Source organism: Hakea prostrata, unplaced genomic scaffold, assembly GCF_041222555.1.
Source record: "Hakea prostrata isolate BN-2017 unplaced genomic scaffold, UWA_Hpros_2 contig_217, whole genome shotgun sequence".
NCBI lineage: Eukaryota > Viridiplantae > Streptophyta > Magnoliopsida > Proteales > Proteaceae > Hakea > Hakea prostrata.
Genome location: NW_028291336.1, coordinates 1 through 66,436, shown reverse-complemented (window position 1 = coordinate 66,436; position 66,436 = coordinate 1). Strand labels below are relative to the sequence as shown.

The window sequence follows — 66,436 nt, the reverse complement described above, 5'->3', positions numbered from 1 at the left end:
AATCGAGCGATCAACCTCCCACATAAACAATCATAACAAATCGAAGTGATCAACCTCCCACATAAACAATAACATAATCATGAACAATCATAACAAAGAGTGCGGAAGATAAATCATAGATCCAATAAAGAAAGAATGAATCATAAATGAATCGAGAATAATAGATATAATCGAGTATCAAACGGATAAGTAAAGTGAGGCAAAAATCCCACTTTACAACCAGCGGAAAAGTAGCTCTAAAAGAATAAACTAGACAAAACCTAATCCCGGTAGCAAGTACATTGGGTAACTAAATTGTTCTCCACTTTATAGACAACATCCTTGTAAGTGTAAATCTCATAAATGGCACAAGGGCGCTTCCACTCAATGGTCGGACTAAGCATCGTACGGAGCATAACCACTCGCGGGATCTTGAGGTAATTGTGGTAACCGCAATCACCTTCCTGGAGATATGCCTCTTCGCCTTGCGCTTCTTCATAGGGACCGTCATAGTACTCGGTACTGCGGGATAGTCTAACAACATTGTACAATAAAGGAATGAGTTTCAAAGAAACTCGGTAAAGCGATTAAAAATCCATAATAACATAAATGGCGGGATTCCCGAACAAACATAAATGCAATATGATATGAGACAAACAATGAATGAATGAATCTAACTCTATGTATCTTGGTCTCTATTGGCGGACATGCTTTAAGTCATAGCACCGTACTTCTTTAGGAAAGTCCACTCACATCCTCAACCATTTAAGATATCTTGGATTCTCTCACGGATCATTTCACCGGTCTTGAGCAGCCGATTGGTAATGGGTCCTTCATCCCTCGGGACAAACCTTGGCGGGGGTTAAGTCAACACACTCTCTCACAACCATTTGGTATAAATACTGGCGCATGTCGGGGTAAAACCTAGCCAAATGCAAGTCTTCTACTTAGTTACATCAAGTCGAGATCCGAGATACTTCCATTCCTCGTCCCGACGATCCTTTCCCGGTATCCTTCACACTAGAGTCCTCATAGTCCACTCGGACTACGGACTCATCAACCCTATTGATCATCCACATATGGTAAACGGGAAGCTCTCACGTCCTCTCACGGGTTGGTTACCGGTCTTAAGCGCCCGTGAGCCCAAGTCTAACCATATGCAACCCTACCAATAAATGGCCCCCACAATGTGATTCCTGTCCTCTCACGGGTTGGTTACCGGTCTTGAGCGCCCATGAATCCCCATTGCTACCACGGGTCGTTCGGTCTCAATACCCCTCCGATTAGGGTCGACATAACAGGACATCCTAGCCAAACACTACTAGACAATCCTAGATATGTCATCCAACGGTTTAGGAAGGTGTCCGAGAGGGCATCTCCGGAAACATCCCATAATATTCCCGTAGTAGTCCAAGAACAGAAGTGTCAAAAGGACACCTCTCCTTTCCAAACCATACTTAAGCATACACATGCATCAATTCATATCATCACATATATGGTAACTTCATATATGGAAAGAAATCAATAATTACAATCACTTTTATAACATTGGTAAGTAAATCATACATGAATCAATTTAATATGAATAAGTAATGCTCCTTGTAATCAAAGTTATGCAACAGTAGTATATCATTGTAAGAATCTAATTTAGGAATCATATCTATGATATTCAAATATAGAAACTAGATTCATGCTATCTATGTAATTAAGGAAATAACCATCCTTACCTTTTATAACTATAAAAGGAATCCTAAGAAATCAAGTAAGATCTCGGCAAACTTGAGAAGAAGGTCCTAAACAAGTATATACAACATATTAGGAAAGATCCCTAACAGAAAAGATACCAAAACATCCAACATAGACCAATTCAGGGTTGCTTTGTACTCATTGGTCGAGTGGATTGGTCGAGTGGTCCGATCGACCAATCGGTCGACCAATGCGAGACGATAGCCTAAAAAAAAACACGAGTTTTAAGATATGAAATCCGAATTTGGTGGTTCAAAGGGTACTAATCAAGGGGTAGACTACATCAGTAGTATTCTAACATATAGGGGACCTCAAAACACAAATCCAATCAAGATATCAAGATCCAAATTAGGAAACAAAAAGTTACCATAATTAAATCAACCATGGATCTTGATGAATTTGAAATAGAAAACAAAGACAAGAACAATAGGAGGATGGATCATTGCTTCGGGTAATGGTATCATGAAAACATACATAGATCTTCATGGAATAAGGCTTAGAAGCATAAATCTAAATAAGGAAATAAAACCTACCATATATGTAACTACCATGCATCATGAAGAACACATAGTATGGTAGAAGAGAACAACTAGAAATCTATAGATTATGGATCATGGAAAGAAAACACGGTAATTAACTACTAACATGATCAACATAGAAGATCCAAAGAGATCAGAATTCAGATTAGAAGTTTAACAAAGATTAGATCATGGTTTGATCATGATTCCTTCAAAAGCTTGCAATGATCATGGTTAAGATCATTGTTCTAGCCTCAAATCCTTAGGATGATCATGAGAACATGTTCGAGAGATGTTTGCAACGAGAGAATGCAGCATCTCTTCTCTGTCTCAACTCAAAAAGGAAAGAAAAACAAAGATGGAGGAGAAGAAGAGAGGTAGACATACCTTTTGATGCAAAAGAAGAGTTTCGACGAAGATCCGTCAAGAAAACACCAAGGATGCAAGAGAGATGACTTGCGAGAGGTCTTTGGTTCGTTCCGAGAGGTTTGGAGGCAGCAAATACGAAGTGGACTCGAGATTGGACTTAAATAGAGCAAGAACAACCTAATTGCCAAAGACGGCACTCATTGGTCGAGTGGATTGGTCGGCTGGCCCGATCGACCAATCGGTCGACCAATGCGGCGACAAGACCAAAACGAGGGAATTGAAGGTCGAGATCAAATCCAATCCTAAAGGGGTTTTGCACACAAGTCAAGTGACTTACCTAATAGGTAGAAATGCCTTCAAACCAAGATAGAGAGCACTCCAAGTCCATCAACTAATCAGATCTTCATCGGGATTCGGTTTCCATAAATAGAACCTCATCATCAACTTTCATGGATTCAAAGCCGGACACCAAGTCCTCTCTTTGGGATGGCCCAAAGCTGACTTCTTACTTTACTTCGGGTCATCGGACCTACAAATAACAAGGTTTCCGGGTCAAGGTTAGGGCTGGGTTTTACATTCTCCCCCCCTTAAAGAAATTTCGTCCCCGAAATTGAAAGCGTACTGTGCTTCCAAAGAGGTAAGGAAACTTCTCCTTCATATCTTCTTCCTTCTCCCAAGAAGCTTCTTCGGGGGTATGGTTCTTCCACCGAATCTTCACCAAAGGAATGGTGCGATTCCTGCTGCTTGTCCTTCCTATCCAAGATTTCGGCCGGTTCTTCATCATAGGTCAAATCAGCACTAAGTCCTTCGGGTGCTTGCTGCAAAATGTGTTCCGGATTCTCTATGTATTTTCGGAGCATCGAAATATGAAACACATTGTGCACACCAGCAAGAGGCGGAGGTAATGCTAATCGATACGCAACGGGTCCAACCTTTTCCAAAATCTCGAAAGGTCCAATGTAACGAGGGCTAAGCTTTCCCTTAACATTGAATCTCATCACACCCTTCATTGGTGAGACCTTGAGAAAGACTTTCTCTCCAACTTGAAATTCCAAATCGGTCCTTCTCTTATCGGCATAAGATTTACTGTCTCGGCCCAGGCGAGACTTAATCCTTTCTCTTATCATATCTACCATAGCACTTGTAGCTTCAATCATCTCGGGACCTAAGACTTTTCTTTCACTGTCTCGATCCGGTACAAAGGTGTCCTACAAATCTTGCCATACAAAGCCTTGAATGGAGCCATGCCTATTGTTGCTTGATAAGCTGTTGTTATAGGCAAACTCAACCAAAGCTAGGTGTTCATCCCAATTACCACCCATATCCACCACACAAGATCTGAGCATGTCTTCCAATGTCTGAATTGTCCGCTCGGATTGTCCATCGGCTGTGGATGATGAGCTGTACTCAAGTTCAATTGGGTTCCCAAGGCCTTCTGCAAACTATTCCAAAACCTTGAGGTGAACCTAGGATCACGATCCGAAACAATACTCAATGGCACACCATGCGAGGCGAACCACATTATCCACATAAAGCCTTGCTAGCTTATCCAGTATGAGTGATCTTCATAGGAATGAAATGGGCTGATTTGGTCAACCTATCAACAATCACCCACACGGTGTCATTGCCTTTACTTGTCCGAGGCAAGCTAGTCACAAAGTCCATGGAGATATCCTCCCACTTCCAACTAGGAATAGGAAGAGGCTGAAGTAATCCAGATGGAGGTTGTCGAGCGGCTTTCACACGTTGGCAAGTCTCACACTTGGCAACAAAATCATCAACATCCGCCTTTAGACCAATCCACCAAAAATGTTCCTTCAAGTCCTTGTACATCTTGGTGCTTCCCGGGTGTACGGTAAAGAGCGGCTGGTGTGCTTCCTTCAATATTTCTTTCTTAACTTCTTCGTTTGCGAGGCACACACAGTCTTCCTCTAAACAACAAAGCACCATCCATGGATATACCAAAGTCGGGGTCCGACTCGGGATTCGAAGAAATCTTCTCAACTTTGATCAAAAACTCTTGATCGGGAACTCTGTGAGCAACAATCTTATCTCTAAGACCAGATCTTGCCGTCATGGCGAAAGAATAAAATCAGAATTCTCGGGAACGATTTCCAAATCAAAACTCTCAATAGAAGACCACAATGGTAAACTCAAAGCATTCAAATCCAAAGTCTTCTTCGGTTCTTCCTACTAAGAGCATCGGCAACAACATTTGCTTTCCCGGGATGATCTTGAATATCACAATCATAATCGGAGACTAGTTCCAACCATCTCCTTTGTCTCATGTTCAACTCCTTTTGGGTAAAGAAGTATTTCAAACTCTTATGATCCGTGAAAATGGCAATCTTCTCACCGTAAAGATAATGTCTCCAAATCTTCAAAGCAAAGACAACGGCGGCAAGTTCTAGATCGTGAGTGGGGTAATTCCGCTCATAATCCTTCAATTGCCGAGAAGCATAGGCTACGACCTTGCCATGTTGCATCGAGTACACAACCCAAACCAATCTTTGGCGCATCGGTATAAGCTGTCATACCACCGGAACTATCGGGTATAGTCAAAACCGGGGCACTTGTCAATCTATCTTTCAACTCTTGGAAATTCTTCTCACGAGCGTCGGACCAAACAAACTTCTCTTCTTTCCTGGTCAACTTAGTCATAGGAGCAGCCAACCGAGAAAAGTTCTCAATAAACCTTCGGTAGTAACCCGCCAATCCAAGAAAACTTCTTATTTCCGTTCTGACTTCGGTCTCTCCCAATCAGCCACGAGCTTGGACCTTTTCGGGATCGACACGAATACCTTCGGCTGAAACTACATGACCAAGGAATACCACTCTCTTAAGCCAGAAATCACACTTGCTAAACTTAGCGAACAACTTCTTTTCTCGCAACCTTTGCAAAGTGAAACTTAGATGACTCGCATGCTCTTCTTCGCTCTTCGAATAGATCAAGATGTCATCAATGAAAACAATCACAAACTTATCAAGCACATCATGAAATACTCGGTTCATGAGGTCCATGAACACCGCGGGAGCATTGGTCAATCCGAAGGGCATGACTCTAAACTCGTAGTGACCATACCGCGTTCGGAAAGCTGTCTTGAAGATATCACTAGACTTCACTTTCAATTGGTGATATCCGGACCTTAAGTCAATCTTTGAGAACACAACTGCACCCTTCAAGCGATCGAAGAGATCATCGATTACGGGCAGCGGATATCTATTCTTGATAGTCAACTTATTCAACTCACGGTAGTCGATGCACAAGCGCATACTACCGTCTTTCTTCTTGACGAACAAGACCGGAGCTCCCCAAGGTGACACACTAGGCTGCACGAAACCTCTATCTATGAGCTCATTCAACTGATTTTGCAACTCTTTCAACTCGGTAGGAGCCATCCTGTACGGAGCTTTAGATACCGGAGCGGCACCGGGGGCGAGATCAATAGAGAATTCGACATCTCTGTCCGGAGGCACTCTCGATAGATCATCGGGGAAGACATCAACAAAGTCGCAGACAACTACGACTTCATCGACTCTTTTCTCCACTATACCCTTGCCTTGAGATGAAGCATCATCCACTAGGGCATAGACTTGCATCGGTCGAGACGGCACCTTCTTACAAACCCTTCTCTTTTCACCACTGAAATTCAAAGACCGGACTTCCACAAATATGGGCCTGAATCTTCTTTGAGGAACAAAGGAACACGGCTTTGTGGGCTGTCAACCAATCAATTCCCAAAATAACATCGAAGTCCTTCATGTCAAGAATCACAAAATTGGCTTCCAAGTTCTTCTCACCAATCAACACGGGACATTTAGATAACCCCTTATCTAGTTTCACAACGGGACCAGTGGGTGTACTAATCAATAAACAACTAGACAACTTCTCGGGGATTAGGTTAGTCTTCTTGATGAATGCGAGATGACATGAACGAATGAGATGCACCCGTATCAAATAAGACAAATGCGAAATAGAAGCGACTAACAATGTACACATAATCACATCATGGCTTGGATCTGCTCGGCCTTTGGAAATCCTGAAAACTCTACCGGAGGGAGGAGGCGGGGAGCACTCTTCACCATTGGGCGGGCTGCTTTGGGCGGGCCGCCGGACGAGCACGAGCAAAATGACCAGCTTGCTTGCGGTAGAAGCAAACGGGATTCTTTGGATCCAACGGGGGTGGCTGCAACGGAGGGCTTCGAACAAAAGGCCTTGCACTTGCACTTGCACTTGCACTTGCCTGGTGGTCGGTTTCCGCCATCTTTGTCCTAAGCTGGCCGGGCTGCTTTGAAAACCCGTGTTACGACCTACACTCTTAGCACGAAAGGTAGGAGTGGGGTAGGGTGTGGGTCTCACAAAGCGACGGTCATTACGATCCACCAAACCAGAATTCCTTGATGCCAAGGCTTTTGCACACGAGCACTTTCCTTCTCTGTTTCTTCCAACTTCTTCGAGTTCTGCACCACTTGAGCATAGCTCACTATAGGCTGGGCTGTGAGGTAAGCTTTAATGGCGGGGCGCGGTCCTTTGAAGAACTTCTTTGCTTTGGCGAGGTCTTCCTTCAAAGAATGCGGAGCAAAGAAATGAAGCTCCTCGAACTTGTTGGTACTCCAACACGAGACGAGTTCCTTGAGTCGGAATCATAAACTCGGCTTCCTTCGCATCCTTCACCGCCTCGGGAAAGTAGTTCATACAAAAAGCCTCTTTGAATAACTCCCAAGTTACAACTCCTGCATGCAAACCTTCCAAAACGGGACGAGTGGAGATCCACCATGCATCGGCTTCTTGTTGCAACACATTCGGCAAACAAAATCTTCGAGCTTCCGAGCATTGCGGATGTCGGAAAGCCTTCTCCAACTCACGAAGCCACTTGTTAGGAAACAAGGGGTCCTTGGTAACTCCGGTAAAAGTGGGTACTTGCATCTTCGAGAAAACTCTCCATCGGGCGAGTATGAGGAGTTCCGAGCTAAACCTCCCGCATTCGGGACTGCGGCATGAGGATTCACATTAGCACCAGCCCGGGTCTCATTATGCGAGTCATGAAACCCACCAACATCTGGTTGAGCCCGAGGCTTTCTTCTGCTGCATCATATTGCCCATAATATTGGCAATATCTACGAAACTTCCAACATTCGGGGCACCGGGGATCTCATGAGTACCACGATCAACATTTGGTATCTCACCACCTCCATGAGGTACTTCACCACCTCCCTGAGGTACTTCACCACCTCCATGACCACTTTGGATTCACCACGCCCACTTCTCGGAGTAACCATTACGCAAAACCGAGAACATCAAAATACCGAATTTCGAAGATTCAACATAAACCACAAGTCCAAATGATTTGAAAACTTAAATCATGCTCAAATATATCCATATAGTCATCAAACAATATTCCATAAGGCAAAAATCACATTTTCCAAAAATTCAACAGCAAATGAGGTCCTCGTGACCATTGGTCGAGTGATTGGTCGAGTGACCCGGTCGACCAATGAGTCGACCAATGCGAGCAGAATCGAAAATTCGCATTATAAGCCTCATTTTCACATTCCAACCTCATTCTAACTTCTTCCAAAGGTGAGAGAGCTCTAGGGAAAATCTCCAAGAGTTCCCACAAGTGTTCTTGAGGTGATTTAGTGCTTCAACAACAACACCACAACACACCATCTTCACAAACAAGGTAAACCTCTTAATCTTCCTTCCATTTTCATCTTCTCATGCTTGCATTTCAATAAAACCATGCTTTACTTGTATCCAATGCTAGAAATCATGCTTAGGAATGCTTAGAAACATATTCCTTAGGTTTTAAACACAATGCCATGCATAGACAACAAGTTTTAACACATTGGTGCTCATCTCGCAAAGTTTTATACCGAAATCGATATCTTTAGAAAAATTTCGTTTTCTCTCAAACCGCTTGGAATTTTCACCGAGATCAAATGCTACATGCTCAAGATGACATTGTAGATAGGTCCATACAATTTGATTTAACCAATTTCAACTTTTCAAAAATCCAATTTTGACCTAAATTGCAAAATCCCCAAATTTCCTTCTTGCTGAATTTTTCGCTTTAATCCAAGTTTTCGATCGATTTTCATCAAACAAACTTCATAGACATGAAATTCCAAGTATTGCGCACATGCTAGTATGTTCAAATCAAATTTCCCCCAAATTTGAAATTTTCCGAAAAATTACGAAAATACCCTTTTGGCTCAAATCTTAAAATAGCACTAATTGGAATTGTCTCTTGTCTCTTTCACGGATACACTATGCAAAGGGGAGGGCGGGGACGAGGTAGAGGTCGTGGTCGCATCGTAGGTGCTCTTAGGGGCGGAGAGGTCGGGTTCCTTTCGAGCCTAGACGGGGAGGTTAGGAGACCGGACATGTTTGACACACCTCGGGCCGAGTTCTGTACTGAGGCCTACTTCGATTCTTGCAACATCGAGATGGGACGTCTACTTCACTTACGCCAGCTCGAGCCTTTAGGATTCGGCGGAGGTTCGACACATTGCGGTGGACTCATCTCTTCACCGAGGATCTACCGGTATACCGGAACTAGTGAGGTTGTTCTTCGGCAACCTTACTTACACGAGAGGAGGCTCGAGGCCAAGGACATCCACTTAGACTTGTCCTCGGGAGCGGGGGTCTTCCCGGACTCAGATTCGCTTCTCTACCCGGACAACGGGCTGAGATCTTGCGGGTTCCTTACTATCCACGGCGGTGTGTGTGGATACTGCGGGAGCGGATCTGGACGGCCATCGATGCCGTACGAGCTTCGCGAGATATGCTCTACGCTATGGGATAGCCGTCGATGCTTCACACCGTGGACTAGCGGACGGATGACGGGTTCTGCACGGATTATCGGTCGCATAGTCGGCCGAAACATCATGCCGAAGCCGGACATCACCATCGGGTCACGGTGATGGAGGCCTTAGTCATCTACCGCATCTACATGGGCTTCGAGATCGATCTCTCCTACATCATTCAGCGGGTCATGCTTGGACTTGGTTCTGCGGCCTAGCATGCGGAACCTTTGCTATGGGAGGCTACCGACTTTGATCTTCGGGCATTTCGGGGTGAGTTTCGAGGATACACCGGTGGACACTAGATCACGGGGATACCCTATTGGGACTCGGACCATTCGTCGGATGAGACTACGGCGGTCGAGAGAGATCTCCTGGTCCGGAGGGTGAGGATGATGATGAATCGGAGGATGAGGATCGGGGATCGGAGGATGGAGGAGAGGATATCGGTCTGATAGTGATGATCGGGCCGGAGATGATGCGGATATGCGCGAGGCTGAGCACATGCATCACGAGTTTCCTTCATCACACTTCGAGGTAGGTGGCCCTTCACATGCGGTTCCGGAGACTTCGGATCTTGGAGCACGAGATGAGATCGATGACTTCCATGCTAGAGAGAATGGAGGTCGGACGGGAGAGCAGATGTACGAGAGGATGGAGTCACGACGGGATAGGATAGAGCATCGGGTGACTCGGCTAGCGAGAGGAGTTCGGAGCATACGAGAGATCGGAGCGGATCACCTAGATAGGCGTACCTTAGGATTTCCATTTATGCATTTCGGATGTAATCGTTGTAAAAACCTTTGAAATTAATGAAGTTCATTTTGTTCCTCTTTAATTATTGTATGTTATGCAACTTTCTTTTCCTTGCATTAGTGACATTTGTTCAAGTATAATTATGGTATGTTATTCGGAAATGTTCTGTTATACCTCAAAGGTCAAGTTTCTAATTCGGTGTTCTATTATTCACTTCTAAGAGTAGAAGAGTCATTTCGGATCAATGACTCGGGAATGTTCGGTTGTTGTCTTTTGTGGTTAGGATCTCCTCGAACCTTGGGCTCACGATACCAATCATCACGCCCTCCCGGCCCGGTACCCTATCGGCATACCCGAGAGTGTGATCCACGGCCCGAAGATCGGGTATCGAGTGATCAACCTCCCACATAAACAATAACATAATCATGAACAATCATAACAAGAGTGCGGAAGATAAATCATAGATCCAATAAAGAAAGAATGAATCATAAATGAATCGAATAATAGATATAATCGAGTATCAAACGAGATAAGTAAAGTGAGGCAAAAATCCCACTTTACATCCAGCGGAAAAGTAGCTCTAAGAGAATAAACTAAATAAAATCTAATCCCAGTAGCTAGTACATTGGGTAACTAAATTGTTCTCCACTTTATAGACAACATCCTTGTAAGTGTAAATCTCATAAATGGCACAAGGACGCTTCCACTCAATGGTCGGACTAAGCATCGTACGGAGCATAACCACTCGTGGGATCTTGAGTAATTGTGGTAACCGCAATCACCTTCCTGGAGATATGCCTCTTCGCCTTGCGCTTCTTCATAGGGACCGTCATAGTACTCGGTACTGCGGGATAGTCTAACAACATTGTACAATAAAGGAATGAGTTTCAAAGAAACTCGGTAAAGCGATTAAAAATCCATAATAACATAAATGGCGGGATTCCGAGAACAAACATAAATGCAATATGATATGAGACAAACAATGAATGAATGAATCTAACTCTATGTATGCTGGTCTCTATTGGCGGACATGCTTTAAGTCATAGCACCGTACTTCTTTAGGAAAGTCCACTCACATCCTCAACCATTTAAGATATCTTGGATTCTCTCACGGATCATTTCACCGGTCTTGAGCAGCCGATTGGTAATGGGTCCTTCATCCCTCGGGACAAACCTTGGCGGGGGTTAAGTCAACACACTCTCTCACAACCATTTGGTATAAGTCTTGGTGCATGTCGGGGTAAAACCTAGCCAAATGCAAGTCTTCTACTTAGTTACATCAAGTCGAGATCCGAGATACTTCCATTCCTCGTCCCTGATGATCCTTACCGGTATCCTTCACACTAGAGTCCTCATAGTCCTTGACTACGGACTCATCAACCCTATTGATCATCCACATATGGTAAACGGGAAGCTCTCACGTCCTCTCACGGGTTGGTTACCGGTCTTAAGCGCCCGTGAGCCCAAGTCTAACCATATGCAACCCTACCAATAAATGGCCCCCACAATGTGATTCCTGTCCTCTCACGGGTTGGTTACCGGTCTTGAGCGCCCATGAATCCCCATTGCTACCACGGGTCGTTCGGTCTCAATACCCCTCCGATTAGGGTCGACATAACAGGACATCCTAGCCAAACACTACTAGACAATCCTAGATATGTCATCCAACGGTTTAGGAAGGTGTCCAGGAGGGCATCTCCGGAAACATCCCATAATATTCCCGTAGTAGTCCAAGGACAGAAGTGTCGAAAGGACGCCTCTCCTTTCCAAACCATACTTAAGCATACACATGCATCAAATCATATCATCACATATATGGTAACTTCATATATGGAAAGAAATCAATAATTACAATCACTTGTATAACATTGGTAAGTAAATCATACATGAATCAATTTAATATGAATAAGTAATGCTACTGTAATCAAAGTTATGCAACAGTAGTATATCATTGTAAGAATCTAATTTAGGAATCATATCTATGATATTCAAATATAGAAACTAGATTCATGCTATCTATGTAATTAAGGAAATAACCATCCTTACCTTTTATAACTCGCAAAGGAATCCTAAGAAATCAAGTAAGATCTCGGCAAACTTGAGAAGAAGGTCCTAAACAAGTATATACAACATATTAGGAAAGATCCCTAACAGAAAAGATACCAAAACATCCAACATAGACCAATTCTGGAGTTGCTTTGTACTCATTGGTCGAGTGGATTGGTCGAGTGGTCCGTCGACCAATCGATCGACCAATGCGAGACGATAACCTAAAAAAACAGAGTTTTAAGATATGAAATCCGAATTTGGTGGTTCAAAAGGGTACTAATCAAGGGGTAGACTACATCAGTAGTATTCTAACATATAGGGGACCTCAAAACACTAATCCAATCAAGATATCAAGATCCAAATTAGGAAACAAAAAGTTACCATAATTAAATCAATCATGGATCTTGATGAATTTGAAATAGAAAACAAAGACAAGAACAATAGGAGGATGGATCATTGCTTCAGGTAAAGGTTTCATGAAAACATACATAGATCTTCATGGAATAAGGCTTAGAAGCATAAATCTAAATAAGGAAATAAAACCTACCATATATGTAACTACCATGCTTCATGAAGAACACATAGTATGGTAGAAGAGAACAACTAGAAATCTATAGATTATGGATCATGGAAAGAAAACACAGTAATTAACTACTAACATGATCAACAAAGAAGATCCAAAGAGATCAGAATTCAGATTAGAAGTTTAATCAAAGATTAGATCATGGTTTGATCATGATTCCTTCAAAAGCTTGCAATGATCATGGTTAAGATCATTGTTCTAGCCTCAAATCCTTAGGATGATCATGAGAACATGTTCGAGAGATGTTTGCAACGAGAGAATGCAGCATCTCTTCTACTGTCTCAACTCAAAAAGGAAAGAAAAACAAAGATGGAGGAGAAGAAGAGAGAGTAGACATACCTTTTGATGCAAAAAGAAGAGTTTCGACGAAGATCCGTCAAGAAAACACCAAGGATGCAAGAGAGATGACTTGCAGAGGTCTTTGGTTCGTTCCGGAGGGTTTGGAGGCAGCAAATACGAAGTGGACTCGAGATTGGACTTAAATAGAGCAAGAACAACCTAATTGCCAAAGACAGCACTCATTGGTCGAGTGGATTGGTCGATTGGCCCCCGGTCGACCAATCGATCGACCAATGCTTGACAACAAGACCAAAACGAGGAATTGAAGGTCCAGATCAAATCCAATCCTAAAGGGGTTTTGCACACAAGTCAAGTGACTTACCTAATAGGTAGAAATGCCTTCAAACCAAGATAGAGAGCACTCCAAGTCCATCAACTAATTAGATCTTCATCAGGATTCAGTTTCCATAAATAGAACCTCATCATCAACTTTCATGGATTCAAAGCCAGACACCAAGTCCTCTACTGGGATGGCCCAAAGCTCCCGCCCAAAAAAGGGGGGGGGGGGGGGGGGGTTATTTTCGCAACCGTCTTTTGACTTTTTTTTTTTTTGGGCCGGGCCCCCCAACAAAAAAGAATTTGGTGGGGGGTGGTGGGGGGGGGTTTTTTTTTTTTTGCCATAGCCCCCGGCATCTTTTTGAATATTCGGCCAATAAAGGCCTTGGCGTATTATTTTATGGGCCAAAGCCCGACCTCCCATATGTGCTCCACATATTCCTTCGTGTACCTCGGCTAAGGCATATTGGGCTTGAGAAGGGCCAACACACTTTAGAAGAGGCTGTGTGACTGATCTTTTATAAAGCTGTTCTTCAATAATGGTGAACTTCGCTGCTTGATTTTTAACTGCCTTAGCTTCCTTGACGTCTTCTGGGAGGATATCATTCTTCAAATATGCTATAATTGGGCTCATCCAACTAAGCTCTTCTTCAATATCCATCGCCTCGGCCTCCCGAATGCTAGGAATTTCTAACTGCTCAATATAAACGGCTGAGCCTAAGGTCGAATATTTGGATAAAGCCAACTTGGATAACTCATTTGCTACTTCATTTTCCTTTCTTGGAATTTGCTTTATTTCAAGATGATCGAAATAATGGCGACAATCATCAATTTTGGCTAAGTAATTTGCCATTCTTGTTTCCTTTGCCTCGTACACGCCACGAACTTGATTCACGATCAACTGAGAGTCACTTCGGACTTCCAATTCTCGGACTCTTAGGGCTCGGGCAAGTCTTAGTCTTGCTAGTAGGGCTTCATACTCGGCCTCATTATTAGAGGCTTTGAAGTTGAATCTTAAAGCATAATGAATAGTGAATCCCTCCGGGCTGATAAGCATTAGCCCTGCTCCACTCCCCGAAGAGTTGCTCGAGCCGTCAACATGTAAAGTCCATAACTCTGGACCGGGTGAATTTTCTACTCCCGAACTAGGCATGCTATTCTCAAGAATAAAGTCGGCCAGAACTTGTCCCTTTATGGCTGGACGAGTTCTGTACTCAATTTGATATTTGCTTAACTCAATAGCCCATGTGACCATTCTTCCGGCTAAGTCTGGTTTCTGTAGTATCTTCTTCAACGGGAAGTTGGTCAAGACTACAACTGGATGAGCTTGGAAGTATGGTCTGAGTTTCCGAGATGCTATTACAAGTGCTAAGGCTTGTTTATCCACATCCGAATATCGTGTCTCGGCATCTATTAAAACATGACTTATGAAATAGATAGGGTTTTGTGAAGTACCTTCTTCTTTTACTAAGACCGCACTTACTGCCGCTGGAGAAATGGCTAAGTATGTGAATAATTGTTCTCCCGTTGAAGGTCGGGCTAAGAGAGGTGGAGTCCCGAGCTTCTCCTTCAACTTCTCGAACGCTTTCTGACATTCATCGGTCCATAAGGTATCCTTTGCCTTCCCGAGCTCTTTAAGAGCCTTGAAGAAAGACAAACATTTCTCACCCGATCGTGAGATAAATCTGTTTAAGGCTGCTACTCTTCCAGTTAGGCATTGGATGTCTCTAACCGTCCTTGGTGACTCCATCTCGAGCAAGGCTTTGATTTTCTCCGGGTTTGCCTCAATTCCTCGTTGGGATACCATAAACCCAAGGAATTTTCCGGAAGAAACTCCAAAAGCACATTTCTCCGGATTTAGCCTCATCTGGTATGTTCTCAAAGTATCAAAGACTTCTTCAAGATCTTCCAAATGACTTCTTCGAACGATACTCTTTATAAGCATATCATCCACATATACTTCCATATTTCTTCCTATTTGGTCTTTGAAGACTTTGTTTACCATTCTCTGATAAGTGGCCCCAGCGTTCTTCAATCCGAAGGGCATTACTTTATAAAAGTAACTTTCTCGATCCATCATGAAGGCCGTATCCTTCTTGTCCTTGGGATTCATCATAATCTGATTGTATCCCGAGTAAGCGTCCATGAAGCTCAATACTTCATGTCCTGCTTGTGGCGTCGATCAAAAGGTCGATCCGGGGAAGTGGATAGCAATCCTTTGGGCATGCTTTATTCAAGTCTGTATAATCTGTACACATTCTCCATTTGCCGTTGGCTTTCTTCACCATGACTACATTCGCCAACCAAGTTGGGCATTCTATGGGATTTATAAAACCCAATTGCTCTAGCTTCTCCACTTCGGTTCTGATGGCAGCATGTTTCTCGAGCGAAAAATTCCTTCTTTTTTGGATCATTGGAATTGCATCGTCCCTGATCCATAAGCTATGTTCTGCAACTCTTCGATCTATTCCGGGCATGTCTTCGGCCGACCACGCGAATACATCTAGGTTGTTTTGGAGAAACTCGGTGAGTTCTTCCTTGAATTCTGTAGGTTGTTCTGAACTGATCATTGTCCCTCTCTCGGGAAGATCCGGATGAAGTTGAATTCGCTCAAGTTTCTCAACAGGTTCGGCTCTTTGCATAGCTTCTTCATCCCGGTCATCCCGAATTTCAATACTCATTGTATTGCCCGATCTCTCGGCTTTTTTGACTTTCTTAAGATAATTCACATAACATTGTCTGGAGAGTCGTTGATCAGAAGAGCACTCCCCGACTCCCGCTGGTTGGAAACTTCAACTTCATATGTGTTGGAGAAACCACCGCCCCTAAGGCGTTAAGAGTTGGCCTCCCGAGTAAGACGTTGTAAGCTGAAAGGTCCCGAACCACCATGAATGTTGCTTGGACGACTGCATCCCGAGGGGAGGTCCCGATCCTTAGATCCAATTGGATGGTCCCTTCGGATATGGCGGACGACCCGGCGAACCCATATAAGTGAGTCCCGCATGGAGTCATCATCTCGTCCTCAAACTTCAATTTCTTAAATGCTTCATAAGATAGTAAGTCGGCGGAAGATCCCGTGTCCACAAGAACTCGGTGAACTTCTCGATTTGCCAATTTCACTTTGATAACAATAGCATCATCGTGAGGAGAAGTGACGCCCTTGAGATCTTCGTCGGTGAAGGTTATTGGATCTAGGCATAAGTCATTTCTTCGTTTTCTTGGCAACTGCATTGATCCAACGAACCGTGCCTTTTGCTTCGCCTTCTTAATGGATTCTTCCGTCGGATTTCCCAAAACAATGTAAATGGGGGAAAACTCCTGAGTGTCGGGTTTCTTCTCGGGATTCTTGTCTGCCCTCTCGGGACTTTTGGATCTGAGTCTTTTCGTTGATCTAGGTGGGGACTTCTCTCGGTCTTGTCGGCTCTTCTGAAGATATTTTTCAAGATGCCCTGCTTGGATGAGCTTCTCGATCTCGACCTTGAGATTTCTGCACTCATCCGTATGGTGGCCGTAGTCCTTGTGGAAACGGCAATACTTCGTCATGTTCCTATCTTCGGGTCGGGCTCTTATCTTTCCCGGCCACTTCAAGTTTTCTTTATCTCTGATCTGTAATAGAATTTCTGACCTCTTAGTATTAAGAGGTGTAAAGTCTCCATTGGCGAGTCTTTCTTTCCAAACTCCCTTTTTGTCATCTCTTGCCCGAGCATTTGAATTTTGACCTCTTTCTCCATAATTCTTCTTTTCCTTTACACCTCTCGTAGACTCTTCTCGGGCTTCGATAACTTCTGCAACCGTTGCTTGTTTTTGGCATTTCTTAAGAAGTGCTCCATAAGTCCTCGGCTTATCTTGGAGCAATACCTCGAGCAAACGTCTTTGGGTTATTCCACTCCATAGCGCATTGTACGCCACTGTATCATCCAATTCTTCAACCTCGATAGCTACTTTATCGAATCTAAGAAGATAGTCCCGAACGGACTCATTTGGTTTCTGCCTAATGGCAAAAAGGCTATCTGCTGTCTTCTTACTCCCGATGCAACTTCAGAATCGGGCAATAAATTTTCTCCCAAGTTCTCGAAAGTTTTGGATGGATCTTGGCGGTAGGCTAGAAAACCATTTTATCGCCGGGCCTTTGAGAGATGCCGGGAAGGTTCGGCATAAAAGCTCATCTTCTCGGCCAATAACAGCCATGACAGATTTAAAATAACTAATATGTTCTCGAGGATTGGACTTACCTTCATAGGGAATAAATGTCGGCACGATAAAGTTCGGTGGAAGAGGTGCTCTCATAACTTCTTCTGAGAAGGGTTCTCTGTCAACCACGTCATAGTCGTCATCCAGGTCCCGATCATCAAGCCGTCTCTCCATGGCATCTAACCTTCGCCCGAGACCATGCGCCCCTTAACGCTCTTGCGGAGACCAAACACTTCCGAGATCAGAATATTGGGAAGTTGGTCCATGAGAAGATCCATAGTGACTGACCGATCCTCTCGGGTCATTAGATCTGGAATGGCCTCTTCCGGTGCTTTCGCCTTCTTGTTCCCGAACTCTTTCATTTCTACGCTCCCTTCTGGGTAAGTCCCAAGTCTGTCTAAGCCCAGCCAAACGATTGAAAACACTTCCCCTCGTCCGATCTCCTCGGGGAAGTGGTTCTTCAATACGAACTCCTTGAGATCTTTCTCCAACTCGTTCGGCTGGTCGTTTTGGTATTCTGGGATTTCTCCTTTCTTCATTCACCGAACGTTGCCTATCCCGAGTCTGACGGACGGCTTCACGCCTTCGTCCCTCTTGGGAATTTCTGGGGGGTCCGGATGGTACCCCGATTTGATGGACTAAGCCTCGAACAACTCCTTGGAGTTCCAACATTTGTTGTTGGACTTCTCTTTGCATACTCTGCAAATCGGCCACTGTCGCTGGAATTGGAGGTTGACTCGAACCGCCTTCTCCAAATGGAGTTGGAATAGTTAACGGGGGATTCTCCAAAACTCCTTCTTGACCTTCCTCTGGAATAGGAGTTTGTCAATCTAGAGAAGGGAGAGTTTGTTCTTCAACACGTCCGTTTTCTGTCTCCCTTTCTCTCGCTCGAGTGAGAATTTGAGAACTTGTCACCTGAGGTGTGGTACGTCTTGTCATGACTTTCTGTGACGTTTCCCACAGACGGCGCCAAATTGTTGTGTCTAGAACTTCTTCGAGAGCCGGATATTGAGATGACCACCTTAAGAGCTCTCCAACCAAGTTGGAATAACTGGGATGCCTGCACACACAAAGAAAGCAAGAACGGTCCGGCCTAGTTTTGGCCGGGGAACCGCCTCCGACGCTCAAGTCAGCCTAGGCAACAATAATGGTTCTTGAGAGAGTTCTCAAGAACGTAATGAGTAAGTACTCAGATGAAAGTTCTCGTACCTTTCTCCATGTAGGAGGTGGGTTTATATAGAGGTTACCTGGAGGCGGCGATTCCTTAAGTTCCGGATCGATAGTTGAGGAGTGAGTGGAGGAATAACGGCTCCTTCTTTGTCGCACCTGATAATGCCGTTATGCTGACTCACCTCCCCAATTCTCGGAATAGCTATGCTGAGTGTTTATGCGTAACTAACTCTTCTTGACTTAGTCAAGAGAGTCTTCTGAGAAATGCTAGAGTTGTATATAGATATATATTTTTCCCAAGTGTGGCACTTCTCCAATGAAGAAATGAACCTGCCCAAGAGGGAAGTATCTCTCCCGAATGAGGCCCTCGGGACCTTCTTCAAGGATGAGGTGAGCCATCCCACATGGGAGGTGTCTCTCCTGAATGAGGCCCTCGGGACCTTCTTCAAGGAAGAAATCAGACAACCCAAAGGGGTGCATCTATCCCGAGTGAGGCACTCGGGACCCTTTATGAGGGAAGAGATGCACCAGCCCGAGGGAGGTGTATCTCTCCCGAGGGGGGGGGACTCGGGACCTTAGTTCCCCACAACTAATATATATTCAAAAATCAAAAAACACCACCCCCCAAACCAACCAACAAACACTCTATTTCTTTTTTTTTTTTTTTTTTTTTTTTTTTTCTTTTTTTTTTTTTTTTTTTTTTTGTTTTGTTTTTTTTTTTTTTAATAATTAGAAAGATGTTTTTTTTTTTTTATTTTTTTTTTTTTTTTTTTTTTTTTTTTTTTTTTTTTTTTTTTTTTATATTTAAAAAAAAAATGATCGTTCGACCAAGGGGGGAGGGGGGAAGGGGGTGAACAATCTATCTCCTCCCCCCGCAAACCTATGTTTTTGTTTTGTTGAAGAGGGGGGGGGGGGCCCCGCGGCGAGGGGGGGGGAGGGGGGGGGATGGGAGGGCGGATGAACCACCGAGGGGGGGGGGGGGGGGTCTTGAGGTCGGCCTTTTCAATAGAGTACTTTCTGCTATGAAATCCCACAGAGCTAAAATTCATACCTTGGCATCCGCTTTGATGACATACACCGAAATATATCATACCGGCAATTTTACATCTTCTGATCCAAACGATTATGAACTCAGGAATCAGCAACGTTATCTTTTGGAATCCATCGTCGCTTAGTTTCCACAAGAGAAAGTGGTCGTTTCAGTGAACTTCTTCTGCTGCTTGCTAGATCGGCGATCTTCATGAGCATTTTGATCAGTTGCAAGAATGATGTGGAGAAACGGATCTCTGCTGTAATGAAGCATGTCACTGTAGACTGGTTTCTCAATTCTTGAGTTCGAGTACACAGGGAGACCCCAAATTGCAAATAAAGTAAACCATCCGTATTATCTCTCCAAAAAAGTGAGGGGGATTTCGTTCCACGCGAGTGAAAGAAACCCAGGTGGTGACCCAGCTAACAAGTTGAGTGAACTTTGTTTGGTTTGCTAAGCATTTCTCCGGTTTTGTTGAGGAAGAGAAGAGCGTAGCGACCTTCGATGCAGGCGATCTCAGTGAAATTTGTTCTCAGGCCATTCAAAGGGTTGCGAAGACAGTTGATGCCTATCTTGGTAAGATTGCAACTCATGGAGAACTCAATACTTCCTTGAGGTTGTTTTTGTTTCAGTCGAGTCTGGTACGGTCAGAATAAAGTTCAATCAGAGAAAGACGAAGGAAGTAACGGACGACCTCCTATTTACTAAGCTCCCAACTAGGAAGGTCCTTACGTTGTAATACAACAAGCAGCCCCCGAGGCTTACAAGTTATGCAATCCAGTTAGCGAAGAAACAATTCCTCGAACAAGGCATGCGAGCAACCTCAGGAGATATTATTGGTAGCAAAATAGATAAAAAGAGGGATCTTCTTCCAAATTTTGTTTCTTTCAGAATTTTTGTTATAAGTGTGCTACGTTCAGTTTTTTCAAGTTTTGTTACATTCAACCTTTTCAAATAGAAATGCAAATATTTTCCAGAAGTCCGAAAAAAGCATCGAGGAAACTCCAATTGAACCCCCTTGCTCGGAATCATGAGCATCGGCTATTCCCAAAATTGAACTCCCTTGCTCATCAGCTCGGCCAGTTCCCAAAATTGAACTCCCTTGCTGTTAAGCTCGGCCAGTTCCCAGATTGAACTCCCTTGCTGTTAAGCTCGGCCAGTTCCCAGATTGAACTCCCTTCTTTGTTAAGCTCGGCCAGTTCCCAGATTGAACTCCCTTGCTGTTAAGCTCGTCCGAGTTCCCGATTGAACTCCCTTGCTGTTCAGCTCGGCCAGTTCCCAGATTGAACTCCCTTGCTGTTCAGCTCGGCCAGTTCCCAAATTGAACTCCCTTGCTCATCAGCTCGGCCAGTTCCCAAACTTGAACTCCCTTGCTGTTAAGCTCAGCCAGTTCCCAAAATTGAACTCCCTTGCTCATCAGCTCGGCCAGTTCCCAAAATTGAACTCCCTTGCTGTTAAGCTCGGCCAGTTCCCAAATTGAACTCCCTTGCTGTTAAGCTCGGCCAGTTCCCAAAATTGAAATCCCTTGCTTATCAGCTCGGCAGGTTCTCAGATTGAACTCCCTTGCTTATCAGCTCGGCAAGTTCCCAGATTGAACTCCCTTGCTTATCAGCTGGGCAAGTTCCCAGATTGAACTCCCTTGCTTATCAGCTCGGCTAGTTCCCAGATTGAACTCCCTTGCTTATAAGCTCGGCCAGTTCCTAGACTGAACTCCCTTGCTCATAAGCTCGTCTGTTCCCAAAATTGAACCCCCGTTGCTCAAACTATGAGCATGGGCTGTTCCCAAAATTGAATATGTTAGTCGGAAGTTTAAGCATGTTCGGCCATCAAATCTCTAAAATCCGAACAGCATGGAGCTCGGACTTCAGAGACTGGGGGGCTTATGATAAGGGAGAAATAAACTAGCTCGAACCAGTTTGGATAAACTAGGTCGGACCAGGTCGGTTAAACCCAGGTCGGACCAGGTCGGTTAAACCCAGGTCGAACCAGGTCGGATACACCCAGTTCGAACAGACCAAGTCAAGGTCGGTTATACAAGCGTAAAGGCAGGATAACAAAGTGAATCCTAGTAAATTGAGAATCAAAGACAAAGTATTCGACTGGGACTCAATAACTCATATTTGAGTAAGACTCAATCACTAAAGTTCGTATTGCAGTCCAAGTAATGTTTTAGTTCAAAACGAACTCATACGTGAAAAACGTATTTGAGTAGGACACAATGACTAAGAGTCAGATCACAACCAAACTAAGGTTTGAGTCTCACTTGAACTCGTACGTGGAAAATCTATAAAAAGGTAAAGGAGCACAAGAGAAAGGTACGCTGAATAGAACTATCACTATTCATATCATTATTGTTCATTACTTTCTTGTCTTCCTTAGTCGGATTCCTAACTAGATCGTCGGAGGTGAAAACTCGACCTCCACGGTCGAGCTCATTCTTGCAGGTTCAACCGGCTAAAGGGACGAACAGGATTGTGCAGCAACAAAACCAACCGATTCTAGATGAGGTTCATATCGATGGGAATACCTCAATGCAAAGGAAATTAATAATTATTCATATAAATGAATGAGGAGGGTGAATAGAAACATACCATCCGGTTGGATTACTCATAATTCATAAGAAGAGATTAAATAATACTCATGAATCGCAGAAGAATTCGTCAATCAAAGATATAGTAGCATTGGTTTAGTATTCCTAATTTGATTTGTACAATGGCTTTTTTATCAAGTTTTCCACAGACGGCGTCAATTGTTGTTACACAATCCTGTTTGTCCCTTAAGCCAACTGAACCTGCAAGAATGAGCTCGACCGTGGAGGTAATCAAAGATATAGTAGCGTTGGTTTAGTATTCCTTATTTGATTTGTACAATGGCTTTTTGATCAAGTTTCCCACAGACGGCGTCAATTGTTGTTGCACGTTCGTCCCTTCAGCCGAATGAACCTGCAAGAATGAGCTCGACCGTGGAGGTCGAGTTTTCTCTTCCCTGACGATCTAGTTAGGACTCTGATTGAAGAAGACAAGAAAGTAATGAACAATAATAATTCGAATAGTGATGGTTCTATTCAGCGTACCTTTCTCTTGTGCTCCCTTAACTTTTTATAGGTTTTCTACGTATGAGTTTGTTTCGAACTAAAACATTACTTGGACTACAATACGAACTTTAGTGATTGAATCCTACTCAAGTATGAGTTATTGAGTCCCAGTCGAATACTTTGTCTTCGGTTATCAATCTACTAGGATTCACTTTGTTATCCTGCATTTACGCTTGTATAACAAACCTTGACTTGGTCTGTTTGACCTGGGTGTATCCGAACTGTTTTGAGCCATTTTATTTATTCTCTATCAAATTTTTAACTAGGGATGACATTTATATCCATTATTTTACTTTTAAAAATTGTTCTCAATATTGAGGGGGGCAAATAGTAACATTTCACATGTGAGAAGAGAAAAATACTGAAAAAATGAAAAAAATTAGGGTAAAAATCACTTACCTCCCCTCTTACCTGGACAAATAGCACTTACACCCCCTCTTAGTTGGATAATATCACTTACCTCCCCTCTTACCTAGCAAATATATCAAATACCTCCCCTCTGTTAACTTTTACCGTTAAATATTTTTTTAAACCCCAAACTACCATTGGCTAAAAATATTTTTTTATTTTAAATCCTAAATTGCCGTGATCACCCTAACAGCTAAAATACTAAATTACCCTCAATTAAAATAATTATTAAAAATCAAAACTAAAATCTAAATTATCTTTAGTTATTAAAAGCCCAAGATACCCTTTTTTTTTTTTTTTAAATGATCAAACAATTAAAAAAACCCAAAATAGTAGTATGTGTTTAATTTTATAAACATACCCTTTCTTATTTTAATTTTACATGATAGTAGTACGTGTTTTTTTAATTGTTTGATTAAAAAAAAAAGGGACATGTTGGGCTTTTAATAATTAAAGATAATTTAGGTTTTAGTTTTGGTTTTCAATAATTATTTTAATTGAGGATAATTTAATATTTTAACTGTTAGGATAATTAGGACAATTTAGGGTTTAAAATAAAAAATATTTTAGCCAAGGGTAGTTTGGGATTTTAGAAAAATGCTTAACGGCAAAAGTTAAATTTAACTGAAAAAGTTAACAAAGGGAGGTGTTTGATATATTTGTTAGGTAAGAGGGGAGGTAAGTGATATTATCCAATTAAGAGGGGGTGTAAGTGCTATTTGTCCAAGTAAGAGGGGAGGTAAGTGATATTTATCCAAAAAATTAATATAAAAAGTGAAAAACTAAAGGAATTATATAAAAAATTAAAAAATGGGGGGCCATGACCACCCTGATTGCCATAATGAAAAATTGTACCTTCTAAACTATGCTTGTTAGAAAGCCTTCAATAAAGATTCTCCCTATTATTTAACATTTGATGGAGCTATGATTCATGAATACAAAAACTTGCTTGATTCGATTTGTGTGTTTGCGCTTCTCTTCATGGGCAAAGCTCCCTTTTGTGTGTGGGGGGCGGCCCTTCTCTTTTTTTTTTAAAAAAAAACCCTTTTTTTTCCTTTTTTTTTAAATTTTTTTTTTTTTTTCTTTTTTTTTTTTCATTTTTTTTTTTATACTAAAAAATTTTTTTTTTAAATTTATTATTTATTTTTTTTTTTTTTTCCCCCCCAATATTTTTTTTTTGCTTCCCCTCTACTCCTCTTCATTTATATATATGTTGGAATTTATTGATTTGATTAATAAATTAAATGCCCAAGGGCAATATTGGAAACTCACTATTAGGGCGGTTACAAAATAGGGTTATATATTTTGGTAACCACCGCATTAGTGAGTAAGTAACTGAGTGATTCATTCGCACGAGCGAATCTCTGAGAAACGGCGGCTCCATCTCTCTCTCCCTCTCTCTTAGAATCGCAGGCTTAGAAATTTTTCTTTCCTAGTTTTTGATCTTCATTCCATTAATCCACGGCATTTGGGTTGTGGATATTATTCCCTTTCCCTGTCATTGTGGAATCTCGCCGGTAAATCTTTGGTGGTGGAACGAGAACGTGGATCTAGACTTCCGCTGCGAATACTTCAAGTAAGGGAAAGCGAATCCAGGTAAGGAATCTTTTCCCCATCAATTAATTGAATTGAATTACTTTTGATGTATTACCCACATTGGCATCAGAGCCATTGGTTCCCACGTTTATTGTTCCTCCCCATTGTTTAATTTTATTGAATGGATCCAATGGGAGGATCAAGGGTTTAATACGAAACCCATGGGAGAATTGATAGGGTTTTTGGAAACCTTTATGTTTTGGGTTCGGATCCAAGTGGGAGGATCCTTGTGAATTTCCCTATTAAAGATTTGCATGAATTGATAATCCATGATGATAATTATTTTTGTTTAATAATTAATGCTGGATTTTTTCATGTATTTTTTGGATGATTTTTTGGGTGAAAAAACGTGTTTTCCGTTTTTTTTGAAAAAAAAAATTTCGTTCAAGAAAAATTGAAAAATCGCCGTTTTTGGTCACTGTGGACCAGACGGACAACCGTCTAGTCAGACGGTCGTCCGTCTATTATCAGAGTAGTCACAGTGACCCAGACGGAATTTCTGTCTGAGAGACGGTCATCCGTCTGGTCACAGAATGCCAGACGGAATTTCCGTCTGGGCAGACGGTCATCCATCCCGGGCATAAAAGGCGGAGACGGAATTCCGTCCATGGCAGACGGAATTCGTCCTGCGGTCGATCCCGTCTGGGAGATGGATTTTTTTGGATATTGGTCTGTCCAGTTCAGAATGTGTTTCTAACTTACTGGACACCAATGGCCCGACAATCTGTGTGATGTTTGGGCATTGAGGGCCTATTGGGGCCTAGTGGGAGCTAATGAGGTAGAAGTGTTCTGTGTGAACCACCTCATAGCTTTAACATGATTGCATGTTTTATTTTAATAAAACTATTTTATTTTGGGTCTATCAATCATGTTTCTTGCACGTAATGAAACTAGTGTATAAGTCTATGTGGGTTTGCATGAGAATTTGATTGAATGTTTGTTAGCATCTCTTTTGGTTTAAATGCTTATCCCATAGGTTGACTATGCTAGTGTGATTTGTTGTTGCTTGAGTTGTGTTTTATGCTAGAATAGTTGAACTCATCCTAGTATGTAATGTCTCTAGAATAAATGGCTGCTACCAAGAGCATTGTTGCTAACTTCACGAAAGGAGATAAACCGAATGAGAGGTATTATGACCTTTGGCACCGAAAGGTGCAGTATCTCCTAGAAGAATAGAACATGCTGGAAACCGTAAACTAGACCATGTCCCCACCTGAGGAAGGTACCACTGCACAATATAGCAGGAACCTTGAGCTTTACAATGCCTGGAAGAGGAAAGACCGGGTAGCCAGGATTACAATCCTGAGCTCCATGAAGGATGACCTGATGCTTCGATTTGAGAAGCATAGGACTGCAAAGTCTTTGTGGGAGGCTGTGAAGTTCCAGTATGGAGGGACTTCCACCACAAGAGGCTGCCAGCTCGGACTCACCTTTGACGGTTATAAGATGCGCCAGGGTCACACCATGAGGCAGCATATAACCATCATGTCCAACATGATTAGTGAGTTGAGCGAATGTGGGCGCCTAAAGACCGATGAGGAGCAAGTCTCTCGCATTCATTAGGTCATTGCCTAAGTCTTGGGAGCATATGAAGATCTTCTTGACTCATGTTGATGAGGTCAAGACATTTGATCAAGCTGCCAAGCACCTTGAGCTAGAGGAGGATCGGATGTTGGCCGATGTCCCTCACATTGAAATAGTTGCTGCTGAAGCAAGCACTCGTAAGGGTGCAGGCTTCAAGCGCAAGAAGGAGAGAGCTCAACCTCAGTGGTCTAGGCAAAGTAATAGAGGTGGGAACATAAACAAGAGTGGTTTATGAGACATGGTTTTAGAGTTGTATTTGAAAACAATTCTTTGGTTTTGTATCTCGGGTGATACAGTTTATGGTTATGGTTTTCTTCTAAATGGTTTCATTGTATTGGATACAATTGATTATTCATTTAATTCTAGTAGTGCTTTTGTTTGCCAAGATACTGTGTGTATTGTTTCTAATTTGTGGCATGCTAGACTAAGACATATTGGTTTAGATAGGATGAACAGGTTGGCAAGAGAAGGTCTCTTAGGCCAAGGTTCACTATCTGATTTGCCAACCTGTGAGTCATGTCTAGCAGGAAAAGCAACTAGAAAACCATTTAAAAGGGCTTTGAGAGCCTCTCTTCCTTTAGAACTTATCCATTCAGATGTGTGTGGACCCATGAATGTGCATACTAGAAAAGGACAGTCTTATTTCATCACATTCATAGATGACTATACAAGGTATGGTCACATTTATCTAATTTCTCATAAGTCAGAAGCTCTGGAATGTTTTAAGAAATTCATGAGCTTGGTTGAGAATCAGTTAGATAAAAGGATTAAAACTCTTAGAACGGATAGAGGAAGAGAGTATCTCTCCGATATGTTCAAAGGGTTATGTGATGAAAAGGGGATATCTAGACAACTTACTATTCCAAGGACTCCACAAAGAAAATGGGGTTGCTTGAGAGGAGGAATAGAACCTTGCTAGACATGGTGAGATCCATGATGGCGCAGGCAAATCTACCCATCTCTTATTGGGGAGATGCTTTGCTGATTGCGGCCTATATCCTCAACAGAGTTCCAACCAAATCGGTTCCTTCCACACCATATGAGTTGTGGACCGGAAGGAAGCCGGATTTGAGTTACTTGCGCGCATGGGGATGTGCAGCATATGTTCACTCTACTTCTCACCAATATGGAAAGCTTGGACCCGAGAGGAAGAAAGTGTATCTTTGTGAGATATTCCGAACCCTCAAAGGGCCATGTCTTCATTGGACTAGATGAGAGTGAGAGGAGAACGGAACTTGAGTCTAGGGATGCAACATTCTTGGAGAATGATTTTCCATCTCTTTCAGGAGTTAACAAAGAATCATTGGAATTCTTTGAGATACAAGATAGTGGTCTTGTCACTCCAGGGATTCAGATTCTGGATAATGAACCTGGGGTTCATCCAGAAGATCCTAGTGGGAGTGGGAGTGCAGATGTGATAGCTACCTTAGACGGTGAGCAATCTGACATGCACTTGCGCCGTAGTGGGCGCGGGCTAGTTCCTCGTCGACGTTTCGACATAGAGGATGAAGCCTACATGGTAACTCCTCGAAGAGATCGACCGTGAGATGATTTCAGTCGATGAGCATGAACCAAAGAGCGTGCAGGAAGCTCTTGCGGGGTCAAGCTCAAAGGAATGGTTAAAAGCAATAAAGGAAGAGTTGGAGTCGATGAAAGTTAATCATGTCTGGGACTTGGTTGACTTGCCGCCAAGCCGAAAGGCGATTGGGAACAAGTGGGTTCTCAAGATCAAAAGAAAGGCGGATGGATCTATTGAGAGATTCAAGGCTCGTTTAGTGGCTAAGGGCTACACCCAACGAGAGGGCGTTGATTATGAGGAAACTTTTTCCCCGTGGTTAGGTTTGCCTCAATTCGCCTCATACTAGCCATTGTTGCTCGGTTGGACTTGGAGCTTTATCAGATGGATGTAAAAACTGCTTTTCTCAATGGAGAACTTGAGGAAGAGATCTATATGGATCAACCTCAAGGCTTTGAAGCACATGGACTTGAGCGCAAAGTGTGCAAGCTTAAGAAGTCCATATATGGCTTAAAGCAAGCATCTAGACAAGGAATGTGCGCTTCCACCAAGCTATGATGGAAAATGGTTTTTCCATGCTTGAGGAAGACCACTGTGTTTACACCAAGAGATCTGATAATAATTATGTCATTCTGACACTATATGTAGATGACATACTTATGGCTAGCAATAGCAAGGAGCTATTGGAAACCATTAAGAAATGGTTGTCCTCCGTATTTGATATGAAGGACATGGGTGAAGCAAGCTATGTGCTTGGTGTCAAGATTGTCAGAAATAGGCAAAAGAGATTACTAGGTTTATCTCAAGAGACCTATATTGACAATGTCTTGACGAGATACCAGATGCACAACTGCAAACCAATTGATACTCCAAAGGAGAAGGGTTTGCATTTGAGCCTTGATATGGGTCCTAAGACTCCAGAGGAGAAAACCAAGATGGAAAGAGTTCCATATTCCGGTGCGGTGGGTAGCCTTATGTACGCTATGATGTGTACTAGGCCGGATATTTGTTATGCAGTGGGTTTGGTTAGTCGGTACCAATCAAACCCAGGCATAGAGCACTGGAAAGCAGTCAAGAGGATATTGAGATATCTCAGAGGAACGAGTAACTACATGTTGTGTTACCAAGGATCGGATTTGCGGTTAGTTGGCTATAGTGATGCCGACTGGGCTGGAGACATCGATGAGCGCAAATCAACCTCTTGGATATGCTTTCTTGCTAAATGGCGGGCCCATTTCGTGGTGTAGCAAGAAGCAAGCTTGTATATCCCTCCGACCATGGAAGCGAGTATGTGGCATGCTCAGCTGCGGTTCAAGAGGCTGTTTGGTTGAGGAGATTCCTTCGACATACTGGGATTGTGATGACATCCAAAGAGGCTGCCCTTGTCTACTGTGATAGTACGGCAGCTCTTAGCTATGTCAAGGACCCCAAGTATCATGGGAAGACCAAACATATACAGTTGAGATATCACTTTGTTAGAGACATTACATCAAGGAAGAAAGTTGTACTTAAGCACATATCTACTAGTCAGATGGTAGCTGACCCTCTTACCAAACCTATAGCCAAGGATGTTTTTATTTCTCATGTAAAATCCTTGGGCTTGCGTAGATTGTGACTTATTTTTGTACTGAGACTTTCTTATTAATGAATAATATGAGTTCATTCCAGCATTTTTTTTTATTCACTTTCTGTGTGATTGTGTTTTGCTAGCATAAAACAAGATATGTCAATAGGCAAGAGAATGGCTCACTCACACGAGCATTCGCCTCTGGCGCCTTGGAGGCGAGCAGAGATGAGACGGATTGTGAATGACTTTGTGTAGATCAATTTATAATCATGATGTCGCCTTGATTTGGAATCAAGATGAGTTTCTCTATTGTAAAGAGAATCGACATGAATGTTCCCACTATTCATGTTGCCTATAGGAGCCAGGTGCGAGTACTTTATGTGGCGCTAGGATGGCGACAATAAAGAAACTCGGGTTAGGCGCAAGAGGTTGCGACTGGACTAAGACCTGTATGGTGTTGAGATGGACATACGTTCTATTGTATATAGAATGCTCCACCATAGCACATATATCATACTATGTGTGCTTAGCGATCATTGGAAATGAGAGGATGGATCCCTGCTCCTCTCATTGTGTGAGTCCTGGACCTTTTGGTCCATTAGTGTTCTTAGTGACTTTCGACGACATCATGAAACGAAGGGTTGATGTGGCTACTTTGGGGTGTTACCTATGGTCATGATTGATTCGACCTAAAGGGGCACTACCGGGAAAGGAGTCAATCCTAAGTGTAGTGATGGTCTGGGGCGAAAGGAAAGGTTTGATTCAACTGCACCCTAAAAAGTGTTTGCTGGGCGCCAACCGTATGTGTTACAGATAGTGAACATTTTAAGGACAAGAAGGTGATCTCTCAGAGGGATCGAGATACCTTTAGTCTGGTGAGTTTGAATAAACCTAGGACACTGTGTTATACTAATGCTTATTTGATTTGTTTTTATGAGTGATGTGTCATTCTGGCCTTCTGGGAAGGTTTCTAGTTTGGGGCTCACGCGTGCAGGTATATCACCGGTCGCACAACCCATTTTGCCAGTATGACTTGTGGATATTAGTGTCTGGGACACAGGTGGTCTATGTATCTGGGGATACATAATGAAGAGATCAATATATATGTATATCTGGGATATGCATGTGTGTCTGGGACACAAGAGGTTTATGTATCTGGGATACATAGCAGAGAGATTGAATATGTATATCTGGGATATGCATGTGTGTCTGGGACACAAGATGTCTATGTATCTGGGATACATAGCAGAGAGATTGAATGTGTATATCTGGGATATACAAGTGTGTCTGGGACACATTGAAAGATTAACACTTGCCCTTGTGCAAGTGGGAGCTGTTGGAATTTATTGATTTGATTAATAAATTAAATGCCCAAGGGCAATATTGGAAACTCACTATTAGGGCGGTTACAAAATAGGGTTATATATTTTGGTAACCACCGCATTAGTGAGTAAGTAACTGAGTGATTCATTCGCACGAGCGAATCTCTGAGAAACGGCGGCTCCATCTCTCTCTCCCTCTCTCTTAGAATCGCAGGCTTAGAAATTTTTCTTTCCTAGTTTTTGATCTTCATTCCATTAATCCACGGCATTTGGGTTGTGGATATTATTCCCTTTCCCTGTCATTGTGGAATCTCGCCGGTAAATCTTTGGTGGTGGAACGAGAACGTGGATCTAGACTTCCGCTGCGAATACTTCAAGTAAGGGAAAGCGAATCCAGGTAAGGAATCTTTTCCCCATCAATTAATTGAATTGAATTACTTTTGATGTATTACCCACAATATATAATGAGTTCAAATCACCTATAGGGATTGGATGTAGCGTTTCTTTCACACCTTCTATGACACATTTAAGAAAGAGGCCACCTCTGAATATTCACAAGGTGGATCAAAAGTGAATTCCCTTCTTAGTACATATGATTGAGAAGTGTAAGGGAGTACAATTATTTATTTATTATTATTATTTATTATTTTTATTTTTATTTTTTTTAGTTATGCGTCCAAAATCTGCTCAACCTTGAGATCCCTGATGAATGACCTGTAAAACAGTGTTAGACGTGGCGTGACCGTGGGAGTCAGGAGGCCACCTCTGAAGTCCAAGTCAGTAATGGAACTAATAAAAACGAGTTGCAGAGCAGAAATTGAATACGATATGATACGGGAGGTTTTGTACCTAACAGGTATAACCCGGCTAAATTGGGTACAATCGGATTGATCGGGTGTTACCCGGTCATATGAATTAACCCGAACGGGTCATCTCATCAGTACTTTATCAGCGGGCTACGCCCGAACGGGGCTCTGCATTCAATCGGGACGTGACCGACTATATTAGCCAAAGCATGCATCACGCTCCATAAATAAGGCATTCTCTCTCTGTTGAGAAAGTCAACTCCAACGACTATCTAATTGGGACCAATTGTCACATCCACCCAGCCGGTACCCTATCTGGTATACCCGGGATGTGATCCACAGCCCCGAAGATCCATAGTTCAGGGACCACATAATCCACATCGACGATAATACAATCATGAACAGATAATAATCATAAACTAACAATGAATGATCATGGAATTCAGAAATAAGGTGTCAGACATAATCAGAGTGCGGAAATAAATATCAAATCAGATAAATTAAGAAGGCAGTGGGCGGAATCCACTCCTTCACCAAACGGAAGTGAGGTCAAAATTTAGTTAAGTACAAGTCTCAAGTTATAAAGGTAAGTTAAAGTTATTACAATTCTTCTAAGTATACTGTCACAAAAGAAGGGGTAACTACTCATAAGTCTCCTCTATAATAAATATATCTTCTTCAAAGTTGAGGACCATGGAGACCCAACATGACTGCTCCCATACAACTCCGGGCTAACCCTGGTACGCCTGGTAATCTTCTTCGGTATGGTCACCGAAGTCTTCAACGTAGCCAGACCTCCGGATGGTAGTATGAGGTATCCGGGTCCGCCTCGGGGAGGGTGCCATCGGAGTAATCACCCGTAGAATAGCCTAACAAAATATTGCAACAGAAAAGGAATGAGTTCAAAAGAACTTAGCAAGGAAGTTATCCCACCACACATAAACCACAAGATAATCATAAAATGATGCAGATGATATGAGGCATATAATGCAATATGACTTTATTCTAAGTATGCTGGTCATCTATGGTAGACATGCTTTAAGTCATAGCACCATACTTCTTTAGGTAGTCTCGGTCACTCATCACCGGGGAAATTGGGTCCCGCATCCCTCTCGGACAAATCCATGGTTGGGGTTTCGGTCACCGCTCTCTCACATCACCGTTTGGTCTAAGTATTGGCGCATGTCGTGGTATAGCCTAGCCCAATGCAAGTCATCTACTTAATCATATCATGCCGGTTCCGGATACTTCCATTCCTCCCCTCTCGGGATCCTTTCCGGTATCCTTCACACTAGAGTCACGGTTATTACTCACCGGACTCATCAACCCTATTGGTCATCCACAAATGGTAAACGGGAAGCTCTCACGTCCCTCTCACGGATCATTTCACCGGTCTTGAGTGCCCGTGAGCCCAAGTCTAGCCATTTGTAACCCTACCAATAAATGGCCCCTTTCGGGTAACCGTAATGCAATTTATGTCCTCTCACGGAGTGGATACCGGTCTTGAGCACCCACAAATCCACACTACTACCACGGGTTGTTCGGTCTCAATGCCCTTCCGAATCGAGTCTGATATGATAGGGACATCCTAGCCATACATCTAGACAAATCCTATGCATGTCATTCAATAACCCGGGAAAGCGTCAATGGACACCTTCGGAGAACATCCCATACTATTCCCTCCGATGTCCAAGGACAGAAGCACCAGTAGGGTACCCCTCAATCCCAAGTTATACTTAAGCAATCACATGCCCAAGTTCATCATATCAGTTCACAAGATACAACGTCATAATAAACATTCAATTCATGACATTGACATAAGTCATCATATATTGAAATTGATAAACATGATAAAACATTGAAGTAATATAATGTAAACACAAAGCTACTGTTAAAAGACATATGTAGCAAGTCTAACACGATAAGAATATGAAATAGAAACTATATTTACTAGGTTAGGAATACCAAGTTAAGATTTCCATATCCTAGGTAATTACATCGATAACTATCCTTACCTTGAATCGGAGAAGAGAATGGTCCAAGATCACAAGCAGTGGCCCAAATAGTCTTAAAGTCCTAAACAAGCATATATGAAAGGTTAGAGAAGAAATCGGAACAATCGGAGATCAAACGAATCGAATCTGGGCAAAAGTTGCTGACAAGAACTCTATTGGTCGATACATTTGGTCGATAGTATCGACCAATAGTATCGACCAAATCAATTCCGGACAACAAGTCGGCTTTTCGGATTCTTGCCCAGATTTGGTCTTCCGAGTCTCGGATTGACATGAAACTTGGAGGATAGTCTAAGCACAACATGGGGACACTAATTATCAAAAAACTTTCATAATCCAATGGTCCATTTGGAAATCCCCAAATTGACATATTAAGGTTAAGAGTTGTAGATCATGGCATTGGCTATATCTCAATGCAAATTAGGGGGAAAACATGGGGGATTAGGTAGGGAATCGTTTAGAAGTAACATGGAGCACATATGCAAGGTATAGATTAGGTTAATCATGAGCTTCATCTCAGTTTTGGTAAATAAAGCAAGTTGGTAAGCAATAAATCATGGAAATGTGTAGTCAATGATCATGAGGTGAATCAATCATAGTCATGTCGGTGAAAACATCATTGTATGGGGTTTAGAAGGTTCATAGCAAGGTGTATGCAAGGTTGCAGCACCTTGGCCATGGTCCCAACAGTAAAATAGAGAAAAGATGAGTGAGAAAGTGATTAGGAGAGAGAGTCATACCTTTAAAGTGGAACAAGAAAGTAGGAATGAGTGGTTGGCAATGATTGATGAAGAAGATGCTTCACCACTACCAAGGAGGAGTTCTTGGGAGGCTCTCTCACGTTCCCGGATGTTAAAAACGCGAGAATAGGGCTCCAGTCTCGAGGAATAAATAAATAGAAAAGAATATTCCAAGAATCTTTAAATGCGGGGCTCAGCAGAGACTTGTTGGTCGATACCTTTGGTCGATGGTATCGACCAATAGTATCGACCAAAACAATCTCTGCAGAAATTTTACAGAATAGTTCAGCAACTTTAGGTGCGGACTTGGAGGGCTATACAAGGTCAAATTGCATGGGGTTTTCTCCTACAGTTCACTCAAGAGGTCTAGTTTCAGGGAGTACCTTCGGATTATGCACAGGAGTCCGTTTGCTATTTCAACTGTCTCACTCTTCATCAGTGCGCAGATTCTAACTTAGCACTGGTAATGTGCTCAAGGAAGGAGCAGCATCATCAATGTCCATAAACTGGAATCCCGACATTAGGTCATCAACCAGTAGGGCCCATAAGTCCCTCCTACCACCACTTCGGGTCTTTGGACCTACAAACATAACAATGACCGGGTCGGGTCAAGGTTAGGTAAAAGCTGGATTTTACACCAATAAAGGAAAGGCATAATCCTCAGGGATTCGATGGCTCCTTTCGGGCGGACTTACCAAATACACATAAGGTAAGTAACACGGTATAAGATAAGGGACGCGCTCCCTTGGTAAGTGATCCAAGACACTCTGAGTATAATCTTGTGTAGCTTTTGCACGAGTCCTTACTCTGTTCATTATCTGACTTTGCCATCGGAGGCGGCTGCCCGGCACACAAGCCGGCCCGCATCTAACCTTTCTTGCAGGACTCATCGTCCAGGATACGAGAGGAGGCTCAGTCGGATCCAGAAGCATAATTGATCAGCATCACGATAATAAGGGAAACAATTCAGATACATTGTCTGGGCATAGGCTACTTGTTTATATATGTTTTACCTCTAATTTTCGATCGTTAGATTTGTTTATCATCATTCTTGGTAGCCGTCCAATTGTAGGGTTTTGTCCATTTTCTCTGGAGTGGAAGCAATTTCCATGTTTAACACGATTGCTTACTCCTCAAAGTAGCAATAACCGTTTATAACTCAATCACGTATCCCGAATTCTTCGGGATCGTGCTCATTGTTAGAACCGCAGGGTTCTTTTCTCATCATGCTATAATGATTCGGGATCGTGCTCATTGTTAGAACCGCAGGGTTCTTTTCTCATCATGCTATAATGATTCAACCGGATGTCCGAACCTGACCGTGAGGTCAGGCCGTCTTCAACGAGGGTCAAACACTGAACCGAAGGCAGACTGTTCAAAACAAACTTTATCCACAACATCGTAGATAAAGGATCCCAATTCATATAGAATCTATTGGAACCTTATTCTGTTCGCCCACAATCTTTGAATATAGATATTTGTTAAAATAACATATTAAGCTACCAGTCCCAAAAAATAAAATAATAAAAATGAAAAGAAAAATATTAGAAGCTACCCTTTCGTAACTCAAAGAGTCCATATCTTTGTTGGACTTGGTCGTCGTAAATTCCAAACGAAAAGCGGAAGTCATCATTGAAAGAATAGATGCTCAAGTCCACGGACAGCACCATACACCCTCATCTGAAACCATTGTATTGGAATCCATTCTAATTGGTATCCCCACGAAGGGTACAGACGCTGCTCAAATTACTTAGAAACCGTTCAATTAGAATCTTCAATTCTACAAAACTGTTTAGATCCTAATTAAACCGATCCAAGAACGGGGTCCACGGTGTTCAGACGAAGACAGAAAGAGCGGCCGCCAATTCAATTAAAAGGAATCTCCAAGACCGGGACCCACACCCATCCAACACTGGAAAGTATCCCCAAATGGAATGGCCAAAGATGGCAGGCGGGAAGACTCATATGCTCTCCTTATCTTTTTTAACTTGTTTTGCTTCGTACACGAGCGACAAAGCAATAAGCACACGAACACACGCACGGAAGAGTAGTTTGGAAACCCAGGTGTTGGCTGCTTGGTCGTGTCACTGTCACCAGAATATTTGCTCGTGTTGCTATTTCTGGTCCCCCGGGTGTGACTGCGTTAGCGTGGGGTTGCTTGCAGGGCCTTGAGTTTGCTCTCCTTTAGGGCTGGATTATGATACAATTCTCATGTGAGTAATAAGAATCCATGGCTTCTCTTCTTCAACTCTTATGGTTTCCTTTTATTGAATTCATGGATATTAAATCTTGCTTCCTCCAGTTCGGGATTGATGGATTTATACCAACACTTACCTCCTTTTTAGACCTTGTCGGGCTCCTCTGCGTTTTCAGAATTTTTACAAACCAATTTTACTTGATTCGTTTTCTTCAGTTGGTTGTAATTTCGTTTTTGTTGTCAAAATTGAGCTTGTCTGGGAAGTTGGGGGATGTAGGAAATTTTCCGTGGTTGTTGTTCTAGGGATTAAGGGTTCCTTTCTGTAGAATTATGTTGCTTGAATTGATAGAAGGTAGTGATTCATACTTAATTTCTAGTCAATCTGCTTTTGGTTTTATTTGTGGTATATTGATGTTTCATTATGTTTAGATGATAATCGTAAACGTGAAATTTTGCTCGACTCCACGTTGATGGAGTTGCTATGATGGTATGCTTACATGGAGTCAATTTGTGTTGACAGTGGGCTTCTTCCTGTAAGTTCTGTCCACTGTTTTGCAGTTGTGGTAATATTGGGCTATGTTTTGATGGAATTCGGCTTCTGCTTTGATTATATACTGCAAAAGAAAAGAACTTCTTAAAAGCTTGTCTACTACTATAATTCCTCGATTTCGTCTTTCTGTCATTTGGACTTATCTTTCTTTATTTCAGGGTTGGCCGGAGTATTTTCATCTATGAGTTAAAAGGTGCAAGCTAGGGAATTAGATATAAAAATAGATAACAAGCGGTCGTAAAGTTGAAACTTGTTGAAACTTTTTGAAATTGAAATGAGGGAGGAAGTGCAAGGGTGAAAAAAGTTATCAATGATACAATAATTTACAACTGGTTCTTGGTAGTTCCTTGGGTTCGTGCAGTTAAAAGTCCTCATGTCATTGGATGTCTGGTCATTGCAGTTGGTTGGGTTTGATGAGTCTCCAAGAATCTAATGAAGTCATTTGGTTTGTTTGTAGTGTTAAGAATGCTAATGGTTTAGTGGGAAGTATTGAAGATGTGAGCATTGGAGGGCAAGGATCCATGTAGCTAACCCCATTTAGTTGAGATAAGCTTGAGTTGTTGTTGTGAGGCATCTTAATAGATTTCTTTCTTCTGAGTGTAATAACGGGGCATTATTTCCCTGTTTTCCGTCTCTGTGTAACATGGTAACATTTTAATTAGGTACTAGACACAGTTGGGAATTTCGAAGGTCTGTCTGCAACATAAGATTAGATATAGGCATAATTCCCTAATGATTAGATCTCTATAAAACAAGGGCTTCTTGATGTTCACAAGTGAATGAGGGCCAAGATACCAAGATCAAATAGACATTCAGCAGGGTAACTAAGGTTCATGCAACCTTCGGCCAAGGCTGTTAGGGTTTGTAAGGCTTCTCTGATGGGAGCACCAGGTGTGGCTAAGGGTGTAGTTAGGGTTTCAGAAATCTGAACTGAATTGTTGTTAATTTCAGATTTCTGGTTAGGGTTAGGGTTTGGAGGGGGAAAACAGGGTTGGAGTTGGGATTGAGTGGTGATGGGAGTGGAGGGAATATGGATATAGGAGGAGGGGAAATTCTGATGGTGGGTCTGTGCAATATGAAAATTAGGGCTTGGGGAAATGGAAAATAGGGTTTGGGGGAGAAAAAGGAAGGCCGAATGGATTAGAAAGTAATAGGAAAAAAAATTAAAGGCTCTGTGAGATAGTAGAAGATGAATGGGATGAACTAAATGGTTACTAGCCAAATATGTAGGGGTTGGGATGGAAATCGATGGATGGAGTGAAGGCAGACCAGCCGTCTACCAAAGGATAATTCTTTCAATCAGAAATCCTTGATGCTCGACACCTTGATCCCTCCTTGCAACAGAACTCTCGGTAATTTATTCATCAAATCTGTCCTTGTTACAAGCATAGGCTGTCTATTTATAGCCTCTAACAATGACTCCAAGTAGAGTTCAAATAGGACTTCTACTTTAATTAGTGTATCTACTTCTAACCTTAAAAGACTTCTTACTCTTACTGACTCAAATAATAAGTTTAAAATGCAATCAAACTCCTAACAGTACTTAACATTAAAACAGAATTTGATAGGACTTCTATCTTAAATAGGACTCTTACTTAACTAAATCTAGACTGACTCAAATAATGATTTAAAAACAGATTCAAACTCCTAACAAACTTCTAATAATAATTATGCCCAGCTGGGCTCAAATAGGACTGCCAAAATTATCAAACTACCCCTGATGTTGAATTATGCTTCTTAAGCTGCTGGGCAGCAAGCCCTAGAAATGTATGCAATACTTGGTTGATGGCTTAGAAGACACCATTGAGCTGGGTTTATTTCTTTTAGTAAGTCTGAAGTGTTGGTTTGGATGCTTTTGTTGAGAATCCCAGCTACCGTTTTGGTCATGTCGCAAATATGTGTAAAAGAAATCCTTCTGTGTTTGCATTAGGTTTTATCCCCCTAAATATGGTGAATCTCCATTTTCTTTCCATGTCACCAAGTTTTAGGCAAGTATCCTTCCGCATTTGCAATAGGTTTAATATCTCTCCCATTGCCTTCCTTGTGATCATTCATCTTTTGAAGGAATTTGTGCAGTTTTCATATTTTTCTACGCTGTATCTTAGCTTCAACAATTGACTTGAAGTAAAACTTCTATTCACACAACTATTCTGTGGAGACCTATTTGTTTAGTTATATACTATGTGCTGCTATCTTTGTGCCAGGGTTTGTCTTTGCTGCTGAAGATTCTTCTATTGTGCCTATTCTTGACCTTGCCACATTTTGAGTTCTGTTGCTGAGTATTTGAAAAGTGTTTCCGCATAAATTATTTCTACCTGAGCTGGGTAGGAAGATATGTTCGAAGGCACTTTTATTTTTGACTTGGGTCCTGGCTTGTTTTCAATATAACTAATTCTTGCATTAACAGTTTGTTAGTATTATCCTCTAAATATATTTTCATTAAGCAGTCATTTTTACTGGTATTGTTTGCTAGTGGTTTCTTTCTGTAGATGCAATTGATGACTCCTTGTGGGGCTTGGAAAATTCAAGGAAGGTGGTAGAGCTTTGCATTCATTGAGTTTTGAAGTGGAAGCAGAAGCTATACACTAAATTAGAACATTGATTGATAGTTGACACTGGCTGGCATTCTTGATACATGGAAAGAAATGGACCCTACTTTATCCATTCAAAAGCTCGGTGCAAAGCATCTTTCTAACCTGGGAGCATCTGGAGCTATGTCCTCATCTTTGCCAGTCCTTCCCATTCCTCTGGAAGAGAAATATCCAAAATTGCCAAACTCTCAACAAGTTTCATTGGAAAAGGAACTAATGACTTATTCCATGGCTCCAGCTGGATCTTCACAGGGCCCCATTGGTGGGGTTGTGGGGCCCATATTTTCATCAGACTCAGGATTCTCCTCAAATCTCCAGTTTTCTTCTGTTTCACCCCATGAAAGACATTCTATTAATTCCTCCTTTGGTGGTTCAACATCAAATAATCGAACATCTGTGCCTTTAACACCCTCTTCTCATTCAGGACCATTTCAGCCTATTTCATTGAGTAATTATTCTAAAGAAAACAACAATGCCTGGTGTACAGATGCACTGCAGAGTTTCCTTGATTTTCCTGATAGTGTCCCTTACCAAAATAGTCAAGGAGATAATAGTGCTGCCATGGCATTAGAGGACCCCACTAAGCGGATTGATTGGCAGGATTGGGCAGACCAGCTTATGCAGCTTGGCACTGATGATGATGCTTTGACTCCAGACTGGAATGAGCTTCTTGTTGACAATAGTGCAGTGAATCCCAAACCAAAGGTTGGTTACTCTTTTATTCATCTGGCACAGTTGGAATATCTATTTAAAATGTCCGACTTTTTAAGTAACAAGGTTGAAGATGGTGAGAAAGAGAAAAAAAATTGCAGAATTTTTGTCTTCCCTTATTTTTCTGTTTGCTTTTATTTAGTCAGTATGCCAGGTTCCAGAACTATCTTCAACTATCTCAGTGCCCGAGCCCCAACTTCATCAGCAGCTTTCTGTTCCTTCTGGGGAAAATTGCCCAGTTGCTAGTCCCCCTTCCTCTGTCAGTGGTGCCCCAACCAAGCCACGCATGCGTTGGACTCCAGAACTGCATGAACGTTTTGTGGAAGCTGTTAACGAGCTTGGTGGCAGTGAAAGTGTGTAATCTGCGCTTGTTGATCCCGTTTTGGCAGTCAAATTTTGGTTATGTCCTCATGTAAATCTCTTAGTTTTGACTGACAGGAGCTACTCCCAAGGGCGTGCTAAAGATCATGAAAGTTGAAGGCCTGACTATCTACCATGTCAAAAGCCATCTGCAGGTCTGTAGATTGGAATATTTTTCTAGGGTTTCATAATTGCATTAGCTATCTACTATGTTGTCTAATTTTAACTGGAGGCACCGCTTGTTGGAGTACAGAAGTACAGGACAGCTAGATATAGACCAGACTCATCAGAAGGTAGCTATGAGTTTCCTTTTTGAACTTTCTGTTTTGAGTTAACCATATACTTTTTGTTTGAATTTTCTTCTTTGCTTCTTCAGCCTGTGGCAAATTCATGGTTTTGCATTTTGCAATGAACCATTACTTTTATTTATTTCCCCACCCTTTCCGGAAGCATCTTCTGGTTAAATCTTCAGCTATCAGTGTACTTACATTGATTATAAAAACACTCTTTCTTGTGATCTGTGCAGTTCCGAATCTGAAGACACCTTTCTGAAGTTTTATGTTGCTTGTGCTGCTTTGTTGCACTTTTTATTGTTTGTGAAACATTATGACAACGTTTACAAAGTAAATGACATTTAAAATTCATCCTTAAAGCCTGCCTTTCTCTTGTTTATGCAGGAACATCAGAGAAAAAACCAAATCCAATTGGTGAAATTCCATCTCTAGATTTGAAAACGTATGTTCAATGGTTCTTTTTTTCTTCTTTCTTTCTTTTTTCCCCCTTTTTTCCCCATATTTTAGTATAATGTTGATATTTTTAGTGGAGCAAAATGTAGTACGTATTGTGGTATCTATTTTGCTCTTTTATCTACTTATTTATTATTTATTATTTATTTTATGAGCAAAATGAAGATTTATTCATGGGGAAGTAGAGAAGAAGCATTTGTCCCGTCATAGACTTCATACTTTCAAAGAGACCATCAGGAATATTGTTATGTAATTGCAAAGTGATGGCCTGCATTAGAACTCTAGTGCATATGTGTCGCTCCTTGCCAGGTTGTTTTGTGGGAGTTTGCTGGTCTGGCGGGATGGAAGCAGAACAGAACTTCAGAGTGGAACCTGAACAAAGGTCCTTGACTTTCTTATCCTAAATGATGGTCACTCAGGTCCTCCATTTGTGGTTTGCCCCATCCTCGGATGTCTGATCATGGCAATAAACTGTTGGTTGTACTTAGCTGCCATTATGATATTTAGCTGTCCTGTATTGCCTGATTGTAATCACTGTTTGGGGCCAGAGAAAACAATATTTTCATCAACCTGTTGTGTTTCAATGGATCACCAGTACCCATGATGGTGTGGAATGCTGTTTTCTGTGCTTATTCAACGTTTTTCCATGGCCAAAATGGAGTTATATTAGGCTCATGAGCCTATGCTGTCCTTTGGGATTGTCATGGCGCTCAATTGATGAAGATTATAAATGTGATGACACACTTTAGCTTTGAGATTGTAACCAAGTTGAGACAATTTTGGGCTTTGAGGCTATCTTTTGGAGAATATTTAGGAAATAGCTTGATAGAATGGCACACCTGTATCTGTGTTGGTGACTGGCAATTATGGGGAAAAGGATCAATGTCAGAATGCTTATTGTCAGATGGTTGGGACTTGGAAGTGGAGAGCATCCATACTATCTGGTATAGTCCATGTTGAATTATTCCTCTTTATTGAGGCTGAGTAGTGCAATATTCTTGATTTTCTCAAAGAAGAATGCTGGGTGCTAAGCTCCGATTTTTTAATCTGAGGGCTGAGAGGCATGCCGACTGGTAGTCAAATCTCTATTGTGGAAGGTTTGGTAGGGACTTAAGGTTTGCGAGGCTTGCAAGTGATAACTGCCATATTTTCAGTTACAGTTGATTTGAGTAGCAGAGAAAACACAATTGACTGGCACTTACAGTGATGAACTAGATCTAATTAATCAGCCCCAGTTAAAGTTAGTCGGATTCAGCATATTAGTAGGAGATCAAATCTAATATTGTTTTGGTATTTAAATTAGTCCTTGTCAAGTTGTGAAAGATTCTAGTCTAGTTAGCAGTTCTACTTAGAAAAAGGTTCATTTAGTTGCAGTCCAAATTCTAGACTATTCCTACTCTTGTTGTGTAGTTCGAATCATCCTAGGTTGAGATAAGTGAGAGTCCTTAGTAGAACGGGAATCATAAGTAGAAGTCCTAGTTTGTTTTGTTTTCCAATGTCAGTTCCAGTAGGAATCCATCAATATATGGCTATACTTATAGCCCCATACTTGTAAACAATGCAGTTTTTGATTATTGAATTAACATTGTTGAAGGTGAATCGATTGGAGTTGTTGGTTTCCAAGGAAGTATGCCTGCGGCTTCTTGGTGCCGTCTCTCATTCTGCAATTTCTTTAATTTTCGCTCCCAACAGCAGTACTGCCCCCCCCCCCCGGGCGCCCTACCCTTTCCGTTCTCTTTTCCTCATACCAGCCTTCTCTTCTCCCCTCCCCTGGCCTGCAGCCTACCTATTCTCTTTCCCTAGCCCTAATTCCTATTCCCTCATTTCCCCAACCCCTATCTCCCATCAAAGCTCCTTTTTCTCTAACCATTTACTGACCCAAATGCCAACTTCTTTTTGTGCCTAACCCGCCCCCATCCCTTCCTTAACATTAGACCCTCATCCCCATCACTAATTTCTTTTCAAAACCCTAAATTTTCTGCACTTCATCTTCTTCCCCAAAACCTAGCAACCCTAGCCGCCATCACTTAGATCTATCAAACCACTCACCTAATTCAACTTCCTTTTGGATTCATCATCCCCTACCCCTCCCCTACCTTTGACCTTAACCTTATCCTTAACCCCATTCACCCCCTGTAAACCATGACTTAGAAAACCCTAGTTTCTAGATTTCCCAAAACCCTGAAGCCTGAATCTGAATTTAAAAACAATATAAATCAGATTGAGAATTCCATAAACCGTAATTCATTTAAAACAACACCCACACCAGAACCACAGGGTTTGAGGAACCCTAACTTTTTCTGCTGAATTCAATTGAGTGGTCCTGTAAACTGGCCCTCAATTTAGGGGTTACATCATCTGGGTAGCAGAAGGAGCGGTTGGTATTTTGAATACGTCATTGAAAATTTGTGAAAGTCAAACTGGTTATAAGACTTCTTGCTCTAGTAATCAGCGTTGTGAACTTTCCATTCACCTGATTTTCAAGTGCTTGCAAGGGGCATCAAAGCGTAGAAGTGACTGTTGAAACTGTCTGATTGCTAGATCAATGCTTCTCAAGAACACTGCCTGCATACTCCGTTATTGCATGTGGGAACTGAGCACTTTATTGATTTGGAATCATGGTCAATGGTTAATCTGGAAGAGTGATGAAGCTGCATTGATAAAGAGAGGGGCCATAAAGAGTGACAGCACCATGCCCATTCAGTACCAGATAAGAGAAAGTGGTATTGTTTTTCTCGGTGGTGAATAATTTTGTGTTTGATTTTAAGAGGAAGAAAGAGAACCTTTGAAGGACAAGGACACAGTTGACTTTTTCTTTCGTTTTTTTTTTTTGTTGGTGGGGGGTGGGGGGAGGTAGTTGTGAGGGAGCTGGGGTATATTACATTGAAAGGAAGTAATTAAACAAGCTAATTCCATTTATAGTGTTATTAGACATATTTTAGGCTCAAAAAGTGGCCTATTACATCGAGAACCCATTGAATCGAAGGCCCAACATGTATGCAACCTAGACTTATTCCTAAGCAAACAAGCCCCGTTTGGTGACGAATCTGAATCGCTGGTGCTGGCGCATTCTTCTCTTCTAGATTCATTTACCTATGTCATTAGACCACTTGATGCAGTAGTTTGTCAAATAAATGAGGCCTTTTGCAGAAAGCTGGCTTTGGGTTATTTTATTATTTTTTTAGCTTTCCTCCCAGTCTTTAATGGGTTTTGACAGTAGTGGCAAGTTAGTTAGCTTCCAAATCTTGGCAACTTTGGTTTGTTATACCCCTGAATGAGAGCTAATAAGTACTTTTTAGGAATTAAATATTTGAAATAGTTTTCTTGACACGAGTCAGACAACCCTATTCACAGTTCCATAACAGCACCTGGTTTGTTGTTATTCCCCCAATTTCTGTACATTTTTGTAAACCCCAACAAATTGTAACATTTTCTTGACCGTCCTTCCTTTTATTCCAGCCTTAGACATTGAAAATCCTAGGCTGTGAACGTTGCCACTTTACTCCTGCTCTACTTACAAGTTGCGGCAATGATCTCTTTCTTCATTGGGAACTTATGCATTTCAAGAGCGCTCACATCCTTCTGACTTGTCACCTGTTTAATCGAGTCTTATTTTGGTTTTCCCTTTTCTACTTACACCTCCCAATTACCCCCTTCTGATGCAATTGTTGGTCTTCATATCCTCGGGGCAGATTAACTTTATGAAATAAATCTGGAGTTGAAAATCTTGCTTCGCTTTAAGGAACATAACAAATGGCAATCAAATTTTCACAATATGGTTTAGACATTTGACTGAGAGCATGTATCTTCTTCGTGTGGAACAGTGAAAAGACTGGTTTCTATTGGATTTTCTGACTTGAAGTCATTCACAAATTTTAAATAAAATCGAAGTTTACAACGAAATATGTATATTGATTATGCAGTATGCACTAGGTGCAACTGTCAAAATATGGTTTATAACCTTGCTGAGAAACTTTAACAAGGATGTGAAGCTTTCTATCAATAACCAGGTTGATTCCCTAGAGCCCTTGGTCAAGGTTGCACTGTATACAGAATTTCTTAAGTGTATCTAAAGCCTAAGGATTTCTGTGCCTTTCTTCTGTCCAACATTACAGCACATTCTATTTCCCCTGTATAAATTTTTTGGAATTGATCAAGATGTTCATGAAATTGCAAGGTACTAATTTGAATTTTTCTTTTTCTTCAGTCAAATGTTTTGGTATGAAAATTTCCAGTTACTGTCAAGCTAGTACGAACAAAAGTTCTCTGATCATGCTGTGTCATTAATTGTTAAATTAGTTGGATGAGTTTGGTTTAGAATTTCTGGCTCAGTGACCTGATTTAAAAAACAGGGGTATTGAGATTACTGAGGCATTGCGACTGCAAATGGAAGTTCAGAAGCGATTACATGAACAACTTGAGGTATGGATTTTCAATTGATGACATGCTAGACTTATATACAGGTGTTTGTTCAAAGATGCAAAGAACTTTGTTATTTAGCTCACTGAAGCCTTGTTGCTTGATCTTGGGAACATTTTGCTGACACGTCAATTATTTATTTAAAATCGTATTCAGACTCCATTAGAAGGAACAATTTTAGGCCAAGTACTGGTAATGATTTCTTTAAGAAAATAAGATTTTGGAAATGATATGACTCTAGGTTTCACTCAATAGGGATTAGAGATAGAGTGATCTCATTGGGGTAGATGATCCATTAAAAGGAGAGCCAACGGTGAGCCTGGGTTGTTTTTGGACCAGTTCTTGGGCTGAACAAGACCCATACATGGGGTGGTTTCCTGGTCCAGCTAAGCAACCAAGTTGTGGGGATCAGTTAGAAGCCTGTTGACCAGTTATTTCCTCAATTTCTGGATGAATAATACCAGGCTTCGCATGGGAAATTTATTTCGTATTAGATCTCTTCTTATGGGAAGTGGGGTGTGTGCAGGCCTGGCCACATTATTGTAAGGTGGTGGGAACATGGGTGGATAGTTCGAGAAGTGAGACATCTTTAGATATCTTGACCTTTTGAGAAAGTAAGACAAGATTTCATGTGAAACAGAAAATTACCTCAGTGTGGTCGAGATCTCGGTTCAACCAGATATCAAACTGACTATATAACACTTAAAAGGGCCCAAATCTTGTTCGAGGTGAAAAAACTCTTGTTTCAAAATTAAGTGTATGCATGTTGCTGTTTGCAGCTCACCTCTTCAACTTTTTGGTCAATTTTCACCAGGAAATTTGTCAGAATTGCCCCAGCAGTGCATTGCTAGTACACTTAGTCTATGTCTACAGCAAATTACTAATATATCATTACTTCTACACTTGTTTTTCTTTTTTAACGAAGTTGTCTTGCATGAACTGTATGATTAGTTTTTATGACTAAATTATTTTTAGGATATGGTATTATAGACTTTCAGTTCATCCTGATAATTACAACCAATGATCTATGACTAAATTATTTGTAGAATATGGTATTATAGACTTTCAGTTCATCCTGATAATTACAACCAACGATCTAAAATCAAACTCTATTTAGACTTATTCTCTTTATAAATCTTATAGCCCCATTATGTTCAAAAGGCCTAAATAGGCTATATACCAAGTTTCAGTCCATCAAAAACCCGAGGACATGGCCAATGAAAACTTGTCACACCTCGGTTTAACCCATTTTTTGAAGGGCCAGGTTGGCCACTGAAATTGAGATCTTGAACCATGCATGGGTGTCTATTCCAAGTTTTGTGACTGGTAAAAAGGGCAGTGCCAATCAAACTGTTATTGACAGACATGTAGTGCCTGGATGATTGAACAACTATGATGCCAACAAATGAGTTGAGAAACAAGCAAGTTGAGTCAAGTTTTTGGAAGTCATTGATTCACCTTCCTCTTGTTGATGTTGTGGAACCAACAGAGATTTCTGGTTCTTGCAGCCCTAGAAGATACCCTTGACTTTCCTGCCCCTCTACTGTGGATATTTAGGATATGAACTGTGAATCAAACAAAAAAATAGGAGATGAAGAACTCGAGAATGAGAAGGTAGAAAAAAATGAGAGAAATGAATTGAGAGATCTCACTCCTGGTGTGCATATCCTTGAAAGAACAGCCTTTGCTATATAGGGAAAATCACCATTACAAAAAAAGAAGCAAATATCCCACGATTGAGTCCAATATGGACTTCAAACTATTGCTGGGATCTCTCTTACCTTTATTACCCTTATTACTTTTTCTAACATTGTATTCCTATATTACCCTTATTGCCCTCTTTAACACTCCCCCTCAAGTTAGAGAATGAACATTAAACATTCCCTGCTTGTTACAAATATAGTTCACTCTTTCAGCCCCCAAAGATTTGGTGAACAAGTCAGCCAATTGTTCTCTGGTTTGAACATGATGAGTGGAGACCAATTCTTGCTATAGCTTCTCATGAACAAAGTGACAATCTACTTCAATATGCTTCGTCCATTTGTGAAAAACAAAATTTGATACTATATGGATAACAACCTGATTACCATGCCAAAGAAGCATAGATGATTCATGGTCAAAGCCAAGCCCTCCCAAAAATTGTTTAATCCACATCAACTCACAGGTGACAAGTGCTATGGCGTGTCACTCTAATTCTGCACTGGATCTAGCAAGCACTGTCTACTTCTTACCCTTATTACTCTTATTACTTTTTCTAGCATGGTATTCCTAAATTAGTGTTATTACTCTCTAACATGAATCACCAAACACAGCGTCTTTCAGAATACTCAGTATTTGGTAAAAAGTGCAGTGCGAACCAATCTGTTATTGACAGAAATGTGAGTGCCTGGATGACTGAACAACTGTGACGCCAACAAGTGAGTTGAGAAACAAACGAGTTGGGTCACGCCTTTGAAAGTCATTGATTCACCCTCTCAGTGACATTGAAACCAACAGAGATTTGTGGTTCTAGCAGCCCTAAAAGATACTCCGGCTTCCACTTCACCAGGGACATTTGGGATATGAATCACTAAACCCAACATTCATCAGAAATACTTGTTATTTGACAACATGTACTGTACTTTTTCTTGAATAGATGGCACTATATATATACTAACTCTATGGATGGAGGCTCAGGGTGTCCCTTGATAGGTTAAGAGAGGATAATGGAAAAGATTATAGACTACACTACCAAGAATGATGTAAATTCTTTTTTATTGTTCCTTTTGATTTGCATATACAGCTGTTAGAAATCAGACTAAGAGTCAAAACCAGATACTAAAGTGAAGAAGAAAGCAAGAAAGAAGAAGGGGAAAAAAAACCAGCAGGAACAGAACAACTTACTGCGATTCTGGATGGATTTGCAAGAATCGCACGCCTCTTTATTTAGAGGCTGCAGCCTTCAATTACAATCTCTTAGGACAGGATATGCTGTCCACAAAAAAGGAAACAAATAATCCAGATACAGTTATTTCCATATCTGTTGTATCTCCATGCAGATCTTAACACCTACAGAAGATCAAATATCCAATCCAGTTACAGCGGTATCCATATCAGTTGTATCCATGTCCACGTAGATCTTAACACTTCCCCTCAAGCTGGAGCATACAAATCTCCCATGCCTTGCTTAGAACTGATTGATCGAAAACTAGGACCAAACAAGGCCTTAGTGAACGCACCAGCTAATTGATCAATAGAACATACAAAGGGCGTCACGATCAATTTCTCCTTAACAGCATCATGGACAAAATGGCAGTGCACCTCTGTATGCTTTGTTCTCTCATGGAAAACAAGATTATTGGCAATATAAGTGGCAGCTTGGTTACTGTAAAACATCTTCATGGGAGAAGAAATTGGAAACCCCATCTCCTCTAGTAAAGAATGAAGCCACATCAACTCTGCAGCCATGTGAGCCATAGCTCTATACTTTACTTAGCGTTAGACCGGGCAATAGTAGATTGTTTTTTACTTCTCCAAGTCACAAGATTGCCTCCAAGAACTGTAAAGTAGCCTGTAGCAGACCGACAGTCAACTGTAGATCTTGCCCAGTCTGCATCAGAGAAGGCAACCAAATTCATACTCAGATTAGAACGATAAAGAAGTCCCTTATCAGGAGCACTCTTGAGATCTGAAGCACTCTTATTGTTGCATTCCAATGGGCTTCATTAGAAGACCGCATACTCCTACAAAATAAGAGATATCAGGTCGTCTAACTATGAGATAGACAAGTTCCCAACAAGACTTTTGTAACGATGGACATCATCCAACAATTCTCTATCATCTAGTCCAAATTTTAATTGAAGGTCCATAGGGATGTCAGTAGGTTTAGAGGCAAGCGTTCCAATCTTTGTCAAAAGATCCAGATCATACTTTCTCTGTGACAAGCTAATTCCTTTTTACTGCAAATTACCTCGATCCAAGAAAGTATTGTAGGCTACCCAAGTCCTTAAGTCTGGAAACGTTTATGTAATTGTGCTTTATCAGCCGTATCCATATCCACGTAGATGTTAACAACATCAAGTGATAGTTTCCATTTTGAAGTTTATTCCACAATTGAGATACTTGTTAATGCTTAGTGGCTTAACTCCCACTTTGGATCCTTTTTGCAATATCGTCTCTTGAAACTTAGTGTTGAGTCAGCCATCAAGACATGGTAGGAAAATAATGAGTTCTGTTTTAGACTCTTGATCTTTTTATGTATGATGATTCTATTGTCATGGTCACAAGTCAGACATACATTTGTCTCTTATAACTGCTTTTTCACTTAGATTATTCCAGCATTAAAAAATATTGGAGCAAGTGCGGGAAGTCCTCCCAATCTACCATACTATTATGGTGTGCCATTGAGCCATTTGAGTTTTTGGGCCCTGTTTAAGTAATTCGAGGAATAATGAAGTTTATTATTGTCAATTGTTCTATAAATAGAGGTTGCTTGAATGTATTGAACTCTTAAGCTTCATGTTCTTGCTATTCATAGTGTGCTTCAGGTATTTAGTTCTTAGGTTCTTCATGCCTGCACATCAATAGAAACTTGCATCACATGTGACCACCTTAGAACATCAATCCAAGGTTTATTCTAACCACTTCATTGCCATTTTTAAATCAGATTCAAAGAAATTTACAACTGCGTATAGAAGAACAAGGAAGGTATCTACAGATGATGTTTGAGCAGCAATGTAAAAACACTGGTGAGAAGGTCAATGCTTCTTCATCCAGTCTTGGTGATGCCACCTGTGCTCCGTCATCAGATGTACAGCCGCATTGCCCCACAAAAAATGAAGCAGAAACCTCAGAGAACGATGGTGTTGAAACAGCAAAAGATGCAAGTGATAATGCCAATGCAATACCAAATCAAAGTTCACTTAAGTCAGGTGGGCAAATGGCATCTGAAATCAGACCCAAGAGTCATGAACCTGATGGCATTGGCAAGTCTAGTTCCCCACCCACAAAGCGTGCAAGAGCAGATGAATCAGCCATTTCATGTGCCAAACCTCCATTCGACTGCTGACAAAGCTTTCGCTGCTTGTTAAGACATGATGATATCGTAGAGAAGAAACTGTAATGACTAATTCTAGGTGGAATTGGAAATTTGGAACTGGAGCTAGTAACAACAGTTGAGGAGTTTTGATTGATAATTTCTTCCGGATTTGTATTCTATTAAGGTACTCCGCAGAACCGGTGTTGAAAGACAGATGATTCTGTATATGGACATGAAGAGAAATGTGTATAGTAGGAAACCCATAGCATTAAGTTTTATTAGCGTTTTATTCACTTCTTTCTTCTTCCTCGTCACGCTAACAATGACAACTAACGTTTAATTACTTCCTTGGTGTCTGTAACAGTTTTTTCTTCATCCTGTTCTCCAGGCTATTTCATGAAGAGAGACTGACGCATCCATCTGTTACCAAGTGCATTGACAACTCAACTTTCAATGCGGCTTCCTATGATTACATAGACAGTCTAATCCAAATCCCTTCAGGAACAGCTAAAATTGTTTTTAATCACATCAAAGATTGTTGGTTCATAGTTCATCTTCTTCTTTTTTCACACAGGGAAGGAGAAGGATCTTAGATACTATTATTGCTTCTATTAACCGTACAAACATAGGGTAAGATGGTATGGCCAGTTGACTACTGGAGGGAGTTGAAGCACCTTCACAAGGGTTGTTGAATTAACCCATATGTGATCTAGAGTTATATAATGATAGATGTGCTTGCGTCACTCATTCTATGATTCCTGCTAGAAGAGGGAAATTTATCAGGTCCATTTCTGACAAATGGACCATCATTTCCTTGTAATAAATGGACCTGATATTGGTCCGCTAGAAAAGCTTCTAGTTTCAAACTAAAAGCTTCTAGTTTCAAACTAAAAGTGCAGGAATTCACCTTGCCATATACAAGCATGCCTTCATTGACAAAAAAAGTGCCCCCCGTTTCCAAATGTTTAGCCTTGGCAGTTGAAAGCCGGCAACCATTAATTCATTATTTTCTTTAAAATTAGTATTTACTAGAATGTGATCTAGCCTTGTACTTTCTACTAGTTTTGGGAGAAGAGGGGGCAGCAGCAAGGAGGGTCAAAGGAAGGAGAGGGATCAAAACTACTAAAAGAAGAGTGTTAGAGAGGGAGAGCTAGATCAGAGAGTGAGAGGGAACCAAAGATTGACTGGAAAAGCATGGTTTATAATATCCCACCATACAATACAATGCTAATATCGATACGTATCCATACTAGATATGCATATCCTTACATTTTTTGAAGAACAAATATTGGAGTGTATCAAAATATATATTGACTGGTGAATTACAATACTCAATACGAGATGGTACGTCTCTTAAAATCATTTAACCGATATGATACTTGACACCAATACTTCAAACCTTGTGATATTAAAAATAATTATGAGTAAAATGAAAAGAAAGTTGCAATGAGGAAATATGATTACAACTGCTTATTATAAAGAGGTTGGTTTCAAACAAATCTCTCCCTTCTTTTAACACATAAAATGATGAATCTAGTGCACTAATTTTTGGCTACTATGAGGTTTAGGAAAGTCATATCGGATGCGATCTACACCCATGCTTTCTTAGAGGTGGTTCCCAAGCTTAAACCCTTGATTATTTGGCCTAAATTGAGCGAGTGTAGGGTGTCAATGGAGATAAGGCTAAAATGTCTGACCTTATCCAACCTTGCCAGGGCTATCCCTAGCTTCACCCAACCCTGATGCACCTTAATTTGGTTGGCTGTCAATTAAGTTATTCCAAGTGGATCTTCTTCATAATAGAAACAAGAGCAAATTGCACTGGCACCCCAAAATGGAAGCAGCACTAACACCCCACTTTATTTTTAAAAAGCACAGAGACCCCAAAATTGGATTTTTGTTGGATATATTTGTCAAATCTATCACTGAAAACAGTTAAATTACTGTTTATTTTCAAAAATATCCCTATAATAAACATTGTCTGAAAGGTTTTTAGTGACAAACTGAACAAATATATCCAATGAAAATCTAATTTTGGGGTCTCTGTGCTTTTTAAACATAAAGTGGTGTGTCAGTGCTTTAAGGTCTCCATTTTGGGGTGTCAATGCAATTTGCTCTAGAAACAATGCAACAATTTGTACAAGCATTTAAAGAATAAGATTATTATCAATATATTTTTAGGTCATCATCAATCCAATCACAAGATTTGGGAGCCCACATGTAGGGGAGGGGTGGAAAAGGTGTTGCATAATGTTCTTGGTTTTACTTCCTTTATATAAAAAGACGGTAATAATTGTGCCAAAAGTACATCCACTGTCATCCAATATGGTTTTTTTTTATGGGAATTAACTTAGATTAAAACAAAGTTAGTGCTGAAAGCACTTAGAAATACTACATATAGTGCTATTATAGTCATCCATCTATAAGAATCATGTTTCCGCATAATATTCAAAATATAATTGAAGCATTGGGTTGTGAAAATCCAAAAAAAACCACCTGTTTTGATATAGTAGCCAGGTTCATTAACTTGGGGAGTTCCTTGAGAGGCCATTTTACTCGTGTAGGGTTTGGTAAAATTTGTGTGATAAAATGAACGTTTGTCTAGACTTCATTTATCCTTATCCCTTCTGCTGTCGCTTTGTTCATTCCTGTCAGAATGACATCAAGCATTGTCTCTAGGATTCCCTGTTTCTTCTTGTTCCCAAAATTGACCGACTGTAAGTGTTCGTTGCTACACATCCCACTGCTCCAACCGACTATTCCTAGGTGCTGGTGATGTACCCCTGCACAAAACAAATTATTTTTATTAGAATGTAAGAACAGATTACACCAGTTTATATCTGGTTCATTTATCATAACATTATTAATGTTATTTGATTGTGGACTCGGAGATGTGTCATCTCCATTCCTTTGTAAGTTCAGTTTTTTGATCCAGTAGTTTGTGCTAGATAGCACAATCTGGGGATCTAGCACAAACTACTGGATCGGGTGTTTTTTGCATAAACACCCTCAGATTCCTTTCTTTCCATATAAAGTAGCACGTGATTATAAACACCGACATGAACCACTGAGCTGTATTTTTATCCAATCCTATAAGCAACTCTTGACATTGGCTTATAAGGGATGAGTTATTCCAGTTTTCCGTACGTAGCCCCAGTGGTCCTGCCGCATGGATCCTTTTTCCCCAATCGCATGAAATGAAAATGTGCCATATTATTTCTTCTGATTTGCCGCATATAACGCATTGTGCATTAATGTTTGACCACCGGGCAAGTTTGGCCCTGACTGGAACCCCATCATTTAATACACGCCAGAAGAAGACTTTGAATTTTGGGTGTATGGGAAGCTTCCACATGTGGTTCCACCACCTCGTGAATTGATGTTGGTGGATCCCTATTATTTGTTTGACTAATTCCTTAAAGGCTAGTTTGACTGAAAAATCTCCATTTGGAGAGATTAATGAAGACCAAGAGTCCTCATTATTAGTGAATATGTTGAACCTAAAGTTGAGAGTTTTATCAGTACCTAACAAAAGAGTTGCTGAGTATTATTTATTTATTATCATTCCTTTTGAAAGACAACATTGAGAGATAACATATTACAAACATCTAGTAGAAAAGAGATCACATGATATGGCCAAGGAAACCATGGAATTGGAAGAAACTAGTTCCATCCATCAAAATAAAAGATGATCTTCATGACAGTAAATGGTGCTGTCGAATTTCCATTAACCCACAATAGAGAGCTAACACAAGCATATCCAAGTGTGAGCATAGAGAGTATTCACCCATTCACCAAGAAAGACATGAACCCTTTTGACAATTGATTCCTCATACTGCAAGCAGAAAGAGCAGGTGCTATCAGTGTTGCTCCAAGCCTTTAGAAAAGTTTTAGCATATAAACTATTATTCTATGTAGAGAAATAGGTTCTCAAACAAAGGATTCATCCTCTTGGATTTAGGGTTTCTGAAACCCAAGACCCTTTTGTTTCTGTTTTAGGGGAATGTTTTTCTTCTAATCTGCAGGGACTAGTGCTGGATCGTTCTACCTTTTTATTGTGTGTAGGGGCTTTCTAATCACGGTTGAACCAGACTGATGGACTTGTGCTCTCTTTTTTTGTGATGGTTCATTTCTGATCATTTCTATGGGATGTGTCAATTCTGAATTTTTTTTTTTTTAAAGCCATTCTCATGTGTATTTGGAATGGGTAGCTCAAGCCCTTCTTTCCCAAGCCTAGCGTTGGTTCTCTTTATTTAACATGGGCGATAGCATGATGTTCCAGGATAATTATTCTAGAGACGAGAAGGATAGAATTTTTACCTGGATTCGTTGTTTCCAAATATAAAAAAATGCAGCAAAAAAATAAAGATAATCCACGTACTTATTCCTCCACGCAATCCGTCACCGGCAAATCCTCCTCAATCTCATGGAAAGAGAATAAAATCCACAACCCAAGTACCATTGTGGATTGATGGTTGAAGTGCAAGATTGAAGTAAAGAAGAAGAAAACCTCCAAAGAAAATTTTCCTTTCGTTCTTGGTTTCTTGGAGAGAGACAGCGTGAAAGTCCAACAAATCTAGTATCTTACTTGTGTGTTTAGTGGGTCGGCGGTTACCAAAATATGTCCTCATATTTTGTAACCACCTAATATTTGAATTTCACAATTGCCCTTGGGCATATTCAAAATTCCCAACATCTCCCACTTGCATTAAAGCAAATATCGATCTCTCTATCACAATGTGTCCCAAACACACATATATATCCCAGATATACACATGTTGATCTCTCTAGTTCTGTCCTAGACACTAACATCCACAAATCATACTGGTAAATGGGTCGTGCGACCGATGATATACCTGCACTCGTGAGCCCCAAACTATAAACCTTCATAAAATGCTAGAATGGTAGCATCACTCAAAGAAATACATTAAATAAACATCTGTATACCATAGTGTCCTAGGTTTATTCAAATTTATCAAACAAAAGGTATCCCGATCCCTTGGAGAGATCACCTTCTTGTTCTTAAAATGTTCGCTACCGTAACTAATACAGCTGGCACCAAGCAAACACTCTTAAGGTGTAGTTGAATCAAACATTTCCTTTTGCCCTAGATCATCACTACACTTGGGATTGACTCATTTCCCTATAATGCCCCTTTAGGTCGAATCAATCATGACCAAAGGTAACACCTCAAAGTAGCCACATCAACCCCTCGTTTCATAACGTTGTCAAAAGTCACTAAGGACACTAATGGACCATAAAATCCAAGACTCACATAATGAAAGGAGTAGGGATCCATCCTCTCATTTCCAATGGCCACTAAGCACACGTAGTACAATATATATGTCATGGTGGAGCATTCTATACACAATAGAACGTATGTCTCTCCCAACACCATACAAGTCTTAATCTAGTCGCATCACTTGCGCCTAACCCGAGTTTCTTTATTGTCGGTACTCCAGCACCACGTAAATTACTCGCACCTGGCTTCTATGGGGAAGATGAATTGTGGGAACATTCATGTTGATTCTTTTCATCATACAAAATCTCATCTTGATTCCAAAATCAATGCGACAACATGATTTTGAATTGACCTACACAAGGGTCATTCACAATCCGACTCATCTCTGCTCACTACCAAAGCACCATAGGCTAATGCTCGTGTGAGTGAGCCATTCTCATGCCTATTGACATATGATGTTTTATGCTAAAAGAACACAATCACACAGAACGTTAAAAACAAATATTGGAATGAACTTATATTACCCAATAATAAGAAAGTTCCAATACATAAATAAGTCACAATCTACGGAAGCCCAAGGACTTTTCATGAAATAAAAACATCATTGGCTATAGGTTTGGTAAGAGGGTCAGCTACCATCTAACTAATAGATATATGCTTAAGTACAACTTTTTTTGCTTGCTACAGTGTCTCTTACAAAATGATATCTCACTTGTATATGTTTGGTCTTCCCATGATACTTGGAGTTCTTGATACAACTAAGAGTTGTCGTATTATCACAGAAGACAAGGGCAGGCTCTTTGGATGTCAACACAAATCCAGTATGGCATAGGAACCTCCTCAACCAAACAGCCTTTTGTATTGTAGCTGAGCATGCCACATACTCTGCTTCCATGGTTGAGAGTGCTATACAAGTATGCTTCTTGCTACAACACTAAATGGCCCTGCCATTCAGCAAGAAAGCATATCCAGATGTTGATTTGCTCTCATCAATGTCTCCAGCCCAATAGGCATTGCTATAGCCAACCAATCGCAAATCCAATCCTTGGTAACACAGCATGTAGTTACTCATCCTATGAAATATCCCAATATTCTCTTGATTGCTTTCTAGTGCTCTATGCCTGGTTTGATTGGTACCGACTAACCAAACCCACTGCGTAATAAATCTCCGGCCTAGTACACATCATAGGGTACATAAGGCTACCCACAGCACTGGAATATGAAACTCTTTCCATTTTGGTTTACTCCATTGGAGTCTTAGGACCCATGTCAAGGCTCAAATGCAAACCCTTCTCCACTGGAGTATTTATTGCTTTGTAGTTGTGCATTTGATATATCTTTAAGACATTGTCAATATAGGTATCTTGAGATCAACCCAATAACCTCTTTTGCCTATTTCTGACAATCTTGACACCAAGTCATAGTTTACTTCACCCATGTCCTTCATATCAAATATGGAGGACAACCATTTCTTAGTGGTTTCCAATAGCTCCTTCCATCAAATCTCTTTGTGTAAACATAGTGGTCTTCCTCAAGCATGAAAAAACCATTTTCCATCATAGCTTGGTAGAAGCGCACATTCCACTGTCTAGATGCTTGCTTTAAGCCATATATGGACCTCTTGAGCTTGCACACTTTGCGCTAGTCCCTTAGATTCAAAGCCTTGAGGTTGATCCATATAGATCTATTCCTCAAGTTCTTCATTGAAAAAAACAATTTTTACATCCATCTGGTAAAGCTCTAAGTCCATTTGAGCAACAATGCCTAATATGAGGCGGATCGAGGCAAACCTTACCATAGGGGAAAAAAGTTTCCTTATAATCAACGCCCTTTCTTTGGGTGTAGCCTCTAGTCACCAAACGAGCCTTGATTCTCTCAATAGATCCATCTGCCTTTTTCTTGATCTTGAGAACCCACTTATTCCCAATTGCCTTTCGGCTCAGCGATCAGTCAACCAAATCCCAGACATGGTTAACTTTCATCGACTCCAACTCTTCCTCTATAGCTTTCAGCCATTCCTTTGAGCTCATTCCTGCAAGAGCTTCCTACACACTCTTCGGTTCCTACTCATCGACTGGAGTCATCTCAGTTGCCTCATAGTCAGTCTCTTCAGGAGCTACCATGTAGGCTTCACCCTCTATAATGAAGCGTCAACGAGGAACTAGCCCGTACTCACTATGGCAAAAGTGCATGATTGTTCACCCTTTGAGGGAGATATCACATCTGCACTCCCACTCCACTGGGATCTTCTGGACGAACCCCATGCTCACTATCCAAAATCTAAGTCCCTTTGTTCACTCCTACAAGAGATGGAAAATCATTTTCCAAGAATGTCGCATCCCCAAACTCAAGTTCCGTTCTCCTCTCACTCTCATCTAGCTTAATAAAGACATGGTCCTTCGAGTATTCAAAATATCTCACAAAGATACACTTTTTTCCTCTAGGTCCAAGCTTCAAATATTGGTGAGAGGTAGAGTGAACATATTGTTGAAAACATGGACTGAGGTTTCCTAATTAAAATAGGATTATGTTTCCTAATAAGTCTAGAGTTTTATTTCTATTTGTTTTATATCTAATTTTCCTACTTAGTATAGGGCTTAACTAGGTTGTAACTATAAATACCCTATTGGGGTCTTGTGAATAATATACTTTTAGAGGAGCAATTCCTCACATTACAACATGGTATTAGAGCAAGGTTTTGTTTTCATCCTACAAAGGTGCTGTAGAAATATTTTTTTGAAGTTGTTATTCACGTATTTGTTTTCTTTTCGGGTATCCTGGAAATGTACATTGGGTGATTAAGTGCATGTCTAGGAAAATTTTATCTAAGGAGTCTAGTATTTAAGTGGACCGGTTGTGTCCCTCCAGTCTTTCCTGGAAACTTTCTTGTTGTACTTAGATTCAACAATATACCAATTGGAGGTAACCTGAGGAGATACTTTTCACATGAATTAGTGGGAGTAATTTTGAAAATATTTTCAGGGACTTTTTCGTAATTCTGAAAAAGTGTTCAAGGAGTTTTTTGCAATTTGCAACAGTTACAGGGACTTTTTCGTAAATTTTGAAAAAGTTCAGGGATTTTTTGAATAATTTCTCCTTGCGATGATGGCTGATCCCATATCTCCTTTATCTGGTACATCTGAAGAGTCTCCCATGTCTTCCATTCATAAGGATCGTGAGTTTTCTTCGCTTGAGATAACCACTGTGAAACTTAATGAGACAAATTATCTTAGATGGTTTCGTTTAGTGTCCCTCGTTGTTGGTGGTCATGGTCTTACTGGCCATCTTGATGGGACTTCTACAAAACCTTCCACACCTAGTCTGCAACTTTCCAAGTGGTATGGAAACGAATGTTTGGTTATGGGTTTTCTCATCAACTCCATTGAATCTAGCATAGCAAAGAGTTATCTCCTCCTTCCTGATGTAGCAACTATTTGGAAAGTTACTAAAGATACATACTCTAGAGTTGGCAATGATGCACAGTGCTTTGAAATTAGACGGAAAATTAATAAGTTACAGCAGAAGGACCTTCCACTTTCTCAGTACTATAACACTCTTCGGGAATATTACTAGACTTTAGATTTCTATGGGAAGTTTACACCGAAGAATGCTGAAGATGCTATTGCCTATCAACAATGGGAAGATAAACAGAGAGTTTATAATTTTTTGGCAGGATTGAATATATAATTTGATCAAATTCGCGCACAGATCCTTTCTAGAGAACCTTTCCCTTCTCTAGATCAAGCCTATGCCATGGTAGATACCGAGGACATTCGAAGGACAACTATGGTACACACTCAAACATCTGATAGATATGCATTGGTGGCTGGTTATGGCAATAATAAATCTAGTTCTAATAATATTTGCCCTCCAGTAAAATGCGAGTATTTTGGAAAAGAGCGTCATACAAAGGACAAGTGTTGGAAGTTACATGGACGTCCAAGAAGTTCCCGTGGAGGAGGTAGAAATAGAATCAAGGGCAGCAATCAAACATTTGCAAATCAAGCTAGTTCTGACACCCTGAGTATTCCAACACCTCTTTCCTCAGATGAGCTCCAGCATCTTCGCCAATTGATGTCCAGACTTGACTCATCTTCTCCAGTACCGACTTCCAGTACGAGTATAGCCTCTGTCATTGATCCCCTCGTTGATCCACAAATCCCCATAGGTATTTTTGGTTGTCATAATGTCAATTTGGCTTATCCCTCCTGGGTAATCGACTCTGGGGCAACCGACCATATGACAGGCTCATCTACATTGTTTCATACTTATTCATTTGTCCCTATTGCTCAGGATGTTCGAACGGTTGATGGGTCTCTCTCCCTTATCTCTGGGAAATGATCTATTATCTGTTCGCCTTCTCTTACCTTACCTAATGTCATGCATGTTCCTAAGTTTTCAGCTAATCTTTTATCTATTAGTAGCCTTACTCATGATATGGAGTGCAAAATAACTTTCTTTCCTTCTCATTGTGTGTTTCAGGACCTAGAAACATGGCTTATAATTGGCAGTGGTAGACAAAAATGGGGGCTCTACTTAATGGATGGGTCCCCATCAGCTCTTTCTACGGTCTCTAGTTCCACCTCCCCCGCACTTTTGACCTTATTACAGTGGCATAGTTGTCTTGGCCATGATCCTTTACCTATTTTGTCCAAATTATTTCCTGATCTGATTAAAAAGTGTAATTTGAATGATTTTTATTGTGAGGCATGTCTTTTGGCCAAACAAACTAGGCATGTTTACCCTATTTCAGATAATCATAGTAAAATTCATTTCAGTCCTTCACTTTGATGTGTGGGGTCCTTCTCGGACCGTGTCTATATCTGGTCATAGATGGTTTGTTACCTTTATTGACTGTTGTACTTGGACCACATGGGTTTACTTACTTCACCAAAAAAGTGACGTTTTCTCGTGCTTTCAAAATTTTCATAATATGATTAGGACTCAGTTTGGGGCGACAGTCAAAATCCTTCGTACAAATAATGGAATTGAGTACTTGGGTGGTGCATTCCCTTCCTACTTAGCAACCATGGCATCATACACCAAACTAGTTGCGTCGACACTCCACCTTAAAATGGGGTTGTTGAATGCAAGAATAGACATCTACTTGAGGTAGCACGTTCCCTCATGTTCTCTATGCATGTGCCTCTTCGGTTTTGGGGTGAAGCCGTTCTTATTTTGGCATATCTAATTAACTGAATGCCTTCCTGAGTCTTAGACCAACGCTGTCCCCTTGAGATTCTTTTAGGTACAGCAGTCTTTACAGTCTCACCTAAGGTTTTTGGATGTGTTGCCTTTGTCTAGAACCACCATGTTCATGGAAAGTTAGATCCTCGTGGGTTAAAGTGCATTTTCTTGGGTTATCCTCCTACACAGAAGGGGTATAAGTGTTATCATCCTAGTTCTCGTGGTTTTTTCGTCTTTATGGATGTTGTGTTCTAGGAACAAATTCCTTTTTTCTCCCTACACCTCTTCAGGGGGAGAGTTTTAGTGAAGAGGTTCCAGTGTTGATTCCTCCTTTTGATATTTCTCCTGAGATTTCTGCAGATGATCCTCCTTTGGAAGATGGAATGACCAGACAGGAACAGCTGGTGGATGATATACAGGGGGAGACTAGACCTCTGAAGACCTATAAAAAAAAGCAACAAGTGACCCCTTCTAAACCAAGCCAGTCAAAAGCTTTGGTTCTTGGCCCTGAACAATCCGTTCCTCTAGGTGAGTATGTCTTTGGCCCTTCTTCTAATCTTACTTTAGACTAACCAATTGCATTAAAAAAAATAGCCTCGAACTTGCACCAAACATCCTATTTCCAATTATGTTTCATATCGGTCTCTATCTCCAAATTTCAAAGTTTTATTTCCTCTTTGTCCTCATACTTCTATTCCTAACACTTGGCAGGAGGCATTATCTCACTCAAACTAGAAAGAAGCTATAAATGAGGAAATGCAAGCTCTAGAAAAAAAACAAAACATGGGACTTGGTGACTTTGCCCATACGAAAGCAGATTGTTGGGTGCAAATGGGTGTCTGTGATCAAGTACAAGGTAGATGAGACTGTAGAAAGGTACAAGGCAAGATTGGTGGCCAAAGGTTTCACTTAGACTTATGGCATTGACTACCAGGAGACATTTGCCCCTGTTGTCAATATGAACACAGTTCGTACTATTATTTTACGTGCAATTAATAAAGGGTGGAGTTTACAACAATTAGATGTGAAGAATGCCTTTTTGCATGGAAAACTCCAAGAAGAAGTATAAATGGATATACCCCCCGGGTATTCTACTACAGAGACTTATAGGAAAGTGTGCAAGCTAAAGAAGGCTTTATATGGGTTGAAGCAATATCCAAGAGCGTGGTTTGGAAGGTTCCATAAGGCAATGATATCTAATGGCTATAAACAGAGCAATGCAAACCACACTTTGTTTATTAAAAGAGATGGTTGACACATTACTATACTTTTAGTATATGTGGATGATATTGTGATCACAGGCAGTAGTGAGGATGAGATTTCAGCATTAAAGACTTTTTTGGGAATTGAATTTGAGATCAAAGATATGGGAAAACTAAGATATTTCCTAGGTTTAGAGTTAGCATATTCTACTAGCAGTGTATCTCTATCCCAGAGGAAGTATACATTGGATCTTCTTGAGGAAACTGGAATACTAGGATGTAAGCCTACTGAGACTCCTATTGAGCCTAACCTACACTTGAAGGCAAAGGAAGGAGAACCAGTTGATAAGATAAGGTAAAAAAAATTAGTGGAAAAGTTGATCTATCTATCTCACACTAGACCTGACATCACATTTGCATTAGTCTTGTTAGCCAGTATATGCATGATCACTATTCCTCACATTTGGATGCAGTATATCGGATCTTGAGATACTTGAAGACTACTCCAGGAAAAGGAATTTTAATTTCAGCTCATGGACATTTGAAGATTGAGGCATATACAAATGCAGATTGGGCAGGATGTCCAGATGATAGGAGGTCTACCTCTGGGTATTTTGTATATGTGGGAGGTAACCTTGTGACTTTAAGAATCAAGAAATAGGCTGTAGTTGCGCGGTCCAGTGGTGAGGCCGAGTTTTGGGCGATTGCTCAAGGCATTTGTGAAGTACTATGGCTTAAAGGGCTGCTTCAAGAGGTTAGGACAGATTTGGAGGTTCCTATACAGTTATACTCAAATAGTAAGTCAACAATTAGCATAGCTAATAACCCAGTACAACATGATAGGACTAAGCATGTGGAGACTGACAGACATTTCATCAAAGAGAAGCCTGAGGCTGGGCTGATCCATATCACACTTGTTACTTCAAACGAGCAACGGGCTGATGTGCTCACAAAGAGCTTGAGCACGAAGATATTCAATTACATTATGAGCAAGTTAGGCATGATAAATATCTATGTTCAAACTTGAGGGGGAGTGTTGAAAACATGGACTGAGGTTTCCTAATTAGAATAGGATTATGTTTCCTAATAAGTCTAGAGTTTTATTTATATTTGTTTTATATTTCCTTTTCCTACTTAGGATAGGGCTTAACTAGGTTGTAACTATAAATACCCTATTGAGGTCTTGTGAATAATATACTTTTAGAGGAGCAATTCCTCACATTACAACACATATGTTGCACAACCCCATGCGTGCATGTGACTCAAATATGGCTTCCTTCCTATCCACAACTCATATGGTGTGGAATGAACTATTTTAGTTGGAACTCTATTAAAGATATAGGTTGCAGTCAGCAAACGTCTCCCCAGAAAGAGATGGGTAGGTTTGCCTATGCCATCATGGATCTCACCATGTCTAGCAACATTCTATTTATCCTCTCTGCAACCCCATTTTGCTTTGGAGTCCCTGGAATAGTAAGTTGCCTAGATATCTCCTTTTCATCGCACAACTCTTTGAACATATTATAGAGATACTCTTGACCTTTATCCGTTCTAAGAGTTTTAATTCTTTTATCTAATTAATTCTCAACTAAGCTCGTAAACTTCTTAAAACATTCTAGAACTTCTGACTTATGAGAAATTAGATAAATATGACCATACTGCGTATAGTCATCTATAAATATGATGAGTTAGGTTTTTCATTTCCTAGTATGCACATTCATAGGTTCACAAAAGTCTGAAGATAAGTTCTAGAGGAAGAGAGGCTCTCAAAGCCTTTTTAAAAGGTTTTCTAGTTACTTTTCCTGCTAGATTCACAGGTTGGCAATTCAAATGATGAACCTTGGCCCAAGAGGCCTTCCCTTGCCAACCTATTCATCCTATCTAGGCCAATATGCCCTAGTTTAGCATGCTACACAATAGAATCAATACACACAGTATTTTGGCACATAGAAACACTACTAGAATTAGATAAATTATCAATTGTATCCAATACAATAAAACCATTCTAGAGAAAACCACTACTATAAGCTATATCACCTAGATACAAAACTATATAGTTGTTATCGAATACAACTCTAAAACCATGTCTTATAAAAAAATAACAGAAACAAGATTCCGCCAAATATCTGGAGCATACAACACATCATGGAGATATAGCATCTGGCCACCCCGCAAAACTAATTTGCACGTGCCAAAACCATGGGCCTCCACACTCGAGTTGTTCCCCATTGTTATTCTTCTGCTTCTTTTTGGAATACAACAGTATTCTACGAAGCTTGAACGCTCCCTTGTTATGTGTTCTATCGCACCTGAATCAACAATCCACAGAGGATTTAATACAGCAAGCATTGAAGTGCTTGTTATATAACAAGATGAGGTATAACACAAAGTACATACCTCTTGCGCAGTGCAATCACTAGCAAAGTGACCAGGCTTCCGGCAATTGAAGCAAATCACAGGCAATTTCTTTTTGCTAGCTCTAGTCCCCCGAGAATGCTTGGGGCCATTCTTGTTTCCGTTCCCACCCTTATTGCTTTGCCTAGAATGTTGAGGTTGAGCCTTATTCTTCTAGCCCTTAAAGCTTGCACCCTTAATGGTGCTTGCATCAGCAACAAATACCTCAATGGAGGGGCACCAGCCATCATGCGGTCCTCCTCCAGCTAAAGGTGCTTGGAAGCTTGATCGAATGTCTTGACATCATCAGCATGTGTCAAGAAGATCTTCATGTGCTCCTAAGACTTGGGCAGTGACTTGATGACTACAGAGACTTGCTCCTCATCAGTCTGGTGCCCACATGCACTCAACTCACTTATCATGTTGGACATGATGGTTATGTGTTGCCTCATCATATAACCCTGGCATCTTATAACCATCGACAGTGAGTCCGAGTTAGTGGCCTCTGGTGGTGGAAGTCCATCCATACTAGAACTTCACTGCCTCCCTCAAAGACTTTTCAGTCCGGTGCTTCTCAAATCGAAGCATCAGATTATCCCTCATGGAGCTCAGGATGGTAATCCTAGCTACCCTGTCCTTCTTCTTCTAGGTATTGTAGGTCTTAAGGTCCCTATGATGTTGTGCAATGGTACGTTCTTCAGGTGGGGTCATGGTTTGGTTTATGGTTTCTAGCATGTCCTGCTCTTCAAGGAGATATTGCACCTTTTAATGCTAGAGGTTATAGTTCCTCTCATTCAACTTATCTCCCTTGGTGATGTCAGCAACGATGCTCTTAGTTGTAACCATATCAACTAGAGACTATACATGCAAGGTTGAGATAAAAAATTTAGCATAAAACACAAGCAACAACAAATTCACGCTAGCATGATCAACCTACGGGATAAGCATTTGAACAAAAAGAAATGCAAACAAACATCCAATCAAATCCTCATGCAGATCCACACAGGATTTATATAATAGTTTCATTATACGCTAGAAGCATGATTTCAATAATTAAAATTGCCCAAATTAAATTTGTTTTACTACTTACAAAAGTAAAAGACAAAGTCATGCTCATGCTATGATTTGGTTCAAACAGAATGCTTCTACCCCAATAGCTCCCACTTAACCCCATTAGGTTCTTAATGCCCAAACATCACTTAGAGTGTCAGGCTATAGGTGTCCAAAAAGTTGGAACTTCTTCTGAACCAGATGGATTGTCAAACGAATTCTAAGACAGATAGCCGTCTAGGAATCCATTTGCTCTCTATGACCAGACGGTGTGCCGTCTGGATGGAATATTTTTCCACCCTCCAAAAA

At 40.9% G+C, this 66,436-nt stretch overlaps 1 protein-coding gene across 2 annotated transcripts; it reads left to right on the top strand.

Moving 5' to 3' along the window:
* The first annotated feature begins 36,472 nt into the window (after positions 1 to 36,472).
* On the top strand, positions 36,473 to 51,656 carry LOC148998636 (protein PHOSPHATE STARVATION RESPONSE 2-like). 2 transcript variants are annotated; one of them, XM_089141814.1, is made up of 8 exons: positions 36,473 to 36,674; positions 39,682 to 40,504; positions 40,653 to 40,863; positions 40,949 to 41,025; positions 41,124 to 41,163; positions 41,548 to 41,605; positions 45,969 to 46,038; positions 50,681 to 51,656. In XM_089141814.1, exons 2-8 carry the CDS (start codon positions 39,854 to 39,856, stop codon positions 51,080 to 51,082), a joined length of 1,509 nt encoding a protein of 502 aa, XP_088997940.1. In that variant the 5' UTR covers positions 36,473 to 36,674; positions 39,682 to 39,853; the 3' UTR covers positions 51,083 to 51,656. The 2 variants fall into 2 exon arrangements, with proteins under 2 accessions (XP_088997940.1, XP_088997941.1); XM_089141815.1 differs by lacking the exon at positions 36,473 to 36,674 and adding an exon at positions 36,706 to 37,191.
* The last annotated feature ends 14,780 nt before the right edge of the window (positions 51,657 to 66,436 follow it).

Bases quoted from the DNA above. Each gene is read 5' to 3' on its own strand.
- LOC148998636 (XM_089141814.1), top strand. From the start codon at position 39,854: ATGGACCCTACTTTATCCATTCAAAAGCTCGGTGCAAAGCATCTTTCT. The intron at 41,164-41,547 runs GTAGCTATGAGT...TTGTTTATGCAG, and splicing joins TAGACCAGACTCATCAGAAG to GAACATCAGAGAAAAAACCA. The intron at 41,606-45,968 runs GTATGTTCAATG...TTTAAAAAACAG, and splicing joins CCATCTCTAGATTTGAAAAC to GGGTATTGAGATTACTGAGG.